This window comes from Phyllobates terribilis, unplaced genomic scaffold, assembly GCF_046119375.1.
Source record: "Phyllobates terribilis strain yellow unplaced genomic scaffold, ASM4611937v1 Scaffold_5__5_contigs__length_657084704, whole genome shotgun sequence".
NCBI lineage: Eukaryota > Metazoa > Chordata > Amphibia > Anura > Dendrobatidae > Phyllobates > Phyllobates terribilis.
In genome coordinates, this window is record NW_027362765.1 from 172,374,233 (window position 1) to 172,439,976 (window position 65,744).

Below are 65,744 nucleotides of genomic sequence, written 5' to 3' on the forward strand. Positions count from 1 at the left end.
TACTGTGGCACCACGCTCTCACTTCTGCCGCTTGTCCGACAGCGCAGCAACCTAAAGGACCGCTGACTGGCTGCAGTGCCATTACAATGTCATGTGATCCCGGGGCCAACACAAGAACAGCGCCGATGTGTGAGGCGAGTAGCTGTTCTTATTTTATAATATGGACTTAATTTAAAAAGGGGTAGTCCAGGTAGTGGATAATTCCTTTAAGTCACTGAATGGTGCAGTCATGTGACTGGAGGACGTGCCATCACTATATGGGACGATTCATTACATAGAGCAGCGAGGCTGATAAGATAAAGTGCGATCACGTCAAACAGCCCTCACTCTCACTCTCCATTTTCACATAGTGAGACTGAAATGGCTGATAACAGTGAACAATGCAAGCACCACTCCAGGATATCAGTCCGACGTGACGTCTGCACAGCGCCGGCTCCACTGCCTCCAGTCTAATCACTATCCGCTTGGCCTCTGCCCACCGGTTCTCTTACCATCCTGACTCCGGTACGTTTTCCTCCCGTCTATTCAAAACCGAAAGCAGCACCCCGGTTCCTGCACTGCTGCGCGTAAAGATCCGCCCACTGAATGCCGATAGGCTACTTCAGCCATCAGTCCGTGCTCTGATTGGATTACAGACCTGTCAGTCATCAATGATTGGTTGCTTTGTCTGAAAGGGGAGGGAGTAAATAAAATAAGCGAAGTCATAGAGCGCCGTAATGCATGATGGGTACAGGGAGGATCAGGAAGAACTGGTGCATTGTGGGATCATTAGCTGTAGAGCGCCGGAAGTAGTGGCATGATGGGATGCTGGAGGACTGGTTGCTATAGCAATTGAACACATTTCATGAAGTAATCATTTCGGATCAGATATAAAGAGTCTTCTATCTGTGAGATGTTTATAGATGGCCTAAAGTGCAATTGTTTGCTCTATAATATCAGCCATTGCAAGTCCCCAAAAATTATGTGACCCCCCCCCCATCACTGCTTTATCTCTATTCCTGAGCCCTCCGCTTCCATGAATAATGTGGAAATACCAGCATTACATGAGGCCTCACAGGGGCGGCCTTTTGTGTGACGTGTAAATTTCACATTGGCAGAGAAATTACAAGGCTGTGTGCCCACGATGCGGTTTTTAAGCGTTTCCGCAGCGGCAAAAATGCTGCAGAAACGCTTAAAAAACGCTTGGTAGAAGGTCTGCCATGTTCCCAATGATAATCCACATGTGCTGTGTACATGCTGTGGAAATTTCCGCTGCGGATTATCATTGCGGAAAAAAACGCAGCATTACCAATTATTTTGCGGAAGCGCTGCGTTTTCGCCGCCATTGACATGCACTGAAATGCTTAATATCCGTGTCAGCACATTTGCACCTGCGGATATGAAGCGATTCAATTTGCAGATGGTACCCGGGTTTGGAGAAGGTAAGTATAGATTTATTTTTTATTTTTTGACATTCTCTCGGGTCACACTATATAAATCCATGCCGTTTGCATGGATTTACGAGGGTCAGTCAATAAGTAATGCCTCCTATTTTTTTTCTCCTTTTAATTGGCAAGAAATTCAAATGCAATTACATAGGTTGAAAACCACAACATTAACGATTCATTTGTCACTTTTCAATATAATCTCCATCCATTTCCACAGTCTTGGTCCACCGTTTAACAAAGGCATGTATTCCAGCATGGTAAAAAGCATTCTTGGGACCCACCGTGCACAAACTTTTCTGTATCCCAGTTGTCCAATAATTTTCATCACACTGCCTTTACTGAGGCAGATAATGCCACACAATTCATCTGCAGTCACCCGGCGGTCACCACGAATGATGTCATCGACTCGCTGAATGTTGCTTGGAGTCACTGCGGTTACTGGCCTGCCACTCCGCATTTTGTCAGCCAATGGTGATGGCCCTTCAGCTGTGTTAAAGCGACGAACCCATCGTCTAACAGTACTGACATCCACTGTTGCATCACCGTACACATTTTTCAGTCTCTCATGAATTCGAATGGGCGTTTCACCTTCTGCATGCAAGAATTCAATCACAGAACGTTGTCTAATACGAACATCGATGTCAGCCATTTTGCAAACGGATACAGTCCTGCCACCTGTTGGTGCAGGAAATTGCAATTGCTGTGGATTGGAGAAGAAGGTTTGAGGAATTGTGCCAAATTCGAATATTTAACATAACTACCTTATTTAAGGAGAAAAAAAATAGGAGGCATTACTTATTGACTGACCCTCGTATACAGTGTGACCAAGTTGTCAAGCACTTTCCAAGTGATGATAAAATCCCTTGGAAAGAGCTTGTCAACCCGCATGCAGAAATGCATGTGAAGAACGCTTCACATCCGCTTGTCCCTGGCAGGAAAAACGCATGTACAATCCGCATGTACAATCCACATGCGTTTTTTTCTGCCAGGGAGATGCAGAAACGCTCAGGAAAAATCCAGAGCATTTCTGCATTGTGGGCACATAGCCTAAAGGCAATATTTAAAATAGTGGGCAGGTAACTGAAAGCACAGTGACTTGTCAGAAGCCAGAGATGGGCATACATAATGAGAGCAGCGGTTACAGCTCCTCCCCGAGCATACCATTATGGCAGAACTGAAAATAAAGATTATGAAAGAACCACAGGACAGATTTCATCAACAAAATGTCACGCACAGTGTAGGAAAGACAAAGACCGACACGAAGGGATGAGGGGAAGGGAGCCTAGACACTAGGGAAAGGGGGAGTGGAGACCTCCTAGGCTGATCTGCAATCTTCTTGTCTCCCCCTACCGTCCCTATATTGGTTCCTCACCAATCGCCGCACAGGAACCTATCCCTGTAGTTCCCTAGCTCCTGGCCCTGGATAGGGAAGGGGGGGGGGTGAGCGCTACTCGATCCCCACTGACAACTAATGACAGCAAGGGGAGATAGACACGGGGGAAGTAGCTTAGCTTGAGTCGACTTCAGAGAGATGGCACACACGTCCTCTTAGCACCAGAGAGGAAGTAAGAACAGCACGAGCGCCAGGCTTTCACAAGGGGTCATGTGAATATCACTGGCACCTCTGTGTAGCAACCAGGAAATATTTAAATACCCAGACCTGATTGTCAATTAGAGTAGGAGGGAGGTAGCCGCTGGGTCCTAGAGTGAGACAGCTAAGAAGTTGTCTGTAATACCAAACGAAGGGATCTCCTGCAACCAACTTGAGGGCGACTGTCTGTCACATCTGACGCACCCGTGACACAAAGGTATCACTTTATTCACTGTAACGGCGCCCATCTGACAGTGTATGTGGTTTACTAAGCACAATCCTACTGACAGGTGCGCTTTAATTGCTACTCCAGCCCCCATACACAATATTCTAAGGATGGCCGATAGTATAATGTGTATGAAGGATCTGCCGACTCTTTTGTTCCTGGTGAGATACGCTGCTGCCAGAGCAGGCTGACAATGGTGCTGTCACAATGAACGCAGGGAAACTTGTCAGAGCAAGCACTCCTGTTTATGGAGGAGTTAGGAGAGATTCCATCGTACAGCCAAAAGCTATCTGACGTGTAATGGAAGGAAACTGTCCTGTTGGATAATGCTATTAATCTGCTGATATATGGTTAATAGTGGTAAAAAAGGTGACCAGATGCAGCACTGAAAGTGTGGCCCCTGAAAAAAAAATTAACTTTATTCCTCCCGGGAACTACCGGCTTTCAGTCATACTGGTGTGCCAGCTCGTCTGCAGTCACCGCTCACAGCACTGCTCATTATACTATGAGCGGCGGATGTAAGTACGTGCTGCACAATCAAAGTAATTTTCTCCCAAAAGCCACAGGTTTAGGCCATGTTCACATGTTCAGTATTTGGTCAGTATTTTACCTCAGTATTTGTAAGCCAAAATCAGAAGTGGGTGATAAATACAGAAGTGGTGACGTGTTTCTATTATACTTTTCCTCTGATTGTTCCACTCCTGATTTTGGCTTACAAATACTGAGGTAAAATACTGACCAAATACTGAATATGTGAACGTGGCCTAATTACGTCATCTGACGTGATAGGCACGACACTGTAATTTTTCATGGTGTTCCATTCCCTGAAAGCCATAACACTATTTTTCCACCATCAGTATGAGTTGATAAGTACCATGTGTGATTTTTTTTAATAGCTTTATATCCCAATTTTTGGGAGTCAGCAGAACAAAAAGCAGAAATTCTACCTATTTTTTTATTTAATACAGCATTTGTCTTAGGGGTAACTACTGTGACATCTTTTACATCTTGGGTTGTTACAAAAGGGGCGTTACAACGGTAATTATGTATTTATTATTACATTTATTTACATGATGAAAAGGATAAAGGTGTTTTTTTTTTCTTACACTTGCTTTTATCTTTTATTTTAGTCTCATTTGAGGACTTGAGCGATCTCGATGTCTCATAATACACTAGAGAGATTTTACGTTTTTCCCAGGTGTCTTTTACCACTTCTGTGGCTTTGTATCAGACGTTGAGACATTATGCAGGTTTTTATGCCAGCCATGTACGCTGTATAACCTGGTGTGTATGAAACTAGCTGCGCACATTATTTTAGGTTATACCCCCAATTAGTCTAAATATAGCCCCCCTCTCCAGTAGTTACACTTGTGTCACATTACCACTGTTAATAAGCACTGGGTCCTGTACTCCCTCTCCTCTGGTCCAGGCAGATGAGACTCCTCACTTTCCTAGCAGTCAAACCAGGTACCACCCAACTTTTCTACTAGTTATAGTAAACCCCTCTTCTACAGTAGTGACAGAGACCCCCTGTTCCAATCTCCCAGTAGTCACAGCAGCTTCACACTTTCCCAATTGTCACTACAGCCCTACCCCCACTGTCACAGCAGGCACCCCTCATCTTTCCCTTTAATCATTGCAGACCTCTCTTCCCCAGAAGTCACCACTGCCCATTCTTTTGGCATAGCAACCTGGCACTTCCAGTGGTCACAGCAGCCTAACACCCAGTAGTCCTCATCCCATTTACTCAGTAGTCATAGTTAGCAGCACTCACTTTCCCCAGTAACCAAAGTAGACTCATCGTAAGCCCCCACAACCAAAGTAGACTCATCGTAAGCCCCCACAACCAAAGTAGACTCATCGTAAGCCCCCACAACCAAAGTAGACTCATCAGAAAACAGAGGACATAGTTAAAGCTATTAAAAAATATTACTTTATTAAATCTCATTAAAAATTATATTCCATAACTAATTAAACATGACAAACAATTTCATCTAAGTGACACAGTACAAAGAACCCAGTAGAAGGGCATGGAGAAACGACCACATGAACAATCAATCATGGAGTGATAAATGCATAAGGGTGAACCATACTAGATCCAAATTGAATCTATGCTACCAGGTGGATTTGTGCATATATTTGTACAACAATCAGAGGGGTAAGTAGATTGCAACCAAACCCAGTCAGGAGTGAGCATCCAATGCAGTAACCTGATGTATCCTCACCATGCACACCTATCCCCAATCAGAGGTATGCACTGAATAACTCTTAGGCTGCGTGCCCACGTTGCGGATTACAAGCGTTTTTGATGCGGATTTTCCGCAGCGTAAACGCTTGTAAAACGCTTGTTAATCCGCACCCCATGGTCCCCAATGAGAATCCGCAAGTTCTATGCCCATGCTGCGTTCAAAAATCCGCAGCATGTTCATTAATTTTGCGTTTCCGCATGCGGAATTGCCTTATTCAATGCATGAAAAAACGCAAGGCAATTCCGCATGTCGAAAACGCGTGAAAAACGCGCGATAAACACGTGCGGAATTGCGCATGCGTTTTTCCGGGAGAGGACATGTGGAAATGAAGCAGAAATTTTCTGCTTCATTTCCGCAACGTGGGCACATAGCCTTAGAGAAGAATCAGAGCTGCAGGTAATCCCCACATACACGGCTCAAAAAAATAAAGGGAACACTCAAATAACACATCCTAGATCTGAATGAATGAAATACTCTCATTGTATACTTTGTTCTGTACAAAGTTGAATGTGCTGACAAGAAAATCACACAAAAATCATCAATGGAAATCAAATTTATTAACCAATGGAGGCCTGGATTTGGAGTTACCCCCAAAATTAAAGTGGAAAAACACACGACAGGCTCATCCAACTTTGATGTAATGTCCTTAAAACAAGTCAAAATGAGGCTCAGTATTGCAGTGATTTTCAACCAGTGTTCCGCGGCACACTAGTGTGCCGCGACACATGGTCGGGTGTGCCGCGGGGAAAGTTCCCCAAACTATGGTGCCCCGTGTGTTTTGTTTCCTGGCAATGCGCTCGATGCGCAGTCACGCCTTCTTACAATGTAGGAGATGTGTACAATAACACATGCGCAAGCTTTGAACCTCGCGCGACTTAATGACGTCACCGAGGCCGGCGCGTCATCCTGAGAGCGGAGAGACTCTCGCATTTGCCCGCCGCCAAGGTAATGCCCGCCAATAATGCTGACTATATGAGCTTTTGCCTGAGTATATGAACTGTTGGCAGAATACTCAGCATATGAGCTGGTACTTTTAGTACTCCAGCAGTATACTGCATATAACAATGAGAAATGTAAAATGAGAAATACTATAGTCATGAGGCTGGAGTACTACAAGTACCAGCTCATATGCTGAGTATATGAGCTGGCACTTGTACTCTGGCCTCATGGCCATAGTACTTCTCATTGTACCCCTTTATATTGCAGTATATGAGCCACATAATAATCAGCACCATATACTGTGGCGCTGTACAGTGCACATCACCACAGTATATGATGCTGATAATCATGTGCTCATATACGTGGGACTGTATTTATGAGGTTACATGGGATTGAATATATGAGGGGGTTATCCTTTTTTATTTCACTTTTTTAAAATAAATAATTTATTGAAACGACCTCTGCCAGGCATATTTCACTCTTGAGGGCTAAAAAAGTAGCTCTTATGGTGGTAAGACGCTGATTTAAAACCCCCAAGAGTGAACTCCGTGAGAGTTGTATGTATGGAATAATAAATGATATTAGTACCGTTCTTCAGCAGTCATGTCCTGCTTGAATTGACTCTAGTGGCGTAGCACTTGGCAGCCGGCTCTATTCTACTTATAGAGAAAGCTGAGTGCTACGTCACTAGTGTCAATTCAAGCAGGAAATGCAGACCGTAGTAATATAAGTTATTATCACACACATACAGCTCTAGCGAAGTTCACTCTTGGGGGGTTTAAATCAGCTTCCTGTCACCACGAGAGCTGCTTTTTAAGCCCTCAGGAATGAAATATGCCTAGCAGAGGTCCTTTAAGTGTGGCAGATAATGTAATACTCTTCTATTTTAGTGTGTGGCTGCGCACACTATCTCAGCAGTGATGGAGAAGTATTTGAGAATGGAAAAGGCAAATGCCGAACAGGACCCTGGACACAATTCTAACCCAAATGAAGGCCCTAGTATGAGAGTTCGACAAAAGAAAAAAGACAAGACGTTGAGCTCAAGGCAATACAGTGAAAGCTATCTTTCATTTGGATTTACTTCCACTGGGGATGCGACAGCACCAACACCACTGTGCTTGGTGTGTGGTGAGAAGCTTTCCAATAGCGCTATGGTGCCAAGCAAACTTAAACGCCATCTCCAAAATAAACACCCTTCCGTTCAAAATAAACCGATGGAGTATTTTGTACGCTTACGTACAAACAATGAGAAAGGGGCAACTTTTTTGAGAAAAAGCACAAAGGTAAATGAGAGAGCCCTCAAAGCTAGCTACCTTGTTGCTGAACTCATAGCTAAATCAAAAAAGTCCGACACTGTGGCAGAAACAATAATACTACCAGCTTGTAAAGCTATTGTAAATGAGATGCTTGGCCCTGAAGCAGCTAAAGAGATAGCTAAAGTGCCTCTCTCTGATAACACAATTGCCAGACGGATTGATGACTTGTCTGCGGACATTGAAACAGTTGTTTTGGAAAAGGTGCGCATCAGTAAGAAATTTGCCTTGCAACTTCATGAGTCGAAGGATATCAGTGGACATTGTCAGTTGTTGGCCAATGTGCGTTTTGTGGATGGTGAAGCCATTAGAGAAAACTTCCTATTTTGCAAGGCACTGACAGAAAAATCAACGGGAGAGGCAATATTCCAAGTCACATCGGAATATCTTGATAAAAGTGGACTTACATGGGAAAACTGCACAGGTGTCTGCACTGATGGAGCCGAAGCCATGGTCGGGCGCATCAAAGGCTTTGTAAGTAGGGTTAAAGAAAGAAACCCAGATGTTCTTGCTACCCACTGTTTCTTGCACCGTGAGGCCCTCGTTGCAAAGACCTTACCAGCAGATCTAGCTCCTGTGTTGGATGATGTTGTGCGCATAGTGAACTTTGTGAAGACGCGACCTTTGAGATGTCGCTTATTTGCGTCTTTGTGTACAGAAATGGGAGCGGAACATAAAATCTTATTGCTCCACACGGAGGTCAGGTGGCTGTCACGCGGCAAAGTGCTGGCCCGTGTGTATGAGTTGCGAGAGGAACTTAAAATATTTCTTACAAACGAGAGGTCCGATTATTCAAAGCTGCTTGCAAGTGATGAGTGGTGTGCAAAGCTGGCATACCTGGCTGATATATTTCAATATCTGAATGAACTAAACACACGGATGCAAGGTCGAAATGAAAACCTGCTTACAAGCACTGATAAAATGAACGGATTCCGTTTAAAGGTGCAGCTCTGGCAACAACATGTGCAGGGTGACAACCTTCAGATGTTCCCACTCACCGAGAAACTGCATGATGACAATACTGCTGCAATGTGCGAAGCGATTGGCAGACATTTGAAAACTCTTGAGGAGAAGTTATCGTTCTATTTCTCTTCAGCCTTCACAGAATGCCTTGACTGGGTTAGGGACCCATACAGCTCATTATCCGTTGCTGGAAAGGACATGACTTTAAAGGAGCAAGAGGAACTCGTTGAACTGAAGCAAGATCGCGGTTTGAAGCTAAAGTTTGCTGATCTTCCTTTGGACAGTTTTTGGTTATCTGTTGCCAAGGAGTTCCCCATTCTGGCCAACAAAGCTATTTTGACATTGCTCCCATTTTCAACCACATATCTATGTGAGCTGGGCTTCTCAAGCTTGACTGCGATAAAAACTAAAAACAGGGAGAAACTGAGAACTGTTGAGGAAGAGCTTCGTGTGTGTCTTTCCACCATTCCTGCCAGGATATCCCTTTTGTGTTTATCGAAACAGGCCCAGGTTTCACACTGAGTGAGTAAAATAAATTTAGAATCTATATTATTAACTATATGTATAATATGACTGTTTTAGTGTCATTTTGTGCTATTTTGGTTGGTGGTGTGCCCCAGGATTTTCTAAGTATAAAAAGTGTGCCGCGGCTCAAAAAAGGTTGAAAATCACTGCAGTATTGTGTGTGTCCTCCACGTGCCTGTATGACCTCCATACAACGCCTGGGCATGCTCCTGATGAGGTTGCATATGGTCTCCTGTGGGATCTCCTCCCAGACCTGGACTAAAGCATCCGCCAACTCCTGGACAGTCTGTGGTGCAACGTGACGTTGGTGGATGGAGCGAGACATGAGGTCCCAGATGTGCTCAATCGGATTCAGGTCTGGGGAACGGGCGGGCCAGTCCATAGCTTCAATGCCTTCATCTTGCAGGAACTGCTGACACACTCCAGCCACATGAGGTTTGGCATTGTCCTGCATTAGGAGGAACCCAGGGCCAACCACACCAGCATATGGTCTCACAAGGGGTCTGAAGATCTCATATCGGTACCTAATGGCAGTCAGGCTACCTCTGGCGAGCACATGGAGGGCTGTGCGGTCCTCCAAAGAAATGCCACTCCACACCATTACTGACCCACTGCCAAACCGGTCATGCTGAAGGATGTTGCAGGCAGCAGATCACTCTCCACGGCGTCTCCAGACTCTGTCACGTCTGTCACATGTGCTCAGTGTGAACCTGCTTTCATCTGTGAAGAGCACAGGGCGCCAGTGGCGACTTTGCCAATCCTGGTGTTCTGTGGCAAATGCCAAGCGTTCTGCACGGTGTTGGGCTGTGAGCACAACCCACATCTGTGGACTTCGGGCCCTCATACCACCCTCATGGAGTTGGTTTCTAACCGTTTGTGCAGACACATGCAAGTTTGTGGCCTGCTGGAGGTCATTTTGCAGGGCTCTGACAGTGCTACTCCTGTTCCTCCTTGCACAAAGGCGGAGGTAGCGGTCCTGCTGCGGGGTTGTTGCCCTCCTACGGCCCTCTCCACGTCTCTTGGTGTACTGGCCTGTCTCCTGGTAGTGCCTCCAGCCTCTGGACACTACGCTGACAGACACAGCAAACCTTCTTGCCACAGCTCGCATTGATGTGCCATCCTGGATGAGCTGCACTACCTGAGCAACTTCTGTGGGTTGTAGAGTCCGTCTCATGCTACCACGAGTGTGAAAGCACAACCAACATTCAAAAGTGACCAAAACATCAGCCAGAAAGCATTGGTACTGAGATGTGGTCTGTGGTCCCCACCTGCAGAACCACTCCTTTATTGAGGGTTTCTTTATAATTGCCAATAATTTCCATCTATTGTCTATTCCATTTGCACAACAGCATGTGAAATTGATTGTCAATCAGTGTTGCTTCCTAACTGGACAGTTTGATTTCACAGAAGTGTGATTTACTTGGAGTTATATTCTGTTGTTTAAGTGTATATTATTTTTTTGAGCAGTGTATATAGTTCCATTAGGTGCATAGGAATGTCCCCCAACAATTTTGACCCGTGTCAGCAGAACAAGTAAAATTTACCCATGATTGGTGGCAGAGGTGAGTCTCCAACCCAGACCCCGAACGTGCGCTTTCGCCGTTATGCTTCCCCAGGGGACGTCCCACTGCTACCACTCCAGTAGATACTGCTAGCCCCCTTGTTTTACTCGTAGTCACAATTGGACCCTCCACCCAAATAGACACAGGTGGCCCTTCTTACCATCAGTGATTATGACAGAGCCACCTCCATCAACAGCAAGTAGTAACAGCTGACGAAAAACACAGAAAGCCAACTCCAGTTGTGTACCATATATGTATGCAGGCTTGGACTGGTCCACAGGGGAATCCTCCAGTGGGCCCCTGTGCAGGAGTGGGCCACCACCCTCATATATGAGCACTTAGCACTATATACTTGATTCACGATATACAGACAAAGGCAGCATCTTATTCATTTAACAATCAATCCAATTTATTGCTATAGAATTTTGTGAATGAGAATAAAGTCATATTTGCATGTGGCTGAAAAGTTTGTCCCTGGAGTTGATGTTAAGGCCCCGTCACACTTAGCGACACTGCAACGATCCCGACAATGATACGACCTGTCAGGGATCGTTGCTGCGTCGCTATGTGGTCGCTGGTGAGCTGTCAAACAGGCAGGCTCACCAACGATCAGGGGAGCAGCGACATCGTGGAAAGAATCTTTCCACGATGTCCTGCTCCTGGTTACCAGCCTGCTGAAGCAGGAGCAGGCTGGTAACCATGATAAAAATTGGGTTACTAGGGGCACACGCGCACCTAGTAACCCATTGTTTATCATGGTTACCACTCTGCTACGGTGAGCGGGAGGTTACCGCTCACTTTAGCAGGCTCGTAACCATGATAAACAACGGGTTACTAGGTGCGGGTGTGCCCCTAGTAACCCGATGTTTATCATGGTTACCAGCCTGATTGCTGCTCCCGCTGGTCACACACAGCGATGTGTGCTGACCAGCAGGAGGGCAACGACCAAAAAATGGTCCAGGACACTTTGCAGCGATCAGCGACCTCACAGCAGGGGCCTGATCACTGCAAAGTGTCACACATAGCGACATTGCTGGTGAGGTCGCTGTTGCGTCACCAAAACCGTGACACAGCAGCGATCTCGCTAGCGATCTCGCTATGTGAGACGGGGGCTTTACTGGTGGGCCTTTGGCCCCCCACTCCGACAGCGTATGTATGGACATTGATAGAAAGACTAATTTTGATTCACATAATATTCCTATATTATCACTAAACTGCCAGGTCATTAGGCAAGAAGTGTTGATCTAAGGCTGCGTGCCCACGTAGCGTTTTTCAAGCGTTTATGCTGCGGAATTTCCGCAGCGGAAACGCTTGTAAAACGCTAGGTAATCCGCACCCCATGGTCCCCAAGGGGATTCCGCATGTTCTATGCACATGCTGCGGATTTTTCCGCAGCGTTTATGCTGCGTACAAAAATCCGCAGCATGTCATTTAATTTTGCGGAAGCGCAGCGGAACTCCCGCCATTGACTTGCATTGAGACGCACAGAAACCGCGACTGTACATTTTTACAAGCGGCTTCTATGCGTCTCTATGTGCGGATGGTACCCAGTTCTGGAGGAGAGGAGACTCTCATCCAGACCTGGGTACCATTGTACCTGTAAAAAAAAGAATAAAATAACAAATAAAGTTTATATTCACCTGTCCGGCGGCTTCTCTCTGAATGCCAGCAGCGCTGAAGGACCTTCGGTGACGTCACAGTCATGTGACCGCAGGCCCTTCACCGCTCTGTCTCGCGATATGCCGGCAGCCGGGAACCAGCCAGGAAGCAGCGCTGCAGCCACGCCGGGGCCTCGGGGGTGAGTATAGCTTTATTTGTTTTAATTTTTACGGTCACACTGTATAAATCCATGCTGTTTGCATGGATTTATACAGTGTGACCTAGTTGTCAAGCACTTTCCAAGTGATGCTATCGCCTGGAAAGCGCTTGTCAATCTGCATGCGGAAACGCATGTGAATCCGCATGTGGATCCGCATGTATTCTGCAGGAAAAACGCATGCACAATCTGCATGCGTTTTTTTCTGCCAGGGAGATGCAGAAATGCTGCAGAAATTTTCTGCTTCATTTCTGCATCGTGGGCACATAATTAGGGGAAAGCCGTAGAGCACCAAGACATCCCCCACAGTGACCCCAAAGTATTATTTGATGACCATTCAGGTGACTGTCAATCCATGCAATAAATGGACAGACGGAATCTGCTTGTCAGGGGCTTCCTATTATAGGAGGACCATCTGTTTAATTGTGGGATGACCATGTCGTGTTTCTTCACCCCTTGTTGTCTCCTGGTTGCCTCATCCTCCCTGTCTGCCTCATTCACTCTCTTCTTTCTCTCTATATAAAGGATTGCACAAAGTTATCTCCCAGTGGCCAAAATACCTTTTCATCTGACTGATGTTTGAGTATGTCTACATAATTGTAAAGTCTTTCATGTATTAATTAGTGCAAAATAGCGATGAGTAAGGAGGCAAAACTGGTTTATCTGGGTCAGCGGCATCTTCTGGAACGCATCCTAGAGGTGCTTAATATTTACACTTCCATCAGTGCAGATCCAGATTAGAATATAATCATTCATGTTACTAGCCAATCTCCCAGTATTGTTTAGAAAGCCCGACACATAGGAGACTTTGCCCTGGTTACTGGTGGCTTTTGGCATGGCTCATGCTCCTTCCTCTACATCTGACCTGAAAACTGGAAATGTACAACTAATAGATGTCCCGGTCTGCTGATTAAGGTATGTGATTATCTACATATTACACATGCACTTTAGAACATACCAGAGGGAATTTATCATCACCTGTACAGCACTTATGGTGTAAACGACTCATGAAGGTGCAGACCACTTATGAGCAGAGAGGAGTGAAAACAAAAGGATAGGACATGTTGAAGTCAAACTGTCCAATCTTTCTCTCCCTTGGCATCTGCTGCTGGAGAAGAGTCAGAGCTTTTGTCCGGGACTTACATTTCTATGTATTTTCTGTAGGATAGGTAATCAATATCAGATCGGTGTGGGGTGTCAGACCTGCCCCCCAATCGAACAGCTGTGACCAGATATAAGCAATGTACAGGATAGAAGACAGCAGCTAAGTACATAGTTTAATGGCTTCTGCCGGGTACTGCAGCCTCATCTCTAAATTATGTCAATTAGACAATCTTGACTAGGTACACACGGCATCTGTGCCCGCTGTCGGGTGCATGCGCTCAGGAGGTATGTGGCCAACATTGATCGCAGCATGGATGTCTAAACATTCATCCACTATAGGGACCCATTGTAAAAAAAAATATATTGAATTGTTTACTTTTTTTGTAGTGGACCTCTGTATAGGAACGCACAGTCTGCTGCACTTTCTTATACAGAAAAGCAAACGCTATGTAAACACATACCTTCCAGATGGAGGCTAAAAGAACAAACTTTTGTCCTCCCTAATGGAGGCCTATGAAACCATTACAGCATACGTCAAGAAAACCTGATGTATGCTTTAGGGCTCACATTGCTTATAACACGGCCGAGTGCTATCTGATGTTTTATCGGACAGCACTCAGCCCAATGTTATACTATGGGGCAGTGAGGATCTGCTACACGGCATGGGAAAACAGACACAGCATCCTACATGTGCATCCGATAATCGGATCATGTGCACCCATACAAGTCTATGGGTGCGTGTAAAACATCAGATTGCACTCAGATGTCATCCGAGTGCAGTCCGACATCCGCGGACAAAGACAATGGAGAAGATGGAGAAATTAAGCTCTCCATCTTCTCCGCACCTGTGCTGCGATTCTCTCATGCGAGAGAATCGGATACAGTAAGATGACACTCAGACAGAGTTTGAGCGAAGTGTCATTAGCATAATTGGCCCAATTCTCTCACATGAGAGAATCAATTGCCATGTGACCCCGGCCTTAGGCTAAAAGCAGAGACAGAATGTGCACTTAGCCTGAGACATCTAAGTGTTCTTGGTGAATAATCTGCATTTAAAGGGAAAGTCTGGTTTTACCAATTTTATAACTATTCAGTAATTAGCCATTATTTTTGCTGTGCTGTTAGCAATGTCATTGCCACTGCTGGGAATGGCCAACTGCTGGTGCCAACCAGTGTCTGATCAACATCTTTGGAGGCTTCTGGGCAAAACGTTTGTGGGCAGCCTCTACCCACTGCTCGGAAAACAGAGTAATTTTGTTTTACAGCCGTAATAATATTGCCATATGGTAATTATGACGTGCCATAAAGTGTGTAAATGCCAGTGCCAATGTATTACCACAGTATAGTTCTTAAATAATGTTACAGTCAGTACCACTTAGTTGGCCATAAGCCATCAGGAAAGTCTAGAACCTCATATTTTTATTGAAAATAATAATTATTAATAATTGGCAGTCAAGCACACAATGTGCTGTGGCACAGCACAGGCTAACACGCAGCGCACAACAGGTAACACCATTTGTCATACACGGGTGATGGCATTCTTAGGCAACTAAAATGATGGAAGGGCAACGTCTGCTCTGGGAGACTTAGCGCAGCCATGTTTTTGCATTGGTGCCATGTACTATGAAGATGTCTTTGCCACCACATGCCATTTAAAATTCAGTCAGTTCTTCAGCGTTCTGTCATCCAAGTCATCGTCTGCAGCTAAGAAGCGACTAGTAGAATATTAAATGGCAGACGTTATCTCTTCTGCCAATTGTGGGAAATTGGAAGATTGATGTGTCACATTGTACTTGCACCAAGATGGAAGTTCAGCCCAGGTGTGGCCAGCTTCACATTGAGCTATGCAAGAATCACAATGAGAACGCTCCACGTCATGGAGAATAGCAAGAACCGAAACATAATATACTTTACAGTATAAATCTACCCTATTAATCGTGGGTGTGCACCAACACACTGACATTGCTACACATCATTATACACTAGGGAACAGCTTGCTCTATAAATCCTCGCACCGCTGCCATTGGTTCTTGGCCCCACAGAAAAAAAAGAGTCAATTCATTTTATGTAAATGGCAAAACCCAAAGGAGTTACTGGGGAGAGCTCCGCCGTGTGCCCCATACACACCCGGTGTTTCTCTAACCAGTGAAGTCAACATGAACGCTAAGCAAGCATGTAAGCCTACGGGGTCGGAGGGATAGCTTATTTCTGACGCGCCCCCTGGGCCGTGGGGTACCCGGAGCCGGGCCGGTAGATGCTGTCGGTTGTAGTCACAGTGGCGGTGACCCGGTTAGTGACCCAGGGCGGTCAATCCAAGGGGTTATTTGTATATATGGGTTTTTATAATGTCCGACTACGCCACCTGTGGAGTGCGGCTAAAGGGGGCCGCCGCTGCGGAACAGTCCTCTGAAGCTGGTGGTATTGCAGCAAGGGTATTATTACTCCCCACAGCAAGAGTGTAGCTTCAGGGCAGTGTGCAGGGCCGGCGTCAGCACCCGGCGCACCCAGGCAAGTGCCGGGGCCCTGAGCAGGCAGGGGGGCCCACTGGCGGTCGCGCACCCCGTTGGGCTATGGGCGGAGGAGAGCAGTGTCAGCGCCCGCTCCCCCCCCCCTGCTTGCTCAGGGCCCCGGCAGCGGGATACTTACCTCTCCTCGTGCCTCCACAGATCCGCTGTCTTCCTGCTCTGCGCTCCCTGTGACGTCTCAGGTCAGAGGGTGCGGTGACGTCTTTCCACCGCACGCTCCCCTGAGCCATCACAGGGAGCGCAGAGCGGGAAGACGCCGGCGACACTGAGGAGTCCGGACCCGAGCAGCTGCAGCAGGTGGAGAGGAGGGAGGTGAGTATTTGATTTTTTATTTTTTTATGTATGGAGGCATGGGGCATAATATGGGGGGGTGACATCCTGCATGGGGCATAATATGGGGGGGTGACATCCTGCATGGGGCATTATAAAGAGAGGGGGGGTGACATCCTGCATGGGGCATTATAAAGAGAGGGGGGGTGACATCCTACATGGGGCATTATAAAGAGAGGGGGGGTGACATCCTGCATGGGGCATTATAGAGAGAGGGGGTGGCAGCCTGCATGGGGCATTATAGAGAGAGGGGGTGACATCCTGCATGGGGCATTATAGAGAGAGGGGGTGACATCCTGCATGGGGCATTATAAAGAGATGGGGGGGTGACATCCTGCATGGGGCATTATAGAGAGAGGGGGTGACATCCTGCATGGGGCATTATAAAGAGAGGGAGGGGGTGACATCCTGCATGGGGCATTATAAAGAGAGGGGAGGGGGGTGACATCCAGCATGGGGCATTATAAAGAGAGGGGAGGGGGGTGACATCCTGCATGGGGCATTATAAAGAGAGGGGGTGACATCCTGCATGGGGCATTATAAAGAGAGGGAGGGGGTGACATCCTGCATGGGGCATTATAAAGAGAGGGGGTGACATCCTGCATGGGGCATTATAAAGAGAGGGGGTGACATCCTGCATGGGGCATTATAAAGAGAGGGGGGGTGACATCCTGCATGGGGCATTATAAAGAGAGGGGGTGACATCCTGCATGGGGCATTATAAAGAGAGGGGGGTGACATCCTGCATGGGGCCTTATAAAGAGAGGGGGTGACATCCTGCATGGGGCCTTATAAAGAGGGGGGGTGACATCCTGCATGGGGCATTATAAAGAGGGGGGGTGACATCCTGCATGGGGCATTATAAAGAGGAGGGGTGACAGCCTGCATGGGGCATTATAAGGGGGGAACAGCCGGCATGGGGCATTATAAGGGGGGGAGGAACAGCCTGCATAGTGCATTATGTGGGGGGGACAGCCTGTATGGGGCATTATGTGGGGGGTAACAGCCTGCATGGCGCATTATAAGGGGGGGGCAGCCTGTATGGGGCATTATGTGGGGGGTAACAGCCTACATGGAGCATTATATGGCGACCAGTATCCTGTATGGAGCTCTATAAGGGGACCAGTATCCTGTATGGAGTGTTATATGGGGACCAGTATCCTGTATGGAGCTTTATAAGGGGACCAGTATCCTGTATGGAGCGTTATATGGGGGCCAGTATTCTGTATGGAGCCTTATATGGGGGCCAGTATTCCATATGGAGCCTTATATGGAGGCCAGTATTCCGTATGGAGCCTTATATGGGGGCCAGTATTCCGTATGGAGCCTTATATGGAGGCCAGTATTCCGTATGGAGCCTTATATGGGGGCCAGTATTCCGTATGGAGCCTTATATGGGGGCCAGTATTCCGTATGGAGCCTTATATGGGGGCCAGTATTCCATATGGAGCCTTATATGGGGGCCAGTATTCCGTATGGAGCCTTATATGGGGGCCAGTATTCCGTATGGAGCCTTATATGGGGGCCAGTATTCCGTGTGGAGCCTTATATGGGGGCCAGTATTCCGTATGGAGCCTTATATGGGGGCCAGTATTCCGTATGGAGCCTTATATGGGGGCCAGTATTCCGTATGGGGCCTTATATGGGGGCCAGTATTCCGTATGGGGCCTTATATGGGGGCCAGTATTCCGTATGGGGCCTTATATGGGGGCCAGTATTCCGTATGGGGCCTTATATGGGGGTCAGTATTCCGTATGGGGCCTTATATGGGGGCCAGTATTCTGTGTGGAGCGATTCGCCGGTTTCTGAGCTATTGTGGAATTTACAATAGATATCGCTCATGTAATGTAAGAAGTTAAATATTTGCATTGTACTATATATATATTTCTCTGCGGTATCTGTGCATCATGAATCGTGGTATGTATTAAAGGGGCCCACTGAGACTCTTTCGCCCGGGGCCCAGAAAAACCTGGAGCCGGCCCAGGCAGTGTGGGTGGATGATGGTGATTGTAGTGCAGGGAGTCACTAATGAACACAGAGTCCGTGTGATGCAGTCCCAAGATCTTTACTCACAGTTGTTGCAGTTCTTGTTACAGGGACCCATGTAACGGCCCTCGTCGTTCTGTGCTCACTCAGTGAGGGGTTCAGCCGACCCCCAGGTAACTCTGGAGTATTTAGCAGGACCCCCTTCTGTGTGTCCTTTCTCTGGCCTTCTCCCTGCACCTCACACCCAGTGACACTTCTATCCGGTACCCTCGGGCCTTGGCGGGCGACGTGTGTTCCGTCCCCTGGGTCCTACGTGGCTACCTTCTTAGTGAGACTGGTGTGGACTTTTGGCTTGCTGTACATAAAGTGCTGCAGCCTCCGGTTTCTAGTTGAGCCGTGCTGTTTCTCCGCTAGTTGAGGGACCGGTTCCCCTTATCTGGCCTGACCCCTCTACCTCCTGGTAGCAGCGGGCGTACGGGTGACCTTCTGCACGGCCCGTACCACTAGGGTCCCTTCGGTTCCTGGAGCCTTCCTGCTCCCACTCCTCTCTTCTCTCCTTCAGTCCTGGGCCTCACAGGCTAGGCCCGCCTCTGGAGCAGAGCTCATACAGAGCCTCTGCTCCTTTCACTGAGCTGACTGAACTGAGCCCTGATCTAAGATGGTGTCTCTATTTTATACTCTCTCTGTCATGTGCTCCCAGGATCTCCTTCCTCCAACCCATCCACTACATGGTTCCACCTCTCTAGGTGGTTCCCCCCACTCCAGCCAGGGACCAGGGACTGTACTCTCCCGTAGGAGCAATCTCGCCCTGTACCCTGGAAATGTGGTGTAGTGAATGCTGGCGTTAGGATCCTGAGCCATACTCCTTCCTTACCTGAGAGTGAGGTACCACACCTCTGGATGAGATGCAATACCTCTGTGGTGACCGAACCCTCAGGGGCGCCACATTTACATGTATGGTTAGCTTTAATTTGGGTCTGCTAGGTACATGGCTACCCATCCTAGTCTGCCTGGGCATCATGTAACGCGATGTTCTCTTTTCAACCATTTTTAAATAGTTATTCTCACAATAGTAATATTTTTTACAAAGCGCATTAAAAATATATACAGTACTAGCCTGTGGCGTAACTAGAGTCCTATGGGCCCCAGAGCATTGTTTGGACCGGGGCCCCCTACACTGCATGTTGGTCAGATGTATGGGCCCTTGTAGCATTCTAAATTTTATAAGGACATACATTTTGCCTCCCCATTATGTAGTAATGTCCCCCATACTGGGCCCCTTCCGGGTATATACAGTGCCTTGTGAAAGTATTTGGCCCCCTTGAACTTTTCTACCTTTTGCCACATTTCTGGCTTCAAACATAAAGATATAAAATTCTAAATTTTTGGGGAAGAATCAACAACAAGTGGGACACAATCGTGAAGTGGAACGAAATTTATTGGATATTTTAAACTTTTTAAAAAATTAAAAACTGAAAAGTGGGGCGTGCAATATTATTCGTCCCCCTTGAGTTAATACTTTGAAGCCCCACCTTTTGCTGCGATTACAGCTGCAAATCACTTGGGGTATGTCTCTATCAGTTTTCAACATCGAGAGGCTGAAATTCTTGCCCATTCTTCCTTGCAAAACAGCTCAAGCTCATTGAGGTTGGATGGAGGGCGTTTGTGAACGGCAGTTTTTAGCTCTTTCCCCAGATTCTCGATTGGATTCAGGTCTGGACTTTGACTTGGCCATTCTAACACCTGGATACATTTATTTTTGAACCATTCCATTGTAGATTTTGCTTTATGTTTGGGATCATTGTCTTGTTGGAAGATAAATCTCCGTCCCAGTCTCAGGTCTTTTGCAGACTCCAACAGGTTTTCTTCCAGAATGGTCCTGTATTTGGTTCCGTCCATCTTCCCATCAATTTTAACCATCTTCCCTGTCCCTGCTGAAGAAAAGCAGGCCCAAACCATGATGCTGCCACCACCATGTTTGACAGTGGGGATGGTGTTTTGAGGGTGATGAGGTGTGTTGCTTTTACACCAAACATATCGTTTTGCATTGTGGCCAAAAAGTTCGATTTTGGTTTCATCTGACCAGAGCACCTTATTCCACATGTTTGGTGTGTCTCCCAGGTGGCTTGTGGCAAACTTCAAACGAGACTTTTTATGGATATCTTTTTGAGAAATGGCTTTCTTCTTGCCACTCTTCCATAAAGGCCAGATTTGCGCAGTGTACGACTAATTGTTGTCCTATGGACTGACTGCCACCTCAGCTGTAGATCTCTGCAGTTCATCCAGAGTGATCATGGGCCTTTTGGCTGCATCTCTGATCAGTCTTCTCCTTGTTCGAGATGAAAGTTTAGAGGGACGGCCGGGTCTTGGTAGATTAGCAGTGGGCTGATTACTCCTTCCATTTCAATATGATCGCTTGCACAATGCTCCTTGAGATGTTAAAACTTGGGAAATCTTTTTGCATCCAAATCCGGCTTTAAACTTTGCCACAACAGTATCTTGGACCTGTCTGGTGTGTTCCTTGGTCTTCATGATGCTCTCTGCACTTGAAACAGAACCTTGAGACTATCACAGAGCAGGTGCATTTATACGGAGACTTGATTACACACAGGTGGATTCTATTTATCATAACCAGTCATTTAGGACAACATTGGATCATTCAGAGATCGTCACTGAACTTCTGGAGTGAGTTTGCTGCACTGAAAGTAAAGGGGCCGAATAATATTGCATGCCCCACTTTTCAGTTTTTAATTTTTTAAAAAAGTTTAAAATATCCAATAAATTTCGTTCCACTTCATGATTGTATCCCACTTGTTGTTGATTCTTCCCCCAAAAATTTGAATTTTATATCTTTATGTTTGAAGCCAGAAATGTGGCAAAAGGTAGAAAAGTTCAAGGGGGCCAAATACTTTCACAAGGCACTGTAAGTCCCCCATCCTGAGCCCCTTCCTGCTATATATATGTCCCTCATTCTGGGCTCCTTCCTGGTATATATATGTCCCCCATCTTGGGTTCCTTCCTGGTATATATGACCCCCCATTCTGGGCCCCTTCCTGATATATATATATATATATATATATATATATATATATATATATATATATATATATATACAGTCCAGACCAAAAGTTTGGACACACCTTCTCATTTAAAGATTTTTCTGTATTTTCCTGACTATGAAAATTGTACATTCACACTGAAGGCATCAAAACTATGAATTAACACATGTGGAATTATATAGTTAACAAAAAAGTGTGAAACAACTGAAAATATGTCTTATATTCTAGGTTCTTCAAAGTAGCCACCTTTTGCTTTGATGACTGCTTTGCGCACTCTTGGCATTCTCTTGATGAGCTTCAAGAGGTAGTCACCGGAAATGGTTTTCACTTCACAGGTGTGCCCTCTCAGGTTTAATAAGTGGGATTTCTTGCCTTATAAATGGGGTTGGGACCATCAGTTGTGTTGTGCAGAAGTCAGGTGGATACACAGCTGATAGTCCTACTGAATAGACTGTTAGAATTTGTATTATGGCAAGAAAAAAGCAGCTAAGTAAAGAAAAACGAGTGGCCATCATTACTTTAAGAAATGAAGGTCAGTCAGTGCGAAAAATTGGGCAAACTTTGAAAGTAGTCTTGGCAAAATAGCAGGGAAGAGGGAGAGGGAAAAAAATATCAGCTCACCCGTTAGTAGACAGCTAGAAGCTCTGTGTTAGAGATGATCCGACAGCGGAATAGCCTTGGTTCCAGGCAATCACTTGGAATATAGAGCAAGGAAAAAGAGAGCACTAGGTATCCAGCGGATCTTCATTAAAATATAGCTTTTATTGGAAACATATAAAAGCAGCCATGTCACAAGGACAACACACGGAGTACTAATCCACAGAGCATGGTAGTCCCAACGCGTTTCAGCTAGGTGTTAGCCTTAATCATGGGATTAAGGATAACACCTAGCTGAAACGCGTTGGGACTACCATGCTCTGTGGATTAGTACTCCGTGTGTTGTCCTTGTGACATGGCTGCTTTTATATGTTTCCAATAAAAGCTATATTTTAATGAAGATCCGCTGGATACCTGGTGCTCTCTTTTTCCAAACTTTGAAAGTGTCCCCAAGTGCAGTTGCAAAAACCATCAAGCGCTACAAAAAAACTGGCTCACATGAGGACCGCCCCAGGAAAGGAAGACCAAGAGTCACCTCTGCTTCTGAGGATAAGTTTATCTGAGTCACCAGCCTCAGAAATCGCAGGTTAACAGCAGCTCAGATTAGAGACCAGGTCAATGCCACACAGAGTTCTAGCAGCAGACACATCTCTACAACAACTGTTAAGAGGAGACTTTGTGCAGCAGGCCTTCATGGTAAAATAGCTGCTAGGAAACCACTGCTAAGGACAGGCAACAAGCAGAAGAGACTTGTTTGTGCTAAAGAACACAAGGAATGGACATTAGACCAGTGGAAATCTGTGCTTTGGTCTGATGAGTCCAAATTTGAGATCTTTGGTTCCAACCACCGTGTCTTTGTGCGACGCAGAAAAGGTGAACGGATGGACTCTACATGCCTGGTTCCCACCGTGAAGCATGAAGGAGGAGGTGTGATGGTGTGGGGGTGCTTTGCTGGTGACACTGTTGGGTTTTATTCAAAATTGAAGGCATACTGAACCAGCATGGCTACCACAGCATCTTGCAGCGGCATGCTATTCCATCCGGTATGCGTTTAGTTGGACCATCATTTATTTTTCAACAGGACCCAAGCACACCTCCAGGCTGTGTAAGGGCTATTTGACCAAGAAAGAGAGTGATGGGGTGCTACGTCAGATGACATGGCCTCCACAGTCACCAGACCTGAACCCAATCGAGATGGTTTGGGGTGAGCTGGACCGCAGAGTGAAGGCAAAAGGGCCAACAAGTGCTAAGCATCTCTGGGAACTCCTTCAAGATTGTTGGAAGACCATTTCCGGTGACTACCTCTTGAAGCTCATCAAGAGAATGCCAAGAGTGTGCAAAGCAGTCATCAAAGCAAAAGGTGGCTACTTTGAAGAACCTAGAATATAAGACATATTTTCAGCTGTTTCACACTTTTTTTGTTAAGTATATAATTCCACATGTGTTAATTCATAGTTTTGATGCCTTCAGTGTGAATGTACAATTTTCATAGTCATGAAAATACAGAAAAATCTTTAAATGAGAAGGTGAGATAATGACTTTTGTGTTTTCATTGGCTGTAAGCCATAATCATCAACATTAATAGAAATAAACACTTGAAATAGATCACTCTGTTTGTAATGACTCTCTATAATATGAGTTTCACTTTTTGTATTGAACAACTGAAATAAATTAACTTTTCGATGATATTCTAATTTAGTGAGATTCACCTGTATGTCCCATAGCCTAATATATCTGCCCCCCATCCGGAGTTCCTTCCTGGAATATATGTCCCCAGTTCTGCCGCTGTTCTCTTACGAATAGTAAAAAAAAACAACACAATTCTATTGACCTACCACCGCTCCCACATCGCGCAGCATCCTCTTCTATAGCCAGCACAGAGTTCTGTAGCTGACATCGGCATGCCTGCTATGGGTGACATATGCTGTCACTGCCATGCGCCATCTGCCGATGTAAGCTGCTGGTCTCTGATTGGCCGGCGGCGTGTATTGCAGTGCAGGAACCAGGTGGGTTTCAGCGCCACTAAATACTTCACCTGAATGTGCGTCCTCGGATGCACATCCAGTTGAAATAGCCACTGGTGTCAGTGGGCCCCCCAACTGCACGAGTCAGTTCATGGTCAGACCCTCTGCAACCGCGATCATTTCACCCCTGGTACTAGCCCAACATAAAGTTTCTGTCTTGTACCTTTGTGTTTTTTTTCAATTCCTTCTGCCCCTTTGTGCATCCAGTTTCACAGTGTTGAATGGGTAGTCCTATTTTTGTCTGCTAAAACAACATTGACCAGCAGGACCCTGCTTCTCCAAAGTGCTGCAGTGCCCTCCCTCTGGTCTCAACATGGCGAATTTTTATTTCTATGGATGAGGTGACCATTGAAAATAGGTTGTTTTGGCACATGATTAATTCTGTATATATACAGAAAACTGAGACCACATTAATATTTTTGGGAATAATCCTTTAATAAAAAAAATATATATATATTTTGCAAGTAATTTTGATTAAAACTTTGCCAACATTTTGTATATACAGGTCCTAAAGAGACCTTTGTTACCTCCATGGTAGCTGACTACAACTTCTATTTGTCCCGTTTCAAACAACACTAGTTGTAAAGTTGTCACCATAAGCATAATTTTTAAAAAAAGCCCACTTTTTAATACAATTTTATTTTCAGGTCCAACAACTTGCGCTGGTTAATTTCCTTCCTAGCAGTAGGTGTGTTTTTTTTTTTTGCTCTAAATTCCCCACATCGACCTAAATGATAAAATTATAATTGTCTGCATCCACCACTAGGGGGAGCCTTGGAGCATAACATTTTATTATTGAGTTCAATATATGGACCGTATGCAATAAGCTCCCTCTAGTAACGAATACAGATATCGGAAATTGAGTTCTTACTGCTGCAAAGAATTACTGCGGCAGAATTTTGTACCTATTTAGGTAAAAAAAATAACAAATATGGTTTAAGATGTACATTCACTTTAAGAGTCCGTGCACTGCAGCAGAATCTCTGTATATACAGTGGTGTGAAAAAGTGTTTGCCCCCTTCCTGATTTCTTGTTCTTTTGCATGCTTGTCACACTTAAATGTTTCAGATCACAAAACAAATTTAAATATTAGACAAAGATAATACAAGTAAACACAAAATTTAGTTTTTAAATGAAGGTCTTTATTATTAAGGGAAAAAGAAATCCAAACGTACAGAGCCCTGTGTGAAAAAGTGATTGCCCCCCACCCCACTTAAAACATAAATTAACTGTGGATTATCACATCTTTGGGAAACTGAGTTCAATTTCCCTAGCCACACACAGGCCGGATTACTGCCACACCTGTTCTCAATCAAGAAATCACTTAAATAGGACCCGCTTGACAAAGTGAAGTAGACCAAAAGATCCGCAAAAGCTAGACATCATACTGAGATCCAAAGAAATTCAGGAACAAATCAGAAATAAAGTAATTGAGAGCTATCAGTCGGGAAAAGGTTATAAAGCCATTTCTAAAGCTTTGGGACTCCAGCGAACCACAGTGAGAGCCATTATCCACAAATGGCAAAAACATGGAACAGTGGTGAACCTTCTCAGGAGTGTCTGGCCAACCAAAATTACTCCAAGAGTGCAGCAACGACTCATCCAAGAGTTCACAAAAGACCTCACAACAACATTCAAAGAACTGCAGGCCTCACTTGCCTCAGTTAAGGTCAGTATTCATGACTCCACCATAAGAAAGAGACTGTGCAAAAATGGCATGCATGGCAGAGTTCCAAGACGAAAACCACTGCTGAGCAAAAATAACAAAGGCTCATCTCAGTTTTGCCAGAAAACATCTTGATGATCGCCAAGACTTTTGGGAGAATACTCTGTGAACTGACGAGACAAAAGTTGAACTTTTTGGAAGGTGTATGTCCCATTACATCTGGTGTAGAAGTAACAGCATTTCAGAAAAGGAACATCATACCAACAGTAAAATATGGTGGTGGTAGTGTTATGGTCTGGGGCTGTTTTGCTGCTTCAGGACTTGGAAGACTTGTTGTGGTAAATGATACCATGAATTCTGCTGTCTACCAAAAAATACTGAAGGAGAATGTCCGGATATCTGTTTGTGACCTCAAGCTGAAGCGCATTTGGGTTATGCAGCAGGATAATGATCCAAAACACACCAGCAGATCCACCTCTCAATGGTTTAAGAAAAACAAAATTAAGACTTTGGAGTGGCCTAGTCAAAGTCCTGACCTTAATCCGATTGAGAAGCTGTGGCATGGCTTTAAAAAGGCGGTTCATGCTCGGAAATCCTTCAATGTGGCTGAATTACAACAATTTTGCAAAGATCAGTGGGCCAAAATTTCTCCAGAGCATTGTAAAAGATTCATTGCCAGTTATCGCAAACACTTGATTGCAGTTGTTGCTGCTAAGGGTGGCCCAACCAATTATTAGGTTTAGGGGACAATCACTTTTTCACACAGGGTCCTGTAGGTTTGGATTTCTTTTTCCCTTAATAATAAAGACCTTCATTTAAAAACTGCATTTTGTATTTCCTTGTGTTATCTTTGTCTAATATTTAAATTTGTTTTGTGATCTGAAACATTGTTATGGCTATGTCATGAATCTGTATGTTGTCTTTGCACCGCCATATGGTGCCTCCAGGAGGCAATATATTCTCCGCATATATCCATGGTAAGGCTCCATTAAAAAGCTCCAAAAGGCAGCTCAGAGTTAGATCAGCCTACAGATGCCGTATTCTTGATCTGTATAATGGCAGTAGGCATGTGCCCTTAGACTAAAGCTAATTATATATGGATGGATCTATATTGTGCCACCATCTGATGTCTCCGTCATGTCCCATATTATAATATAGAAGCAATACCTCTGTAATATGGCGTGTAATTCTGCAAATCTTCATTTATTTGCATACCTCGACATCACCCCATATATAATGGCACAAAAAAGTTTGGGCACCCCTAGTCAAAATTACTGCTATAGTGAATCCTTCCAGTTCTGTGAGACTCCTGGGTCGTCTTGCATGCATAGCTCTTTTGAGGTCTAGCCATAGATTTTCAATGATGTTCAGACCAGGGGACTTTGAGGGCCATTGTAAAACCTTCAGCTTGCGCCTTTTGAGGTAGTTTATGGTGGATTTTGACTTGTGTTTATGATCATTATCTATTTGTAGAAGCCATCCTCTTTTAAACTTCAGCTTTTTTACAGATGGTGTTATGTTTGCATCAAGAATTTGTTGAAATTTCATTGAATCCATTCTTACCTACCTACCTGTAAAATGTTCCCCGTGCCATTGGCTGCAACACAACCCCAAAGCATGATTGATCCACCCCCATGCTTAATGGTTGGCAAGATGTTCTTATCCTGAAATTCTGTGTCCTTTTTTCTCCCCACATACTTTTGATCATTGTGGCCAATGAGTTCTATGTTAACCTAATCGGTCCACAGGACTTGTTTCCAAAATGCATCAGGCTTGTTTAGATGTTCTTTTGCATACTTCTGATGCTGAATTTTATGGTGAGGATGCTGGAGAGGTTTTCTTCTTACGACTCTTCCATGAAGGCCATATTTGTGCAGGTGTCTCTAAACAGTAGAACAATGTACCACAACTCCAGAGTCTGCTAAATATTTCTGAAGGTCTTTTGGAGTCAAGCGAGGGGTTCTGATTTGCCTCCCTAGCAATCCTACGAGCAGCTGTCACTGAAATTTTGCTTGGTCTTCCAGACATTATCTTGACATCCACTGTTCCTTTAACTACCATTTCTTAACTACATTGCGAACTGAGGAAAGGGCAACTTGAAAACGCTTTGCTATCTTCTTATAGTCTTCTCCTGCTTTGTGTGCCTCCACCATTTTCATTTTCAGAGTACAAGGCAGCGGCTTAGAAGAACCCATGGCTGCTCTTTTTTGGCACAAGGTTAGAGGAGGTTGGATTTTTATAACGCTGGGTAATTTGCATTAACTGGCCTTTCCTAACAATGATAGTGAACAAGTCATAACCCTAACAGGCTAATTAAAGTCTGAAACCTTGGTCAAAGTTATCTGAGCACACAGATCTACAAGGGCGGCCAAACTTTTGCATTGGCCCATTTCCCTTTTTGTAATTTGTAAAATGCAAAAAAAAAAAAAAAAAAGACTATATATATAATGCCGCACATCACAAGCTCATAGTGCCAACCATTGTGCCCTTTTTATATATATATCAGCCAGGACCTTTAGGGGAATTCTCAAGGGAGATTTATTGCAGACATAGCTGCACCTGTCACATTCATCTGTATGGAGCTGAGAAATCCTCGCACACTAGTCAGAAAACACCCATTCAGGATATGTGCACACTGGTCATATACGCAGCAGATTTTTCTTCCAGATATTTCTTATGGAAATTCTGTTGCGTATTGCAGGGCCAACGTTATGGATTACAATAATAATAATAAAAAATTCTATAGTGCCAACATATGCCGCAGCACTTTACATTTTAGAGGGTACTTGTACAGACAATAACAGACTTTACAGAATAACAATAATCCCATAAATTAACAGATACCAAGAGGAGTCAGGCCCTGCTCTCATGCTTACAATCTACGAGGAAATAGGGGGGATATGAAAGGAGGATGATAATTTCTTGTATTGTATGGTCAACCATTAATGTAGTGTGGCCTTAGGCCAATCTAAAGTAATGGGTTTTTAGGCCCTGCTTAAAACTGTGGGTATTAGAGATTAATTGAAGTGTCCTGGGTAATGCATTCCAAAGAATTGGCACAGCTTGCGAGAATGCTTGAAGACAGGAGTGGGAGGTTCGGATTATTGAGGATGTTAATCTTAGGTCATTAGCAGAACGGAGGGCACGGGTAGGGTGGTAGACTGAGACGAGGGAAGAGACGAAGGGTCGTGCTGAAGCGTGGAAAGCTTTATGGGTGAGGGTGATGAGTTTATATTGAACTCTGTAGCTGATCGGCAACCAGTGAAATGGCTGGCACAGGGTAGAGGGATTGGTGTAGTGGTTGGAAAGCAATATGATCCTGGCTGCTGCATTCAAGATGGATTGGAGAGGGGAGAGTTTAGTAAGAGGGAGACCGATTAGTAGAGACTTGCAGTAGTCCAGACAAGAATGAATAAGAGCAACAGTAAGAGTTTCTGCAGAGTCAAAGGTAAACCAAAAACAAGCAAAATACCCAAATAACTGTAAGTAAATGGATAAATCGCACAGTGCATAAAAATAATGATAAATAATAAAGGGTATTTAGTCTAAGGTAAGAAAAGGTAAAATTCTAGAGATGTTTTTGAGGTGAAATGAGATGAGCGGGCGAATGATTGGATCTGGGTAGAGAAGGAAAGATCTGAATCAAGTATGACCCTGAGACAGCGGGTATGTTGCTGGGGAGTACAATAAGGTTACGTTCCCACGATGAGCTTTTGGTGGGTTTTTGATGTTGCAGATTTTCTGCACCTATTAAGTAAATTAGGTTACTTGCATTTTTTTCTAAAATACGCAGTGTAAAAAAACTCAAAAAAACTTATCGTGGGAACGTAGCCTTGAGGGTTCACATACTATCAGTATTTCCATCAAACCATTTTCACATAATTACACCTAAGGCTATGTGCACACGTTTAGTGCTGGCAAGAAAAATGCAGTGTAAAATACGCACATTTATGCCGCTTTCTTTTTCCCCATTCATTTGAATGGGTGAAAAACGCTGCAAAAAAGCTGAAAGAAGTGACATGCTGCAGATATGAAACTGCTTCAAATCTGAATGCAAAAAATAAGCCACGTGTGCTTGAGATTTCAGACGTTTCATTCACTTTGCTGGAACAGTATAATACTGCGTTTTTCATGGAAAAAACTTGGGAAAGACGCCGCAAAAATGCCGCATGTGAACATACCTTTGGAGTATTAGCACAGGTTTAGTATTTGCAAATTTCTCTGCAGCAAGAAAATGCTGCATAAAATACAAACATTTTTGCATCCGCATTTCAGGCGCTTTTTTCCCATGCATTTGATTGGATGAAAAATGCTGCAAGAATTGACATGACGCAGATAGGAAACTGCTTCAAATCTGAATAAGCAGTTGGCTTGAGATTTCAGAAATCCATTCCTTTCGCTGGTATTGTTAAATGCTGCGTTTTTTCTGTGGCAAAAACTTGGGAAAAAACGTGGGAAAACGCATCATGTGAACAAGCCCTTACACATTCATTAAGCCACAGTGCGGCTTGTGATATTTTTATTAAAAGGCTTTTTTAACACAACGAAGATGGAAGTCTGACCCAATTACAAAGTCATAGTCCTTGAGCTATGACCTACTTGCCTCTTTGGCGTCAGCCTTAGTACCATCTTAGTGACCTAAATCACATAGACATTGCCACCATTAAGCCCCAGTGCCGCAGCCTCCTGGTAATAAGGGTCACAAGGACCCCCTTATACCTCCTCGGGGCCTATTAATCGTCCCTAAATCTCATCACCTTGCTGAGGAGAAAAGCTGCAGCGATTATAGGTTGGATTTTTGCGCCTTGTGGCGGTAGTATAGGTGTTGCAATTTGGCCCTGTCCTTTCTATAGTACTACGACCTGCGGCATGTGACGGCAGTTGTTGCTGGGTCGCCGTGCAGCACCCACCTTATTCATTCTTTAATTTGCATTTTTTTAATTCAGCATTATGGATGTTTTTTTTTATCCAGATGTTTTATCCTAATTCATCATTTGCGCTTTTTCAAAATGTCACAATTTTTGCGCAATTAGTAAAGTCCTAATTCTAATTTTAATTCTGCACAGCTGAAGGATCATGCAACTTTTATCTTTTAATAAAAGGAAAAAAGGTAAAAAAAAAAAATACAAAAAAAAAAGTAACTTAAAAGAAAAAAAAACCCGCAGGGGATGATGAATGGGGGGCAGTGTCTGCTGCAGCCCCCAGCCCATCAGTGCACTAGGTGGTCTGCAGATCTAAAGATAGGGGTAGTGTAAAGTGAGTGCCCCCTGTTGCTGCTCTGGCACAGGGTCTCCCAGGGTGGCAGGGCACTGCATGGCAGCACTAGACACACAGTCTGGCAGTGTCTGGCTCTTTGTCCTCACCACACATCCCAGCTCCCGTTTTCCATTCCTTCTCCTCCCCCTTTGCTCAGATCCCCAGGGAGGAGGAGGAGGTCACATGACCGGGGGTGGGGGCGGGGTCTGTCCTTGTCTGCAAAAAAAAAAAAAAGCCATTTTGAGAGAGAAGGTAAAAAAAAGAAGAGAGGAGAGAAGAAGAAGAAGGGAGGAAGGGGAGACAAAGGGAGGGGGAGACAGGCAGGGAGGAGAGCGCTCATAGACGGGGCTGGAGGGGGAGGGGAGAGCCATTGGAGAAATAATCCTGGAGACAGGCGGACCACAGAGAGAGCAGCATCATCAGGTAAGGGCACCGGGGGCGGACCCTGCATGATGTGCGCCTTGTGGGGGCACAGCTGGGGTTTGGGGCGCCCCGTATGTGCTGCTATTAGATGGGGTCTTGTGCTGCTTTTCCTGCCCCCTCCCCAGGTCTGTATTTATGATGTGGGGGATGGTGCTGTGTGCCCCCCTATATAATCCTGGGGAGATCGCGTCCCCTCCTCGTGTAGCTAGACACGGGCGATTTTCACCAGGAACTTACCTGTATGGATGATGTCCAAGCGCGCCGTGCCGCCATGTCCTGGTCTGGGTGGCAAACTTTTGATGTATACATGACGGGTACAGTGATGAATTATTAGGATTTATCTCTGGTGGTCCATGTCATGTCACCCCTGTGCGCTGTAAACCTGTACGTATATGGCCGCCTATAGATCGCCCCCCTCCTGTGGTGTTTTGGGGGTCCCCGGCTATAGATGGCTTTTCTTCCTTCATCTCATGTATTATACGTAAAGGGGGAATCAGCCTGTAATAACTACTGTCTGTCACCAAGGAGCTGCGGTGACAGCGTACCCCCCCCCATTTCAGTAATCCTTTACGGTCATTCCAAACTTTAGCCAAAAAATATGAAAACCTAAATCCAAGAATCGGCCAATTCTATCAGAACATTTACCAACCTATCTATTACTCGGTGACAACCAGTGTGGCTTCCCTAGCAGGCGGTGTCTCCCAGCTTTACCAGACCACTGAATGGCATATCTACTGTGAGAAAGCTGGAATTGTAGAAGGCTTCACCCAGCTTTCCCAGGATCGGATGTAATGAAGAACAGACTGACAGAAGAGGACGATTCAAGGACTTCTGTTTTTGAGTGGAGAACATCCTTATCAAGCGATGACCTTTTCACGCGTGAGCGCTGCTCGACCCGACTGTATTGAAGTCCCTGCGAAGTGGACAATTGAGGACTACATCTGTATCATCCTACTTGTCTCTGCTCATGGGAAAGCTGGGTGACAACCTGTACCTGCTACTCCCACAAGGGTTGTCACTCCTCCGGCCTACACTACTGAAAGGCCCTAAGTAATGATAATGTCCCGGAGTTACACCGCGGTGCATCTAGGCAGATTTGCTGATCAGGACTCTGGGAAAGCTGGGTGACAACACCTAGGGGAGCTGTAGTATGAGAATGGGAGAAAGGTGCATTTCCCTAATTGATCACTTGATTAACTGATTGCAAGTTGATTACTAAGGCTGTACCCGAACGCCCATATGTATTGTAGTTCTCCAAACATAAGATTTCGTTTTAATCCTGCACTTTGATCTGGAAATCCTAATAATATGAAATATGGAAAAATAGATACTGGATTGGGAGTGGACACCTCAATATGTCCTTAGCACGCCTCTGGTTTAGAAAACTCATTTTCATCGACACTGGGCCTCATTCATTATCGCATTTGCGACTTTTTCTTTTTTTTCTGTACCTTTTTTGGGTGTTTTTCACCTGTTTTTTTCATTTGTGCCTTCTTAAATCCCTATTTTATATGTCTTCTTAATGTTTGTCACTGTTGGCAGGGTTTGGGGTTTCTAAATGTTTTTGGCAGATTCAACCATTGTAAGTTTTCAAAAGGTCGCAAAATTTTGGGTAAAAAAAAAAGCCTCGAATTATGAATCGGACAATTAATTACTTAATTCTTTGCAAGGCTTCATTCAGATGTCTGTGTTATTTACGTATGGAAAAATAATGGTACAAGTGTCCTCAGTGATTTGGATCCTAGTTTCAACCGTGTTTGCTCAGTTTTTACCATCAGTTTTTCATCATTGATTTTCACTTATGCATAAATAAATGTCAAATCTCCCATACATTACAGTGCACATTGATGCTGTCTGTGTTTTTCATGAACCCATAGACTTGTATGGGTCATTTTCATCTGTGATGCTGGGAATAAATGGACATGTCTGAGATTTTTGCAGGGACACAGGGTCTACAAAAAACATAGACATGTGAACAGCCCCATAGGCTATAATGAGTACATTATCTGTGAAAATCATGAAACACTGATGTCTGAATGAAGCCTTAAAGGGCTATTCTGATCATAGACATTCCTGCCATACCCACAGGATTTCTCGGCAATGGTGGCTCTCACTTTTCACCTCTACAGGTGTTTCCCTAGAAGTGAGTGATGATGTGCGGCCACTTCCCTATTTGCAACAGATGGGAGATGAGGGTCGGGAAGGTGCTCGTCCCAGTGCAGGGATATACCATAAGCATCTAAAATGGGAATACCCCTTTATTAGGGGACGTAACAATTCAAGATCCTTATCTTTTGGCCAAGCGCTGTATACTGCTAATTCCTGCAGTCCCATAGACAGTGAAGGGAGCGAAGGTCAAGCATGCCCACTTCCCAAGGTTTCGGTGTTCCAGGGCCTTTATCTCCTGATCACCCAGACCCCCAGTGATCAGTAAGTTATCCCTTTTCCAATGGATGGGGATAAAACAGTTATAAAGCTTGTCTCTTGCTCTGTAGAAACCCACTGCGTAATTCTTCGTTTCTCCTGTGGTGGCGCACTTGCTGCCAAGTTTTCCTTACGATTACATCTAATCCCTGGGGGACCCTCTTAAAAAGAGGGGATTAGCGAAAACCAAGAACCCCCTTTTTAAAAGTTATCATTGGAGTTAAATATATACATAATATATATGTGTGAGTGTGTAGCTGTCTGGTTGTTGGAGCAGCTGATGATCCGGCAGCAGAGTTTTCCTGTTTATGTGATCTGGTGTTAGAGACCACATATATAGCAGTAGGCAGGTTCTGTTCTTGTGGTGCCATCACTCATATTAGCAGTTATATTTCCTAGAACTAATTCCTTTACATTTATGGCTGCAATGAATGCTGCAAACAGTACGTAATTACTGTTCTCCCCATATGTGGAATACTTGTTCATCCTGGGCTTCCTGGTTCAGGTATAATACCAGAATTCCACTAATGCAGGAGAAAATGTTGTAAAGGATCAGGTACAAGTGATTTGTGGTCAGCAGACAGCTGGGTGCTCTCCTTGGCACTGTACGTTTTCTGCCTGTAGGTATATAGTCACCGATGCATGACTATGAGGAGGTGGTCGGCGGTAAGACCCTACAACTATTATCATTACTCAGCCGAGCGCTCTGTTTCTGTAGGGTTCCTGGGAGGAAATCCCACATAATACCACTAACCCAATTGTGGCATCAACCACTAACTACTGCACTGGTTATTATTTCCTCTGCTCTTTGCTTAGTAACAGGGGTGCGATTATAGGAGAATAGTTTCAGTACAATATAATTGGCTGTGTTCACACAATGCATTTTTTTTCCCATCGCCGTTGTTAGTAAAATGCAGAAATTTTGTAGTGTTTTCTGTTAAGTGTTTTGGAAAGTGTGGCAAAAAAACGTTTTGCAAACACATTGTGCGAACAAGGCCTAAGGGGTTCTGGCAAGAATGGTTTATCAGTTTTGAAGGGGCACTGAGCTTAAAGTTCTATAACTGTTGTAAGAAATGGATCAGAACCAGTCAATGGTGCTAGATCCGTCCTTCACAGGTATATGGCAGGATTACTGCCTGACGTATAACAATGCGGTGTATATATGCAATGCATACAACATGTGAATGGTGGCCTATGTGTTCGCCAAGCAAGTACTTCTTTAAGGCCACGGCCCCACTATCAGTATTTGGTCAGTATTCGGTCAGTATTTTTCCTCAGGAGTGGGAGCCAAAACCAGGTGAGGAACAATCAGAGAAAAGGTATAATAGAAACAAGTCACCAATTCTGCATTTATCACCCACTCCTGAGAAAAAATACTGACCCAATACTGATAGAGGGGCCGTGGCCTAAGATGCAGACTTTAGGTTTACTGGCCTGTTATATGGATTGGATCTTTAGGGTATGTTCATACTGCTTCCTTTTCCACCGTTTGTTGAGCGCTAACAAAACGATCCAAAGAATGATCCTTTTAATATATACAGGAAAAGACTTGTTATCCAAATGTTCAGGCTTATCAACGTTTTGTAAAGGGAACCTGTCATGTCCCCAAATTCTATTTACCTGCAGATGTAGGGTCAATCTGCAAGTTAAAGGGGTTATCCAGGACTATTAAAAAAATTTCACTACGGGCCTAAAAACTAACAGGCAGGTAGTTGGTAACTGGTAGTTGGTAACTACCGGCGTATTCTGCCCGCTGCCGATCTCTGCTGGCTCTGAGCGGTCACAGACTGCTCCTGCTGTCGATTCTGCGGTTTCTGCTGATGTCCTGTTGACAAAGCAGTGGTTTCTCTTGTGTTCTGCTCTATTGATGATGCTTCACTGCCGACGTCATGCTGATTGACAGCCAGGTACCTGCTGCATAAATGTGGTGAGCCGGTTGTCAATCAGCATGATGTCGGCAGTCACGCTCTGTCAACAGAGCAGAGTGCAAGAGGAAGAGCTTCTCTGTTGACATGAAGCAGGAGAATCGCCGGCAGGAGCAGTCAATGATCGCTCTGTGTCGGTGCTGGGTAGAACATGCAGGTAGTTGCAACTACCTGCCTGTTCATTTTTAGGCCCATAGTAAATAAAAATAAAATAGCCTTTGTCACCTGGACCACCACTTAAATGCCGTTACAATGTTGTCTTGTTGCCTTACAGAAAGTGGCTAGCGGGAAAAAATTGAACTTTATTCCTCCCAGGAGTTTCCGGCTTTCAGTCATAGGGGTGGTGCTTCAGTCATTGCTCACAGCACCACTCACTATACTGTGATTGGCAGATGTAGCGCTCACTCCAGCACATTGATTGACAGCTGGCTGTGCAATGCATCTGTGCAGAGTCGGCTGTCAATCAAAGTCCCGGGGCTGTCAGGGGTGACTGAAGCCGCGCCGAAACGCCTGTATGACTGAAAGCCGACGGCTTCTGGGAGGAATAAAGTTAATTTCCTCTCAGTAGCTGCACTTTAAGTAAAGTGGCCGGGCCGCATTGTAATGCTGTTAACCTGCAGATTAACCCTATATCTGCGAGTTAATAGATTTTGGGGACATGTCGGATTCTTCAGGCTTGTAAAGACGCCAAGCATTTAAAAGTAATCACATGTACATTCTTTAGTCATTTTTTTTTGCTAGGAAGATGCTCAATACTTTACAGTAGAATTCAATAGAAAGGTTCAAAAGATGGCTGAGCATTTTTTTTGAGCGTTTTGTCAGCATTTTTGCTTAAAAATGGTTAAAATGTCCGGAAAACGCCATTATAAATAGGCTACTAAAAATGCTAAAAAACAAAACCTGTTTACGTTTTAATTCTTTTTTTTACTAATGGTACCCGGGTCTGGAAGAGAGTTTCCTCTTCTCCAGACCCGGGTACCATCCGTGCATTGAACCGCATAACATCCGCATGTATATATGTATACATGCGGATGTTATGCGATTCAATGCAAGTCAATGGCGGCGATTTTGCCGCGATTACGGACAAGAAATGGTTGTGCTGCGGATTTTTCCTCAATGATAATCCGCAGCGGAAATTTCCGCAGCATGTGCACAGCACATGGGATTATCATTGGGGAACATGGCAGACATCTTAACAAGCGATTTTAATGCGTTTTCGCGGAAATGCATTAAATCGACATCGTGGGCACACACCCTAATAGAAACATGTCACCACTTCTGCATTTTTCACCCACTGTTTTTGGGTTACAAATACTGATGTGAAATACTGACCACATACTGTACGTGTGAATGTGGCCATTGAGAGATGCATAACTGAGACTGCCAGTGGGTAAAATAGCAGCCTGCCCACAGGTCAGCCAGCACCTTAGGTGTCAGATTAATAATGGCAGATGCTCTTTGTCACATAATGATTCACATCTGAGCAGCAGAAATTTATATCTCCTGATAGGGCCAGAAATCGTACCTGGCTCCTGCCTATCCTCCCTCTTCAATACATTGGCCTGCACTTCCCCTACATCCTCCAGGGGGCAGTGTTTTCAGCCATTTCTAAAAGAAGAGGCCTAGTGATAACACAGGCAACGTCTACGCTCACTTCGGATGATGGTATTTATTTACATAGGGCTTACCGCTGTTAACCCTTTTGTTACTGCTTGCTGTTTAGGTTTGCATATGCTTAATAAATTCCATATTCTTCTGTCTGTGCAGAGTCCCCCTCCCCACACCCCTTCCCCCTGCTGCACAATGCATCGGACCATGCGGATCAAAATGACAGAGCTGAACCCGCACCTTATGTGTGCACTGTGTGGAGGGTACTTCATCGATGCTGCCACCATTGTGGAGTGCCTGCATTCCTGTGAGTAGTAAAACCTCACTATTACGGTAGGGTGGTAATGGGCATGTGTGGTGCTTGGTGCCGTGCCGTAGTCGCGTTACATCTGGTTGTCAGTTCAATAATAGATGCAGTGTGATTTCTTTATTTCCGAAAATGCTAGCAATGGTAGTAACGCTTTACTGCACCCTCCTTGGTATGGGGTCTGTTGGCATTGACTGGTGCTCTTGTCCCATTATGTCTGCACACTGTGATGCCACCACGCTAATGTCTCATCTTTTCTTGTCCTCCCACAGTCTGTAAGACGTGCATCCTGCGCTACTTAGAAGCCCACAAATTCTGCCCCATGTGTGACTCTCAGGTGCACAAAGGACGCCCACTTCTGAGCATCAGGTTGGTATCGCTGGAGTCACAGCTGAGGGCTGCCATGTTTAATGCTGGGCGTTACTGGCTGATGGAACTTTTGATGGCAAGCATATTCTACTCTGCCTTCCTGTTCTTGTCATCAGAAGTATCAGAGCCCTGCCAGATCCTATTAAAGTCAGTGTAGGGATCAGGCGTAGCCCCTGTATAGCCATAAGCCACAGGGCTACTGTCAGCCGAGACATAGATGATTCCTCTTGTGGACTTCCATCTATTAGGATATGTGTGACTATGACGTGACCACCATCACAGCTCCTGTAGGGTTCTTCATCCTTATCCAGGATGTTTGCCTACCATGATATATTCATTATTCTAGTGTTACTGTACCTTGTAGGAAATCTTAGGATGCGACATTTGCTTTGCAGTAACGATCACCATGTTGGAACCCAAAAGCTACATTTACCCCCCCACCTCCTGTAAAATGACTAATTATCCTCTGAGGACTTACAGTTGTTGAACCTATTAAATAATTTTCTGTACAATATGGTGCACGCTGTGTTAGTATGGATTGTGCATGTCTTTACATTCTGTTCTTGTCTAGGTCGGATAAAACACTACAAGACATTGTATATAAGTTGGTGCCAGGACTCTTCAGAGGTGAGAGCACATTATGTGTGGGTTGGGGCTTATAGTCTAGGTTTCCTTCCCTCTGGCATCTGCAACATCCAGTATCACTCAAAGGCCACGGCCCCACTATCAGTATTCGGTCAGTATTTTTTCTCAGGAGTGGGAATCCGAGAAAAGATATAATAGAAACAAGTCACCAATTCTGCATTTATCACCCACTCCTGGTTTTGGCTCCTACTCCTGAGAAAAAATACTGACCAAATACTGATCATGGGAATGTGGCCAAAGGGAAATGGACACCAGTGCCACAGACTAGATATAATCATCAATCTTTCTATTCACGTGGGAAAGCCACACTGGCAATAATCCATAGCTCTAACCTTGCCCAGTCTCAGACTGTTGTCATACAGCCATTAATAAACATTGTATGAAGACCTACAGCCCAGCCAGCCCTTATACTGGCCACACATTAGAGAATGGGGATTGATGATTTTGACCATTTTAAGGCACCTGTTAAGCCCATTTGTGCCACAAAAAGAATCTATCAGATCCTACTAAAGGCAAATATGGCTGGAAAAGTTGATCTTTATATTGAATATTTTTCAGTCATTTTTAGATGTAAAGCTGAGATCATAGTGGAGACCAATTTTCCAATTATTATAATTAATGGCTTTGCTGCCAGGACGACCTTCACAGACCAACCAGAGCAAGAAGTTAAAACCCCATTGTCTGATTCACTCTGGCATGGCCAGCCTCAGCTTCCACTTAAAGGGCCTCTGTTAGCACAGAATGACTGATCAAACCAAGCACAGGCGCTCAGTGCTTCACGGCAGGGCCATTCATTTATATACACCTTCCATCCTGCTCCTTTATGTGGCTGACAGAAGCTGCTGTGGAGGTAAATGTGGCCCCCTTTTCTCTAGGGCCCTTGTGTGGCTGCACAGGTTGCACCAATGATATGTCCACCCTGGTTCATGGAAGAGTTTCACTCCTTTACTTCTCAGCTACTATCAGACAGACCATTGCATGTGATGGGAATTCCTGACATTTCCCTTACATTACCACACTAATTGTGCCATAGTCCCTAAAGATCATTTCTGGAAACCATCAATATGGTCCGCATTGATCCAGCCCTGTTCTATTTCTTATTGATTTCCAGTTGGTAATAGGGAGTTCATCAATATAGATGAGGAGCTATGACAGAATCACATGTGAGTACGAATAGGGTAACGCACCTGCGCCAAGACAGAGCTCTGAGCCCCCCGATCAGGTAGTGATGGCACAGCGGTTCAGACTGCCCCTGTGAACCCACTAGAAGTTTGCCTGGCACATTAAAAGGACAAAAAATGACATACTCCCCATATAGCCCAATAAAAGGTATTGCAGGGTCGTGGTAATGGTGGATGAGTGCAGAGGAAAGTGTTAATATATCTGGTCATAATCACAGATAGCTGTTGAATGAAAGATATCCCTTTCTTAATGCCACCAATAATAAGCACAGATGGCTGGCAGGACGCGCGTGTTATCTCAGTAGCTGGGGAAACAAGAATTAAAGCGGAGAAATATTTCCTTATCAAATTTTTTCCAGACGTCAGCTCAATTTACATATATTTTAGAAATTGCCAGAAATCTGTAAGCTATCTTTAAGGACACAGTTTTTACTCCAATGTACGTATTTGGCTAGAAAGTATATTTGCAGTAGGGTTTCTTCTTTCTTGACTTCTACAGCCTCTCTGTATCACAGTACATACAGGACTGCAGAATGAGTTAGCAGCGAATCTGCTGTCAACTCGTCATTAAAGGGATTTTCAGTTTCGGAAAACCACTGTCCCCCGGCTACAGCTTGTTGTGCAAAAAAATAAATGGTTCTTTACTCACCCTCCCCAGGTCCAGCGCTGAGTCTCCACTGCAACTCCGGGGGCTGCTATTGTCTGCAGTGCTGATGTCACATCTACATTGCTGCAGCCAGTCAGTGAGCTCAGCGGCTCTGAGCGTCTTGTGCCATCAACTCTGGCAGAGGCGCTGAGCTTAGCTACTTTCTGCAGTGCTGTCAACATAATGTCAGGGTTGCAGACCATAACAACCGCTGCTTTTGAGACTCATCACTGGACCTTGAAAGGGTGAGTAAAAGAAAAGTTTGTTGAAGAGATGAGCTCACTGAGGTATTAGACTGTTAACTCTTTCTATGGTCTGTACTGTGATAAATAGAGGCTGTAGAAGCCAAACAGTCACACATTTTAGTACATCCCTGTTGCAAAAAATGCTTTTTATCTAAAAATAGATACTTATTAAATTTAAAAAAATTTCCCCCAAGGTGTCCATATACTTTAATGAGTGAACATAACATTTTCAGCCTGTGCAGGATCCAATCAGATAGAAGTAGGGAACTCTTTTCCTTCAGGAGGACAAGATCCTATGGGATCTGCTCCAAATTTTGACAAGAAGAAGATTAAATCTGGAATATAAGCACAGCTTTATAGGAGCTGCCTTGCACTGATAGTAGTGATGTGCTGCTGCGCTAAATCTCAAGGTCATTTATTGTCTCCTCCACAGGTGAGATGAAGCGAAGAAGGGAGTTCTACGCCTCATACGCCCGTAAGGAAGGTGCGTGTTCTCATGATCGTGCCATTTACTACAGCTGCCCCCACGCTGGAAGGTTGTGTGTTCTCGCAGTATACTCTGGTAGCGCTCTGATATGTGTCAGCAATGTGACCTCTTGTTCTGCAAGTCAGGAAGCTGAGGATCAGTGTGAAATGTCTTCTGTTACGGAGACAGCCATCCTGCCATAGGCTATGTGCACTGTTCAGTATTCACAGGAGATTTTTCTGCTGCACAAACAAGAGTGTCGGCAGGAAAAAACGCTGCTTAACCCCTTCACCCCCGGGCCATTTTCCTTTTTTTTTTTTTTATTTTATTTTTTCCTCCCAGAGCCATAACTTTTTTTTATTTTTCCATCAGTATGGCCATGTGAGGGCTTGTTTTTTTGCGGGACGAGTTGTACTTTTGAATGACACCATTGATTTTATCATATCGTTTTTACGCCCTGAGTTAAAGTTTTTATTTTGGGGTAGATACGATGTTTTGATCGCCTGTTATTTCAATTTATTGCAATGTTGCGGTGACCAAAAAAACCCACGTAATTCTGGCCTTTTGATTGTTTTTTTTCTCGTTAAACCTTTTACCGATCTGATTTATTTTCGATTTTGACAGATCGGACATTTCTGAATGCAGCGATGCCAAATATGTGTTGTTGTTTTTTATTGTTTTTATCTTCAATGGGGCAAAAGGGGAGTAATTTGAACTTTTGTCTAAGTTTTTCTATATAAAACTTTTTTTTAGTCCCCTTAGGGGGCTTCAAGCTGTGATAGTTCTGTCGCTTGTGTTATACATAGCAGGGCTTCAGCTCTGCTATGTATAGCAAAAATCATGATCTCCTATGAACGCCGGCCACAAGCCGGCATTCACAGGAGGGTCATAATGACAGACACATGGGTCTTCTGCAGACCCCCAGCTGTGATGACAACCCATCGGTGCCCCACGATCACGTGACAGGGGCGCTGATGGGCGGGATTAATGACGTGCCTGTTAAATGCCGCTGTCAGAGGTTGACTGGTTGACAGCCATGGGCAGAGCACCGATCCACTCGCGGCTGTTAAAGGCACATGACAGCTGAGTAAATCAGCTGTCATGTGCGGGTAAAGATGCGGGCTCAGTGTCAGAGCCCGCATCAAAGTCAGGGACACAGCATATGATGTAAATATATGTCATATGTTGTGAAGGTGTTAAAATATGTGCTTTTTTATGCCTTTTCTGCATGCATTTTTAGTTGCAATTTTTCCCATTCATTTGAATGGGTGAAAAACGCTGCCGAGGCGCTGAAAGAATTGCCATGCTGCAGATTTACACACAAAAAGTATCTGTGCGCAGCTGAAATGCACTAATGTACATTTTTTTACCTGCAGATTTTCCTCATCTAATGCAATTCTATGGGGAAAATCTGCACATAAAACTCAGCGCACATGCAAGAGAAATTGACATGTTGTAGATTTGAAACACACACTGTAGGTCAGTTTATGCAGGTTAAAAAGCACAGTGGGCACGAGATTTCTATAAATCCCATCCACTTTGCTGGAACTGTACAACTCTGCATTTCTGGGGCAGTGAAAATATATAGCATCAAATAATATTGTGGAAACTTAATCTGAAGGGTCAAATCTGCAAGGAAAAATATAAGCAGCATGTGCATGATTTCAGAAATCTTATTCACTTTGCTGTTGTGAAAAGTCATCTAGCTGGTCCCTCTAGTGGTGTCGGCCACCTACATTATCATGCATTCGCAAAATGTAGCTTGCAGAAATAAGTATACAGTGGGGAAGATAAATATTTAATACACTGCCGATTTTGCAAGTTTTCCCACCTACAAAGAATGGAGAGGTGTGTAATTTTTATCGTACGTACACTTCAACTGTGAGATACAGAATCTAAAAATAAAAGCCAGAAAATCACATTGTATGATTTTTAAATAATTAAATTGCATTTTATTACATGAAATAAGTATTTGATCACCTACCAACCAGCAAGAATTCTGGCTCTCACAGACCTGTTAGTTTTTCTTTAAGAAGCCCTCGTACTCTGCACTCATTACCTGTATTAATTACACCTGTTTGAACTCGCTACCTGTATAAAAGACACCTGTCCACATACTCAATCAGTCACACCCCAACCTCTCCACCATGGCCAAGACCAAAGAGCAGGACACCAGGGACAAAATTGTAAACCTGCACAAGTCTGGGATTGGCTACAGGATAATAGGCAAGCAGCTTGGTGAGAATGCAACAACTGTCGGCACAATTATTAGAAAATGGAAGAAACGCAAGATGACTGTCAATCTTCCTCGATCTGGGGCTCCATGCAAGATCTTCCTCGTGTGGTAAGGATGATTCTGAGAAAGGTCAGGAATCAGCCCAGAACTACACGGGAGGACCTGGTCAATGACCTGAAGAGAGCTGTGACCAGTGTCTCAACGTACTACGCCATCATGGAGTAAAATCCTGTAGGCCATGCAAGGTCCTCCTGCTCACGCCAGCACTTGTCCAAGCCCGTTTGAAGTTCACCAGTGACCATCTGGATGATCCAGAGGAGCCATGGGAGAAGGTAATGTGGTCAGATGAGACCAAAATATAACTTTTTGGTATCCACTCCACTCGCCGTGTCTGGAGGAAGAAGGTTGAGTACAACCCCAAGAACACCGTCCCAACCGTGAAGCATGGTGGGGGAAACATACTTTGGGAGAGCTTTTCTGCAGAGAGGACAGGATGACTGCACCGTATTGAAGGGAGAATAGATGGGGTCATGTATCACAAGATTTTGGCAAACAACCTCCTTCCCTCAGTAAAAGCATTGAAGGGATGGGTTGTGGCTGGATCTTCCAGCATGACAATGACCAAAAGCACACAGCTAGGGCCACTAATGAGTGGCTCCGTAAGAAACATTTCAAGGTCCTGGAGTGGCCTAGCCAGTCTCCAGACCTGAACCCAATAGAAAATCTTTGAAGGGAGCTGAAACTCAGTGTTGCCCAGCGACAGACACGAAATCTGAAAGATCTGGAGCAGATCTGTATGGAGGAGTGGACCAAAATCTCTGCTGCAGTCTGTGCAAACCTGATCAAGAACTACAGGAAACGTCTGACCTCTGTAATTGCAAACAAAGGTTTCTGCACCAAATATTAAGTTCTGTTTTTCTATTCTATTAAATACTTATTTCATGCAATAAAATGCTAATTAATTATGTAAAAATCATACAATGTGATTTCCTGGATTTTTTTTTTAGATCCTGTCTCTCACAGGTGAAGTGTACCTATGATAAAAATTACAGATCTCTCCATTCTTTGTAGGTGGGAAAACTTGCAAAATCGGAGGTGTATCAAATACTTATTTTCCACACTGTATGTGACGGAGTGCAAGCAAGACAGAAAAAAACTGATGCAGGAGCACACTGCAACCATCGAGATGTGTAGGAATACTGTGACCATCTAATAGAATAACACCTCGGCCATTATTGATCAGTCTGTTGTGTGTCCATGTTTTACAGGTAACAGTGGCTCCAGCTCTGAGCAGGGGGATAAAGTCACCGAAACTGGAGAACTGGTGGTACACGAGGAGGAGAGCATCAGTCTATCAATCCAATTCTCAGAGGATGCAAGGTATATTGATAGGCTGCGGGTATACACTGTGCATGTAGGTCTGGCTGTCAAAAGTCCTGGTGTTCTAATATTCAGTTTTCACATCTCTAATTCTATCAGGGATGAGGCACAAGACTTAGCAGACAGTGAAGATCTGGAGAAGGTAAGCAGCAAGGCATGGATATATGTGTAGTCACCCAGCTGACCCTTGTATGAGATCTGTTCTCCCTATGTGAATCTCTGACATTATTTTGTGGAGTTTCTTCTATGGCTGACTTTCCACCTCTCTCCTGATAGAGGAACAGTCTTCGTTTCCTGCGCTGTCCTGCAGCCATGACCATAACTCACCTCGCTAAATTCTTACGAAACAAGATGGATGTCCCAAGCAAGTATAAGGTACAGGCCAAAATAGAAGCCTAATGGCTTCTGTGATGAGAATGAACCTGATCATTAGGATATCTCATAATATTCTGATCAGTGGGGATTCAACTATCGGGACTCTTAAGCATAAGCATGTAGGTGCTGCTGCTGAGTCAGGAACGGTCGGAACACAGTCATATCCTAATGCTGCGTCGTCACTTTCTAAGGTGGGAAAACAACTTTGCCTTTGTAGAAACACTTAACTACAGACTAGAAATAAATGGCAAGGGTCCATCCACCTTCGGCGGTCCGAGTGTACAGAGCCCTACTTATATGTCTGGTGATTGGAGGTAAAGCTTTAAATAGTTCGGTAATACAGAATGCGGAACCATTATCTAAGCTGTGACCTCTGGAATAATTGATGCCCTCTTTGGACACTTTGAATGATATTGCTATGTTCCTTATTCCTTGGGTGAAGTCTCACCCTATACTTTCGGTTGCAGGTTGAAATTCTGTATGAGGAGGAGCTGCTGAAGGACTATTATACACTAATGGACATTGCTTACATATACCCCTGGGGACGGGTAAGTGCTATGCTATAACATGGCATATAATGTGCATGTTACTGTTTGTACACACTGACAATCTGGGGGACTAGACACCTATAAATCTAAGCATGCCCTCGTGACTGCCAGACGTTTTTTACCTTCTCCCTATTGCAAGAAACATGAATACTCAGCCGATCCAAGAATGGATGACAGCTGAATATCCCAACTTTATCCTGCACTGAGCCCACACCTCTGGGCCTCTTTACTGTTACGGTACTCTCAAGGTAGAGGTATTGTGATGTTAAACCGGAATCTGCCATGGAGTGAGGCTGGCCATACATATTAGATAGCTGTTGGTCAAACCCTCGGTAAGGCTGACAGCTATCTTTCCCAACACCCACCCCTACCCAAATATACATGCCGTGTTCTTCAGGGAATAGAAAGCAACTGCCATACTATATTTTGGCAGCAGCCTATCTCTCCTGAGAATAAAAAGATCAGGCAATAGTAATCCAGTCCTTATCTTCCTTCAGAGGAAGTCGGGAGGGACAACATTAGCGGGTTCAGATGACAAATGGACGGATTTACACTTATGCCATTGTTATGTGGGTTAACAGCAAACTTTGGCATTGAGGCTGAGAACAAAAATCATTCTAAGGTAGCAAGTATTGATATTCTGTGCCAGGAATCTGATCCCTGTACATATCTCATCTTTTGTCAGACTGGTCCTCTACCTCTCAAGTATCGGGTACAACCAACCTGCAAGAGATTACGATTCAGTCGTCCAAGGAGCCTACAAGAAGCCAACCGTGGAACAACGTCAGAGGGAGAATCGACCAGTGACAAGGCCAGCAGCCCAGCACCAATACCCTCTACCTCCTCTTCTCTGCCCAGCCCTGCCACACCATGCCAAGGCTCTCCAAATCCCAGCACTGAACTCGCTCCCCCATCCACCATCCATAATGGGCACTCTGCCAGTCGAGGGCGTAAAGTTACGCTCAATGGGGTTCCTGGACCCCCGCTTACTTGAGAATTTTAATTCCAGAGTCTTTTATACATATGTATATATTAAAAAAAGAACTTTTTTTTTATTTTCTATGGACAAGAGTAATTTAATCCCTCCTTACACCTAAAATCTTTTGTAATGTTTTCTTATAATTTATAAGCGATTGGGACAAGTCGATTTCATTCTCGTATGAATTCAGCACCGCCCGATCCACACCAGTTGATTTACTATTTCCGGTTTTGTTACACATTTGTACTCTGAATGAAGGGAACAGGCCTTGACGGGTCATCATTGGGGCTAGCTGCCTGCAGGACTCCTTTCTACAGGGTGTATAATAAGTTATTTACTTTGTGTGACATGAGCCGTAATGACCGGAGGACTTGTTTAATGCTAGCCATTTATGTAAGATGTGCACTCCGGGGGGCGCCACATTCCTTATTGCGCTATTGAATGTATGTTTTTCAAGGTGCCCTTAGTAGCACCACAATAACATGGCACAACGGGGTCCGCCAACTCCAGTTTTCATATGAACCCCACCAAGCATTTTGTGTCCCTGTGGTGGGTGGGATTTTTGGGGTTGTGGGGTGTCTCTACCTGTCAATATAAATAAAGATATACAAACTGTTTTTGTGTATTTGATTATGGTTCATTGTGTCTAAACTGTGAGCACCACTTAGCAGATGTTAGTACTTTTAACAATGTGATTTTAATATGAATCTCCCATCTCTTATAGTTCCAAAATTCTGTGCGGATATCTTTCTTAAAATATCTTAGACCGCTGAAATATTTTTTCTGAAACTGCTGTAAATCCTTTATGTTGGAACAGATATAAACAAGCATAGTGGCTGCCTGCCCTACTCTATTATCACATCACATGTATGGGCTCCTTCTAGTGGTGGCTGGCTGTCATAGTTATTATATATTTTAAAGGGAATGTCTCAGCAGGATTTAACATCCCAAACTATATGCACATTTAGCTCTTTCCAGGACAAATCCAGTAATATCTTTACATGGGCAGTCCTTGACTCTGTTACAGAGAAATCAGCATTTGAATTGATATGCAAATGAGGGTGAAGAGCTATTTGTAGATCTGAAGGCTCTGACACTCCAGCTCTATTCCCCACCCAGTACCGCCTCCTCCTGACTGACAGCCTCTGCTGTGTGACTTCAGGCTAAGGAGCTGTCAGTTAAGCAGGTGGAGGCAGTGCCGTCTGTTAAGAACAATGATCTTTGTACTGGCATTTACAACCCCCATGCCAAAAACACAGCCAGTGCCGTATGCCAGAGGAATAAGGCAAAGAGGTGCCATTATATGCAGTGGTAAATATTTGGGATCCGTTTCATGTGTAGAACTTATGAAGGATGTTGTACAGGCAAGCTGTCCTGCTCGGTCTGGCACAGAGTGATGCCAATACACTGCATGGCACAGTTGCCGAATCAACAGTCAATCGCCCAGGTAGTATTGTGCACGGGTCCTGTTAGAATAGAAATGTGCACATCAGGTGTTGGACAATTGTCTGTCCCACTGTACCCCACCGTGGAGTCTCTATATACCTGATGTCAGATGCTTTTTTACTGGATACAAACTAGACAATGAGTTTAGCAATCTTCAGACATAAACCCGACCATACTGGCCATATAGTACCTACACAGTGATGCCACCCTGCAAATGTTTCATATAATACTGCATATATGTCAAGTGGTCATGTCTACATAGTAATGACATCCATGTAGAATTGTCAGAGCTATTGTGTCGACCACACAGATCAATGAGAAACAGTCACCATGAGTAATCGGTGTTAGTGCTGTTTTAAAAATAAAATCTCGGCTTGCTTTTTCTCTCTGCTAATGTAGTCCTGATAAATAAAAAAAATAAAAATAAACCCATACTGTTGTTTGCTTGGCAGTTTTCGAGAAACTCTGGTTTCTCTATCGCTTCATTGGGGGACACAGGAAACCATGGTGTATTCTGCTGCCACTAGGCTAGAAAAAAAGAATTCTCTCCTCCTCAGTAGTATACACCCACCGACTGTAGCCAAACAGATCAGTTTAGCTTAATGGCAGTAGGAGGTGGACATTAGTCTTTCACTAGACCCAGAGCTACCTCGGTATTAGTCGTTTAACAGTTACGTTTCCCCCTTTTTTTCAGAAGGTTTTTCTCTCCGACCTCTGGAGGGATACAGTGTGCAACAACAGTCACACTGTACTCCCACGTAGAGACAGAGTACGGCGTGTACTTCCACCCCGTATCCTCATATGTCTATCGGGCAGCACCCCAACACTTGAAGAGTGTTCAGGTGATCCGAAGACTGGTCCTGTCCCCCACCCCTGCCCGCTCTTGTACCAGAGCCTGACTGTTTCAGGAGGTACAGTCGTCCTGCAATCCGGTGAGGTTTGGACGTCTGAAGGGATATCCATGGTTCTTCTACAGGGATGGAGAGGTAATTTTCTCCCACAGGTCCCCTGCAGCAGATCCAGGTCCTCTCTCTCCCTCGCTAGCGCTCCATGCAGAGGCGTATCTAGGGTGGGCAGCCAGGGCATGTGCCCATGGGCGCAGCCGGCGGGGGGGGGGCGCAGTCGGACCACCTAATACGGCAGTCCGATGTGTCTCCTCCGGCGGCTGCATTCTGCCACCCACCGGACCGGGATTCTGCCGTTCTCTGAGCAGAGTGTCAAGCTGACACCCAGCTCACAGAACGTGCAGCGTGCCAGCTCCCAGTGATCAATTTCAGACGCAAGTACAATTGAAGCTCTGACTGCCGGGTCAGAGCAATGTTAGCAGCGTGATCAGGTCATGTGATCATGCTGCTGACATCACTGGTCAGCGCGGCTGCACACAGAGATGGTGGTAAGTGCTCCCCACTGGACCTGAAGACAATGAAAAGAGAGGGGGCAATATTTATGCTGTGGGGGGGAATATTTGGGGTGGGGAAGATTTAGTGTAACAGGGAGGAAGATTTGAGGACACAAGTTTGGGAAGCAAGGGAGGGACATGTTTAGACAATATGGAGAGCAGGAGAGATTTGAAGCCACAGTATGAGGAGAAAGTGGGGAGATAGGGGGCATGTGTGAGGAAACAGTATGGGGGGATGGGTGCATTCACAATATGGTGATAGGGAGAGATGGGTGCAGACACAGTATGGTGAGTGAGGGGATCGGTGCAGACACAGAATGGGGAGTAGGGGTGTCAATGCAGGATGGGGAGTGAAGGGGGGAAATGTATGGGGAGCGAGTGGGGGGATGGGTGTACACACAGCATGGGGAGTCGGGGGAATTTGTGAGGAGACCGTATGGGGAGAAAAGTGTGAGTCGGCACAGAATAAAGACTGAGTAGTGTATGTGTGTGGAAGGGGGAAAGTGGGGGGCAGCACAGGGGAAAAATGTAAGGGCACAGCCAGGAGGAGACAGTATGCTAAGGAGGGGGGAGTGTGATGAGGGGGCACAATATAGAGACTGGGCCCTATAGTAGGGACACAGTGTGAAAAGGGGGCCCAATAAGGTAAGGAGGGGGCAGTTTGGACGGCATGTACCATAAGAGGGACAATGTGGCGTCATATTTTGTGCAGGGAATATAGTGAGGGGCAATTATTTATTCAGGGACTCCGCATAGGGCAGATATTTTTGTTCAGGAGCATTATAATGACTCTGCTATCTTTAAGGGCATTGTGTGGGGATGTGCTGCAGAAGACTGGAGAAGATGGAAGTCTGCAGAGACAAACTGGATGAGAAAAGTCATCTTGGAGTCTGGACAAGATGAAGATGAAAAGAAAGAGAAGTTGTCTCTGGAGTTGTTCAATTAAAAAGGTACCTGGATGTTAATGTTTTTTGTGATACTGACTAATTCTCATACTTTTATTTATGTTAGGTGCATTAAAAGGGTTGTCCAGGTTTGTGATGAGTCTGCAGTCATTCTATGTGACTGTAGACTTCTGAATTCTCACAGTGCGCACAGCACGCTGTCAGGATTCTCTCATGCTGGCGATTTGCATACTTGCAGTCACGTGCTGACTAGACATGCGTGGCCTCACTCAATGAATTGAGTGAGGCCGGGCAAGTCTAGTTGTAATGTGGCCAGAAGTATACAAATCACATACTTGTGCAAGGGAGAATCCTAAAAGTGCAGTGCATGAGCTGTGAGAATTCAGAAGCCTGCACTCACAAGTGAGAGATACACCTGATCTACCAATGTGTGTGGTTCCCTGCTGTATAGAGGCCGGGAAACACACGCACACGCACACACACACACGCACCTATCCCTAGCATGTGATCAATCCCTCCAGGAAATCCCCCTGGTTTTTACTCATCTTATTAAAAAAAAATTAAAACACACACACAAAGGGTCATGTGGCAGGATAGTCTTATTATTGTTCATGTTTCCTGTTCACTATTCAGTGAGTCAGACGCACCTTCTGCCACGTGCCCGGGGGTTGACTGCAGCAGCGGTCCACGTTTTCTATCCACTATCCACTGAGTCAGACGCACCATCTTCGACGTACCACATGGTGGATTGCAGCAGCGTTCCACATTTCCTGTCCACAATCCAGTGAGTCAGACGCACTATCTACGACGTACCACATGGTGGATTGCAGCAGCGTTCCACATTTCCTGTCCACTATCCAGTGAGTCAGACACGCCATCCTCCACGTACCACACGGCCAATCGCAGCAACAATGTAAGTGCTTTGCCAGTAGTCCGGTAAGTCACACGCACCATCTATCTTGTACCACATAACCGGTTGCAGCAACGGTCCAAATGACCTGTACCGCTATCCAGCGAGTCAGAACCATCTGGTGAATCAGTCTTACCACGAACTATCCAATAAGTCAGGACCTCCATTTGCCAAGAGCTACATTACAGTCTACAGCCGGACTAGAGTACTACTCTCTACCCAGGGGGTTAGACCTACCATATGATCCACAGGGTTGATCACAAGAGTGTTTCTAGTGCTCTGCTCACTATGCAGCAAGTCAGATCCTACATCTACCATGATCCTCAGGGTTGTTCGTAGTGTGGTCCAAGGGGTCTAGAGTGCTTTCAGTACATCAGCCTTTTGTCTGTTTTTCTTAGAGATTGGTTAACACCTGGCTCTTAGTAAGCTGGGCAGCATGGTGGCTCAGTGATTAGCATTGCAGCGCTGGGGTCCTAGGTTCATAATCCACCAAGGACAACATCTGCAAGGAGTGTGTATGTTCTCCCCGTGTTTGAGTGGGTTTCCTCCAGGTTCTCCAGTTTCCTCCCACACTCTGAAGACTTACTGATAGGGAATGTAGATTGTGAGCCCCAATGGGGACAGTGCCAATAATGTCTGTAAATTGTCTGAATTGTAAAGCACTGCGGAATATGTTCGCATATATGTTATATAAAAAGATTATTATAAGCTACAGCCAAGAATACAGGAGGCTCTTCGAACCTGGATCTGATTTCCAAACATCACGAAAACGAGTCCCTCCTTCGGCAGGGATTGTATTTTTTCTCTGTATTTAGAGTCGGAATTCTGTTTTCTTCCCTTCCGGTAATTAGTTTATGACTCCGGTCCAACGCTGTTTCTCTCGGATAAATCATTTGACCTTGCCGAGTCCCTGGCTAAATCTGATCCTACGGTACACAGGATCAACACCTGTTGTGTCGGTGAGTCTGTCTCTACCTTCCAGTTACCTGCGCGTTTCTCCGAGGTCCCTCCTCCGATTGATCAGACATCGCTGACCATATTGCCATTGTTGGTTCTCCTTACAGCTAACGACATTCACGACCTTCATCGCGATTATCTGTCGTGTTGAGGCTCAAGTGAAGGTAAGCAGTTCCACAGGCGAGGATCCTTGCTCTTTCCTGTCCAAGATGGTCTGAGTCGGTCAAGAGCTAACCAACACGTCTCAGGTTATCGATTCTCGTTTCCAGAACTGGGTCCAAATCAGTCAGGAGCTACCCAGGATGCCTCGGGTTTTCGGTAATTGATTCCTTAGGCTGGATCAGTCGTCGTCATAACGACTAGAGTCCTCATCAGTATCATCCCCTTTTGCCATCCAGGGGTTTTTTTTTCTGGCTCTTGACTCTGCACTGTCATTCTCCTGCACTTAGGTTCTAGGTAGGTTCAGACTTCTCCATGGTGAACTCCCTAGGGAGTTGGTAGGTCTCCTACCCAGGTTTGTGTGGTTACTCCAGCCACTCAGGGTTTTCCCTTCCAACTACTGTATCTCCTTGTTCAGGGTAGGACTATTCCTATCTTTCCTTTCTTGATATATGGCTCAGGTACTGATGTGCTTTCCAACACCCTCCAGGACGGCTAATTCAATAGATCCTATGGCCTTTCTGCTCCCAGTGCGCTTGAAATGCATTTCATCTGGACTGCAGAGATTTCTGAATCTCTGCCAGCTCCAGGAGTTACCATCGGCTTAGCCTCTTCTCTGTGTCCTGACAAGGATCACATATTTGGTCCAGGGTTCTCTTTTTTTTCTACTTGCTGTGAGTTGTTTTGCACTATTCTCGGAGCACCCTTCCGCTTTGGTTCGACCTTCATTAGGTCATAATTGCCCCTTATTTCGTCCCAGTCTCTAGGTTTTGGAATATGCTGTCTCAATCCGCATGCACAGCCCTCCTTCCAGAAGGGTTCTCTACTCTCCTTCTCGGAACTCAATATCTCTGTCTTTCCTTCTGTGTGTTCATTCATCTGTGCATAATCTTAGTCTTGGCCTACTTGTGGGTTCCTAACCCCTCTTTTCGCAAAAGATCTTTCAGACCGAAGAAATTTTGTGATGACTGGCGTCTCCTTTCTTCTCAGCTAGGAAGTTTAGTCCAGTCTTACACAGCTCTGGATCGCCCGTAGGTTAATTAAGCCTCCTCTCCTTCTTCATCTGGAACCCGGAGTGGTAGGTATCCTCTCTTTTCCTTCCATGGCGGAACCCAGGACGCTCTTTCCTTCTAAGACGTAACGCTATCCTGGCCAACTTTAGCGGAGGCATCTGTTTATGGACTGATCTGAGTCTGCCGTTTCGTCCACAGTAAACTACGTTCTACTGACTTCCTAACCTGCGAAAAGGCCTTTGACACGACAGGAGAAGTGTTGTCTCATCGGACAGTTTTCTGGTTTGTTTCATCAGACGGTTCCTGTCCACAGTCGTTTATGGCGAAGTATACCCTACACCGTACCGAAGAGATCCGGGGTGCACTACGAGGTTTTTCATCCATCTTCCAGATCCTGAGACTCAGCGATTGTTCTTCAACACTTTCACTGACGCCTGCACTCGAGTCCCCCCCCCCTTTTTTTCTCCTGCCTTCTTATAACAGGGAGGTAGTTTACTTTCTTACAGATTCCTCTTGGAAACTTGTATATCCGTTTTTTCCCAAATCCCATCATCTTTACTACTTCGATCTTACTATTCCTGTTTCACGGCTCGCTCATGAAACGCAGCATCTGGGCGCCGGTTCCTCAGATCACAGCGTGATTACGATCTATGTAGGGAATCCCTCTTATTCTCTCCTTCCTCTTCCTCCTGATTGCCGGAACTTGAGTTTAGTTTGTCTACTCAGCTCCCTAGGGGCAGGTTTCTACCTTCCTTTCAGAAAAAAACAGTTTTCCGTTTCATTTGTTCGAGTTTTTACCTGTGGGGTGTGAACGCTTACTAAATCTCTAGCAGCCTCCCGTGTGCCTTGGGTGGGCCCGCATCTGGTGTGTAACACTCTACAACGTTCTTTTTTTATTTCCTTTTTTAGTCATCCTCGCTCTGTTCTCCTACTTCTCGTCCTCCTATCGCTCTCTTCGATATATTGTAACTGGTCAGCGTGCTTTTCAGCGCTCTTTCTGTCGAGAACAGTTTCTTCGGACGCTCAGATTCCCGGTTTGCATCTGGAGAGTCGTCATATTTGTCTTTGAGGCAGAATTCGCTCTAAGATTCTGAACGCATATTGACATAGGTCAGACCTCCATCACTGTCTGCCTGCTCTCTTCATCTGGGCCAAGGACCTCCTGCACATTCCTCATCAAGCCTCTATTAGCAGCTCTCTAAGCTGTTTCTCAGTTATCTGCTTTTACCTTCCAGGTTCTACAGAATGCTCACTTTCTTCCGCCTCTTTGGCGTTGACAGGCCTGGGCAGAAATGTTTTTCATACGACAGCGGCCGGTCTCCGACCTGAGGTTCTCGCCTCATCTCGTGACTTTGACTAGTCCTTGGTTGTCTTTCCATCCTTGGGGACTGGTTTAGAAATCCCATGGTTTCCTTTGTCCCCCAATGAAGCGGTAGAGAAAAGATGATTTTGGTTTCTTACCGTAAAATCTCTTTCTTGGAGCCTTCATTGGAGGACACAGTACTTGCCCTTTTCTAAATGCTTTCGTTGGGCAAGTCTGTGTTCTATTTCAGGTTGCTTCTCCTACTGCTTTCACACTAACTGATCAGTTTGGCTCCGGTCGGTCGGTCGGTGTATACTACTGAGGAGGAGCTAACTTTTTTACTGCCTAGTGTCAGCCTCGTAGTGGCAGCAGCATACACCCATGGTTTCCTCCCAATGAAGGCTCCGAGAAACAGATTTTACGGTAATAATTCAAATCTTCTTATCCTAGCCTTAAAAGGTTTTGTTACGTGACTGCTGTAATCTTTCATGGTTGACATAATACAAAGCCAACGGAAAGAGAAGCACTCACAAAAGAAAGGCAGAAGTGATAGTAATGCAGGAATTCATTAATTAAGCCATATCCACAGGGCAATAACCTAATTAATTCAGGCGAAGAATACAAAAACACTGCAGTGAATCGGAAGCAAAATGTAGATTTTTGGCACAATGAGATCCTGTGCCAGGCAGAGATCACAGACGAGAATGATGATCCGTTAGCAGAGGTGTAACAGACCAGCCATACTGGAGCTTTCAAGTGGAAATAGGGCCAACAAGTGACCACCAAGGAGGTGTATGGATTCTACACAAAATAGAAATTAAATTATGAAATCATCCTAATTCTGTATATTTTAGACAAAATATGAAAAATACCATAATGTTCATCTAATAGATTCATTTAATTTACAATTTCTTACAAACAGTTTAACAGCATATAAACTGATTCACACATAGATAATCAGCATGTAGATCACGTAACACGTAGACCAAAGACCAGGAAAACCTGGAACTCCCCTCCTGTAGATAGTCTACAGTGGAGTCAGGGGTAACATTGTGGCCACTACAGTCATGTAGTTAAGTCTTTCTGACATAAATAAGACCACTGTCTCCATCTGTTGTGTCACCCTAGCTTTGTCATAGAGATCCCCCCCCCCCCCCGGCAATCATAATGTAAATTACATCTGTTGAAGTGTGACTTATAGCTGCAGTAGAATGGCACAATTAGGTTACATAGTCTGCAGCCCGATTAATAGACCAGAATTCACTGTTCCAAGGTGCAATTCTGCACGTAGCTCTGTTTGTGTGTCCCGTCGCAGAATGGCGGCTTTTTTGTCTGCTTGCAGCCGCAGAGCCAGGCTTCCTTATCTTCTGTTAGGGTGAAGCGAACTGGAGCGAGACCAGGGGCTGCCTTCAGGTGCGACCCATCGCAGAATGGCTGGAGATCAGATAAGAAAAAAAAGTTATGAAGTGTCCAATCGTCTATGTGAAAAACCTCCATCTTCAGGAATAAACTAAATTCACTGTCCTGCAACAGAAAGCAGGCCAAAAACTTCAAAGAAATAGATGGGCATATCCCTTTAACAGAATTGCTTTAATGGCTTGTGTTCCTTTCCCTAGGGAATTTGACTGTGGTGAAATGACACCCCCGTCACAATCACCTCTATGTTTCTCATCTTTTCCTCCTAAAACTGTACTCTCCTTCTTCAGAAGGATCCAAAAGGTCACTTGATTGACAGAAAAAAAGCCCACGGCAGAGCACAGAGCCGGCTGCACGCAGCAGAGGCACCTCCAAATGCTGGTGCAGGCCTCACGGACCACTATGGCAGCCAGTGCAAAGCGGAGCCTTTCTGAGACTGTTCCATTCTGTGGAATAAGGCATGCAGAAATCTGTGTACTTATAACTAGTACAATCACATTCAGATGAATGGAATTGATCTTCAATCGGTTAGGAAAACTTGAGAGCACACCATTGTACCACGCTGGCACAGCTACACATTTCAGTCATCTAAGCTAAAAAATCTACCCAGTACTCAGAAGGTGAATCTTGGAATATTGCTACTTTGCTGGTTGGGGCTTATGTCCCTTTTTTAATCAATAGATGTAAATATAGTACACGTATCATGGAAATCCTTTAGGCCATCACCACATACTTATAGAAAGATAGATGCACAGTACAGACCATAATTCAGACCACCCACCTGCTTCTTGCTGTGTCCACAGCTACACCATGGGTATAGTTTGCCAGCCTTCAGCTGCACTTTAAAAGGATGTTTTGCTGCAATAACCGGGGCCGACGGCGCTGTGCTGCATGCCTATCAAGACCAAAAAGATTACTGGCAAATGCATTTGGTGGAATAAAGCAAGGGTATCACAGAAGAAGCTTTCTGGTAACACCTATGACTAATGCCTAAAAAATGGGTTAAGGAAGAATGATTTTCGCAGCAAAACCCTTGAGCTAATTAATCGCTGTTTTCCAGTGTTACCGGCACACCAAAATGTTTTTTTTAAATAATTTGTTGCTTCCATCGACCCCCATGGGCGTTAATCTGTCTTGGTAGTGGCAGGATTCAATCCTCTTCACTTTCTGGGAATCTATCCCCTTCCCCTCCTGGGAGCAGACAGTATAATCCCTTCTTACTTTACATGGATGTCTTCTCAGCTATGCTGCCATGCTACTCTAGGGAATCTCCTTCTTTCCTGACAAATCAGCAACAAAGATTTTTCCATTGGCTTTTCTGCAGTACACAGAGGAGGTAGAGAGAGACTGCGAACTCTTGTCCCCGCACTCGTCTTCCATAAGCATAGCTATAGCTGTACACTTTTAACACCTGGTAGCACCATACTACATAAGTTAATGTCATAACTGGATAACTTTTCGAACAAAACTTATAATTGGCAAACAGTGTTCATTTTGTATGATCAATACAATGAACATGATATTTAATAGTGTGACAGCCCCTTTAATGGAGCTATTCAGATACAACATTGCTTGGATTTATCAGGAGTAATGAGTAGGGTAGCTACTAGGAGGGCAATGGGGCAGCAGCCCCAGACCCACTAATGTTGAAGGGCCCATTTTGATCTCTAGGTGAACAGCATTCAAAGTAAGCGGATATAATTAAATCTGTTTCTGATTGAAAATAGCTTATTAATACCTGTAGAAGAGCAGTGAGCCACAGGATCTACTGCTGACTGCATCGCTCCACCTAAGAGAAGTCTCGGCCAGTGAGCACAATGGGGGCGTGGGTATAATTTTTTTTCTGGGGCATTTTAAACGGACATTAATTGTTAAAGGGGCACTATTACCTTATATGGAGGAATTCTGGGAATTATAGCCTTTAAAGGGGCATAAAAAGAAGATTACAATGACACCAATATTTCTGAAGTACAGTATTTGGTAGAGCACAACATGGCAGGGGCAGCAACAGGCACAGAATTAGGGGAGTCAGCAGGAAGGGAAGCTTGTGGGTTGGGAGTAGATGGGGACATTATTCAATCTTTACAGACAAGTCGTGGCTAAAACAAGTCATCACAATAGCCTGGGCCAGATATAAAAAAAAAAAAAGTGAACGACTGCAATTTGGCACAAATAAAGCTAACAAAACAAAGACTACTGAAAGTTGCAATTTTATTTATCTTTTAACACACGGGGCCATGGCCTGTGGAAAATTGGTTAAGTGGCCTAAACACTCCTACTCATTGTGCACACGGAGCAGACCTATGCCACGCCGGCACTGATGTGACTGTAAAGGGGCAAATGTCAGGTAATCTTAAAGGTTGGATTAAAGTGTATATATGTGTATGCATATATGTGTGTATATATACAGTACAGACCAAAAGTTTGGACACACCTTCTCATTTAAAGATTTTTCTGTATTTTCATGACTATGAAAATTGTACATTCACACTGAAGGCATCAAAACTATGAATTAACACATGTGGAATTATATACTTAACAAAAAAGTGTGAAACAACTGAGAATATGTCTTATATGGGCAAAGGGCCCATATACTGTTCTTGTACAGTGGCCTCTTCTGTGTCCACCCCTGACCGCAGCAATCCACGTATATTCCTAAGGATAGGTCATCAATATAAGAGTAGTGGACAGCTCCTTTAAATCAATAGTAGACTAGAATAATGAGCAGATGGATACATCTGTAAGTCAGACGTTAATGGGGACACTAATCGTACACTATATCCTTCATTGGACGACAGAGGGCGCAAGTGTAATAGGAAAAATCACAGAACGAAGCTGTAGAGTGAACGGCGGAGGAGCTTCACTGCTGCACACAGAGCTGTGCTCCGCTGCTCGGTCCAGGGACTCCAGCAGCTAAGATTATAGTCAGATTCACTAGAAATCCAGCACTCACCCGCGACACTATGACTTTCAGTGCCTGCAATGACCCCATTGTGTACGGTACCAGCCGATATCTGTCTCCTCCGGAAACACTTTCCGGACACTTTGGTTCCGCTTTTTCTCTGTACACGTCTTGAAATGGCTCCTTCTAAAACGCTATTATATCAAGCAGGAGCGCGCATAACTAAATGCCTACCTCACTGTGTATATGCAGGCAGCCGCCACTAGGGGGAGCTGAAAACGTGTATTGATATAATGCCCATTGACTTTATTAGCAGCTTCCCAGGGAGCGTACTCTAGTGGTTATAAGCAGCTTGACTGCTACAAAGGGTTAAATACTAAAAATAATTCTTTATCGTTCCTTGCTGTATCTATATGGGTCCCCCAGTAAATAATTGTATATATTCCTGAGTCTACACTTATTATGTAAGAGCGTGTTCATATGGAAGCTGTCTGTGTGAAGAAATGGACGTGTATTTGTCAAAGTCACTGACATTCTTGGATGGCACCTGGGTTCTAGCACCTTTGAGCTCAGCTGGAAAGGGTTCATTTGTAAGTGGCTACTTAGCTAGTGGTTTCTAGGCAGAATCCTCTCAAGAATCACCTTAATAGAGGACATCACTGATTGAGGTGGTCTTCAAATCCGTATGAAAGACATATGAGTGGCAGCGCAGGTTGCCCATTTAAAACAATAGTAACCTCATTGTGGATGATTTTCAAGTGGGAAAAAAATCTCAATGCAATCAATCATACTATACGATTTACCCTAGAAAAGGTCTTTGAAGTTATTTTTATTCTCAAAGGTCAAATACACAATTTCTGTTAATTTTACAAAATGTTTGACCAACCTGCCTGTAGCCACTGCTTTAGTAAGTCGACTACACGGGATTTAAATGCTATTTACCTGCAGGTTTACCCTACATCTGTGGGTAAATAGAGTTTCTGGACATGACAATCTCCTTGCTGTCTATGGACAGCTTTTCACTTATTTTGGACAACCACTTTTAGACGTTATCCATGATAAGAAAAACATATTTGCTTTCTTTAAAGCAAAGCAGCCATGGTTTTTGTTCACAGTTTGTATGAGGTATTGCAGTTCAAGCCCTGCTTAGATGAATATGGCCAAGCTACAATGCCAGACATTAACGTTGAACATATGTTCCATGTTGTTATGATTCTGTACAATCTTTTTAAAATACAATATTCCAAGAGCAATAGGAGCCGGCGAAAAAGAACAGCAGGATCATGGCTGACAATAAAGCAAGTTCTGATTCTGGAAACGCTGTTGGATAGGGTTGCAATGAAATGTACAATCATCCATGATCCATGTATGATGTGTATGTGGATAACTAAGCAGAGCAGCAAACATATATTGCCTATAACCTGTCTAACAGAAGCGAAACACTGGATGATACATAGAAATCCAGGATATGTGTTAGTTTTCATGCAGTCCTGGATCAGTCTGATTGATTATAGACGCTAGCATTAGGGGAAGGCAGATACAGCAGCAGCGATGAAGCCACATTCTGTGCCGGTTGTTGCAGTTTGTATATGGATTGTTAGGCGGGTACATGATTTTGCAGAAGACATGTTTCATCTGCCTGTAAAGGCTGCATTATTTGAAAAAAAACAGTGGTTCCCCTGCAAAATCATGTGTCCATTTAAAAGTCAATTAAAAAGCTACAGCAGCTGCTATCCGCCACTGTTTTCGGGTGGCTGCACCTAACTTTACCCCTTAGGCTGGGTTCAGACGGCTGTATTTCGTGGATCATATATGGACCTAAAATTAAAAAGGACCTTTCACAAATTGTGACCTTCCAAATTATATATTCCAGCACATAATAGCAGGAATGTAGATAAAAACGTTTCATTTTCTCTCCATTCCATTGTGGAGATACAGGACAATAAAAAAATTCTGGCGCCAAATATGCTAATTTCCTTATTCAATTGGGTACTTCATTTCATTCCGCTCTATAGGCATGTACTTTCAGCCCACTATGATTGTGTTCAATCATAAAAAGGCAGCGATATAGTGAGGAAAAAGTAGACACCCACAGTTCTGACCAAAATGAAACCCATAGAGAATGTCAGACCTGTGCTAGCGCTGCGAAAGAAGGTGGACAGCAGCATTAGAGCATCACAAAAGCAGCTGAGGACCGTGGATCTACTATGGGTAAATATGCTGCTCCCCCAGCAATTTACTAACATGAAGTGCCAGGAGAAACGCGTTCTCAGCACGGTCACGGTCGCACAGTTCTGAACTTTATGGGTGTTTCATTTTGGTCAGAATTGTGGGCATCTACTTTTTTCCTCCCTACGGACTCTGCCTTTTTACGATTCGACATGGTCATAGTGGGTTGAAAGTACTCGCACACAGAGCACAACGATATGAAACGCCCAACTGAATAAGTTAATGTTCAATTTATAATGACATACTTTGTGAAAGGTCCTATTCAAAACCTCATATATGCCTATGGAGGTTGTAAGTTCGGGTCAGGAGACCCATGGCCAATCCAGGCATTGCGGTCCATATACAGACTGTGAAATATGGCTGTATGAAAAAGACTATAGGGTCGGTCCAAATGCTTTGGAAAGAGTAGATAATTAAACCTAGGAAAATCCAAACAATGAACATAAAGATCTGCATGCAATTTCACAACTTTCAAAGCTGTGAATAAAATGCGCAGCAGGGCAAGCTGCAAACACTAATTCCTGCAAAGTGTCCTAAAAATCCTATTTACTTACAATTAGGGGGAATATACGAAGACTGCAAAGTTTTGCATAAATACTAGCGACTACAAATGTTGAGATTTGTTGACACCATGAAACTTGCATAGTGACTTTTGGGGCTGAATTTTGTTTTTATACCAGTTCTGCAGCTGGTGTCCTTGTACTGGAAAGAAGTAGAAAAATAATAAAAAGACAACAGTCATACTGTGAAAACTGACATTTTATTAAACAGGCAGGAGAAAACAGTCTCATCATTTATTCCTGCAGAAATGGACAAAAAGACACAAAATATTTACAAGTATAACAAGGAATCCATGGGAGCTATAAAAATGCTAAGAATATTATATTTGTAAAAAGCCCAAACAATTGTCCCATTTAACAATTTCATAGAAAATCATAATATATATATATATATTATCAGTCATTTCATCCTGGGGTCTGCACTTTAGCAATCATTTAATGTGCGGAGAACCCATTGTTGTATTATAACCTGATAATAAATGCTGAATACAACAACATTATATGTCATTGCTCTAAGTGCAAGTAAACAATGTGCAGTAAGTGTCCTGTCAGGAGGACCCCCCTCGCCAATCAAAAGAACAGGCGTACCTTGTCCCCCAATCACTGTAAGTGGTACAGCAGGTAGTGGGGGGGGGGGGGGGGGGTCAGTAATCAGCAGACATCCCATTTGTCTCTATGGGACTGAGTACATGGCACCCTTCTTCTGATGATCATTGGTGGTCCAGTTATCTGACCTCACTTATCACACATTTCGTCTATGGAGCAGTTTGGCAGCTGTCAAAGCATGCCATTCCCCAACTCTATGTTACTAGAGAAGTTTATAAGCTTGTACGACTATAAACTAACCATATAGTTGGAGGACAACCAGCATGTAAAGGGTTATTCCCAGCATTAAAAGCTAGCACCTACCAAATGGACATGGTGCACCAATCTGCTCTATTTCAAAGGGGCATTTCAGAGACCTGTTCTCTAGTTCACTGGGAGAAACCCAGAAGTCATTCCCATCCTTTAGAGAGGTGACAGATTTTTATTGGTGGGAATATCCCCTTAAGACTGTAGAATCAAATTTCCTATTACATGAATCTCTCCATTTGCAATGTCCACAGACATTGATTCACGGAATAGGAGTAACTTAGGGAATTGCAATAGCTCCAATATAATGCTTTATGTAAAAGATGTCCCGTCTTCAGGAAATGAGAACGTTTATTATAACAGCCAAACGAAAAGGAAATGTGTATACATGAGAGTATTGAAATAATCAAACCGCAAAACAGAAATGTATGGACATTATGATTGTATCTTATTAATGAAATATGAGAAGTTGAATGTCCCGGATGTGCAGAACATATTGTGGGGCCGATTCATTAAAGGGAATCTGTCACCCCCTGGGAGATATCACACCTCTAATATGGGCATACAGGTGATAGAAATGTGAATCTATACATACCTGTATGGCCCATATTCGAGGTCTACTTGCTTTGTAATAGTTTTTTACTAAATTAGTTTTGACATGCTTCCCATCCGGGGGACGCAAAGAAATCCCCGCCTATTAGCTACATTTCCATATTCCCCCCTCCCATGCATGTCACAGGGCCCTGTGACGTGCAGTTCCCGGCCGGATCCCGCGCCTGAGCAATTTACCCTGTACAGAAAGCGCTCTTCTTCATGCCGTCTGTGTAACCTTGTGGAGCAGGAAACTTGTGCGCAGGCGCCAGTGAGTCACTCTGCCTTCCCAGTGCCTGCGCAAAAGTTTCCTGCTCCACAAGGCTACACAAACGGAAGGGAGAAGAGCACCGTCCGTACAGGGCAAGTTGCGCAGGCGCGGGATCCGGAGGGGCCCTGTGACGTGTAGGGTAGGGGGCTATATGGAAATGTGGCTAATAGGCGGGGATTTCTTTGCGTCCCCCGGACGGGAAGCTTGCCAAAACTAATTTAATAAAAAGCTATTACAAAGCAAGGAAACCTCTAATATGGGCCATACAGGTAAGTATAGATTCACATTTCGATCACCTGTATGCCCATATTAAAGGTCTGATAGGTCCCAGGGGGGTGCTTATGCCAGAAATCTCCCCCCATAAATACCTTAAGAAGTCGCAATATTTCTGCACAACTCGGCAGTTGCACAAAAATATTGCAACTTTTGCAGTTTATACACCAGTCCCCGACAGCTACGCCAAAATGGGCATAGCATAGGCGAGACGGGGCTTGGTTATACCCGCCTGTCAAATTCATCATAAAAGTGGCATAAATTACTCAAGAAATGTACACCAGATTGTGATTTCTGGCAGCAGAGCACGTTGAGTATCAGACGCGCCTGATTCATTAAGCGGTGCCTGCCACTTAATGAATCAGGTCAGTGTACTCCCGCAAGCGCTTCATTGAGTCTGGCATGTGCTCTGCCAGTCTTAATGAATCGCCCCCATAGTGTCAGTAGCTTATGTCTTTCCTGTAAAACACTGCCGCAGATATATAGCTTTCGTGTCTTACTACTTTCTTAATATGCTGATATTCCACTAAAATGACTGGTGGTTGCCGTGCAGATCAACCATTGTTTTTGTGGGTGCAACTGATAAAAAGTCACTTTCCTTCCACCTGTATAGGGAACCTGTCTGCGCGGTTTTGCATAGGACAGAAGTAAGGATATATAAGTGCTTGTTTCCCAATAAAAATAAAACCTTTTTTGTAGAGATCTGATGGGCGAGCCATAAGAAATCTAGCATAGCAATCAAATGCAAATCAGGCTAAAGTGCCCTGGGGGTGTATCAATGTATTTAGAAATAGCAGTCATGTGCTTTAACACACCCCCAGTGCACTTGCACTCTGATTTGCATTTGATTTCTATGCTAGATTTCTCATGACTGGCACATTGGATCTTTGCAAAAAAAAGGTATAACTTTTATTGCTGGACAAAAATTGTCATACCTCTACTTTCATATGTAAAATCCTGCTGGTGGGTTCCTTTCAACAGGAGGCTAACAACCTGGTCCATCAGTTTCAAATACATTTTCTATGGCAGAATATGAGCCATATAATATACAGTTTATTACTGTAAGGAATAACGGACATAATAGTCCAGTAAATACCGTGCTGTGTCCAGCTGCCTCCCATAAGACCCTAGTATTAGAAACTAGGTGCACTTTCTAGCATAGTCTGGATGACTATAGTAAATTGCTATATTGGACGGAAGAGAATAATTAGACCAGATTACACATTTTAAAGGGGTTATCTGATTAAGAGAAGATATCACCTATCAATAGGGTTTGTAATAAATTATACATGGGGCATAACTACTAGTTCCTCCACCGCCTGGTAGAACGGGGCATTTTGGTACCAGTTTGTATGTCCGACTGCAGCTCTATTCATTGTCTATGGAACTGATGGAAAAAAAATGAGTACTACAATCAGCAGTCCCACAGTGAATAAATGGAACCATAGCTGAGCCTTCTAATGAGGATAAAAATGCCACTTCCTGGTGATCGGTGGAGGACTTGGCAATGGGACCCCAAGATATCGCTTATCCTGTTGATAGGCGACAATGTTCATCACTGAACAACCCCTACAAACGCAATCTCTCAGCAGGATTTCACCCCCAAACTATTTATATTCGCATGTAACTCTTTCAAAGATAAG

The 65,744-nt window shown here is 44.4% G+C and overlaps 3 protein-coding genes across 5 annotated transcripts in view; 1 reads left to right on the forward strand and 2 right to left on the reverse strand.

Moving 5' to 3' along the window:
• Positions 1 to 645, reverse strand: part of PSMB3 (proteasome 20S subunit beta 3) — an 8,141-nt gene extending 7,496 nt beyond the window's left edge. Inside the window, exon 1 of the mRNA XM_073683439.1 lies at positions 492 to 645. Within this exon, the coding sequence (XP_073539540.1) occupies positions 492 to 494 (3 nt within the window). The 5' untranslated portion in view covers positions 495 to 645. The remainder of the gene's footprint in view (positions 1 to 491) is intronic.
• A 12,718-nt stretch (positions 646 to 13,363) lies between these two features.
• On the forward strand, positions 13,364 to 46,980 carry PCGF2 (polycomb group ring finger 2). 3 transcript variants are annotated; one of them, XM_073683464.1, is made up of 10 exons: positions 13,364 to 13,526; positions 37,698 to 37,845; positions 38,118 to 38,214; positions 38,786 to 38,841; positions 41,365 to 41,415; positions 44,902 to 45,013; positions 45,113 to 45,155; positions 45,290 to 45,388; positions 45,856 to 45,936; positions 46,622 to 46,980. In XM_073683464.1, the coding sequence occupies exons 2-10, from the start codon at positions 37,734 to 37,736 to the stop codon at positions 46,928 to 46,930; spliced, it is 960 nt and encodes a 319-aa protein (XP_073539565.1). In that variant the 5' UTR covers positions 13,364 to 13,526; positions 37,698 to 37,733; the 3' UTR covers positions 46,931 to 46,980. The 3 variants fall into 3 exon arrangements, with proteins under 3 accessions (XP_073539565.1, XP_073539564.1, XP_073539563.1); XM_073683463.1 differs by lacking the exon at positions 13,364 to 13,526 and adding an exon at positions 31,360 to 31,581; XM_073683462.1 differs by lacking the exon at positions 13,364 to 13,526 and adding an exon at positions 37,575 to 37,595.
• An 8,906-nt stretch (positions 46,981 to 55,886) lies between these two features.
• CISD3 (CDGSH iron sulfur domain 3) lies at positions 55,887 to 59,532 on the reverse strand. The gene is made up of 3 exons (XM_073681119.1): positions 59,377 to 59,532; positions 57,205 to 57,318; positions 55,887 to 56,441 (listed from the first exon to the last, which is right to left on the reverse strand). Exons 1-3 carry the CDS (start codon positions 59,413 to 59,415, stop codon positions 56,268 to 56,270), a joined length of 327 nt encoding a protein of 108 aa, XP_073537220.1. The 5' UTR covers positions 59,416 to 59,532; the 3' UTR covers positions 55,887 to 56,267.
• Between the last annotated feature and the right edge of the window lie 6,212 nt (positions 59,533 to 65,744).

What these genes read in the sequence shown, in the direction of transcription:
- PCGF2 (XM_073683462.1), top strand. An exon ending in CGCCCACTTCTGAGCATCAG is followed by an intron (nt 38,215 to 38,785) that starts GTTGGTATCGCT and finishes GTTCTTGTCTAG; the next exon opens with GTCGGATAAAACACTACAAG. An exon ending in ACATATACCCCTGGGGACGG is followed by an intron (nt 45,937 to 46,621) that starts GTAAGTGCTATG and finishes ATCTTTTGTCAG; the next exon opens with ACTGGTCCTCTACCTCTCAA.
- CISD3 (XM_073681119.1), bottom strand. Translation starts at nt 59,415, where the DNA reads ATGGGGTCATTGCAGGCACTGAAAGTCATAGTGTCGCGG. An exon ending in TGAAAGTCATAGTGTCGCGG is followed by an intron (nt 57,319 to 59,376) that starts GTGAGTGCTGGA and finishes TGGTCTTGATAG; the next exon opens with GCATGCAGCACAGCGCCGTC. An exon ending in GTGGACACAGCAAGAAGCAG is followed by an intron (nt 56,442 to 57,204) that starts GTGGGTGGTCTG and finishes TCTGATCTCCAG; the next exon opens with CCATTCTGCGATGGGTCGCA.